Source organism: Callorhinchus milii, unplaced genomic scaffold (genome assembly GCF_018977255.1).
Source record: "Callorhinchus milii isolate IMCB2004 unplaced genomic scaffold, IMCB_Cmil_1.0 Scaffold2, whole genome shotgun sequence".
Classification (NCBI taxonomy): domain Eukaryota; kingdom Metazoa; phylum Chordata; class Chondrichthyes; order Chimaeriformes; family Callorhinchidae; genus Callorhinchus; species Callorhinchus milii.
This window is the reverse complement of record NW_024704743.1, coordinates 122363862-122435950: the sequence shown is the minus strand read 5'-3', so window position 1 is coordinate 122435950 and position 72089 is coordinate 122363862. Positions and strand designations below refer to the sequence as shown.

Genomic DNA, 72089 nt, shown 5'->3' with positions numbered 1-72089 from the left:
TCACGTCGGGAGAACGTCCCAAGGCGCTGTACAGTTGGGTCAGGACCCGAGCATTGGGGGGAAATGGTCAGGGTGAGGGGAGGGAAGGGAGGGGACGAGGAGGGGGTAGAGAGTCGAGAGGGGAGCTGAAGGCACGGTCAAAGAGAAAGGTCTTGAGACCGGCCTTGAAGGAGGAAAGGGAGGAAGCGGTGAAGGCACTGGGGGATAGAGTTCCAGAGCCTCGGGGCTGAGAGGCTGAAGGCCCGGCCACCGATGGTAGGGCGGTTGGGGCGGGGGATGTGGAGCAGACCGGAGCCAGAGGAACGGAGGGTACGGGCAGGTAGGTAGGGGGATAGTAGGTCGGAGAGGTAGGAGGGAGCGAGGCCGTGAATGGCCTTGTAGGTGAGGATGAGGATCTTGAATTCAATCCTCTGGGGGATGGGGAGCCAGTGGAGATGAGCGAGGGTGAGGGCGAGGGCGAGGGTGGGAGTGATGTGGTCGCGGTGTCTGGTGCTGGACAGTACACGAGCTGCAGAGTTCTGAATGACCTGCAGTGTGGAGGGAGGGCCGGGAAGGCCGGCGAGGAGAGAGTTCCCATAGTCGAGTTCCCAATCCATGACTAATCGTGGGACTTTGCTGTGTGCAATTGCCTGTCGAGTTTCGTCCACAAAATATACAGTCAATTCACTTTCCAAGTGTAGATGGGACGCATGGAATTCTCAGTTTGGTTTGGATACTCTTAAACACGGTGATGGGTTTCTGCATGTGTCAGACACCCACCTCAAAAAAAATCACTTTACAGTATATTGCTTGAGGCTCTTTGGGACATCTCAAAGACGTGATAAGGCGCTATATCAAATGCAAGGATTATTATTTAGTAGCTGTTCCCATTGCAGCTATACTTGCAACCAAAGGATCCAATGTGGAATGCAGATTTCAGTGATATCTACCATTCACAAACCATTTAACAACCCATAAACACTGTGTGTACATAGCAAAACTGCCATACATGTGCTATGAGCTTGTTTAGGTCACAGCTCATCAACGATAGGAGATTTTCCCCAAACAATATGCCCACGACACTCTCACTTGCAAGACCTTTCCGATGAGCTATAAATCACGTCTCTACGTCAATTGGTTATTGCCTTATTGGCGGACACACAGACAGACAGACATTTCATCTTGATAAGGAAAGAAGATGATTAATTATTTATTGCAGTGGGAAGGAGGTACAGTTTTAAACAGAGAGGTACAGTTTTAAGAGAGTTTTTTGAAATGCAGGGAGCGAAAGATAAGGAGATTTTACTCAAAACCTTTTCAAACGGATTTGTGGTGCGGGGTGACTGACAGAGGGACATTAATGGTAACTCAGGTCAGATGTAAAGCTATTTCACCCTCAGGATTTCCTGCAGCTCTCTGTGCTGTGCTGTTAATATACCCCTAAGCTTGATTGTGTGTGGGGATATATAACCTGGAGTAAATATTCTCTAGAAAGGGTATAAACCGATGTGCTATTTGCAAGACCTCCCTCACAGATCTCAGTAATCCTGTAAAGTGAAAGGCGCTTTTCGGATAGTGTCATGGGATCTTTATCTTCCACCTGAGCAGGCAGACATGACCTCGGTTTAACATCTCATCTGAAGGACGGCACCTCCGACAATGCAACACCCCTTCCCCCACAGCGCTGCACTGGAGCGTCAGCTTAACAGGTGGTCTTAGCGGGAAAGCATTGCCAAACGTAAGGATTGTTATTATTATTATTACCGTTGGTACAACGCCTTTCATGTCGGGAAGATGCCTTACCACGTCATTGATAAATAAATCATAATAATTCGGTCAATGAATCCATGACTGTTTGTGGGACGCTGCTGAGCGCAGTTGGCTGCCGCGATTCGCCCACAAATATACAGTCACTTCTCTTTACAGTATATTCTGCGAAGCGCTTTGAGAGGTCTCGACGACGTGATGAGGGGCTGTATCAAATGCAAGAAAACAGAAGCAGAGAAAGTAACTAACGCTCTTTACCAGACTGGCTATCACTTTTCCACCCAAGTGTAGCAAATAAACTGCACATCCTACAGTTTATCTCACGATCAATACTTTTCTGAGACTCAGCCTCCTCACTGCAGGTGGATAGAGTGAAGCAGGAGATCAAAGACACACCCGGGGCTTGTTCTGTTATGTGTTCCATTGCAGGACATTTGTTGCCGTCAGCTAAGCCCTGGTCTGCTCTGTCCAGTAAGTTTAACATCCCAAAGCGCTTTGCAAAATGAACTGTAATGTGGATTGACTGTGCATTTTGTGGGCGAAACCTGGCAGCCAATTGTGCACAGTTGGGTGGAAAAGCGATAGCTACTCTGGTAAAGAGCGTTAGTTACTTTCTCTGCATTTCATACAGCGCCCGCTCATGTCTTCGAGACGTCTCAAAGCTCTAATACATCGTAAAGACAAACAGTCGTGGGTTGAGTGACCGCATTTTTTATTTGAGAGATTCTTTTTATTTTGAGGGGTCTTCAATCCACGGCTGTTTGTGGGACGCTGCTGTGCGCAATTCGCTGCCGCGTTTCGCCCACAAAATATACAGCCAATCCACTTGACAGTATATTCTGTGAAGCGCATTGAGACGTATAGAAGACGTGATAAGGCGCTGTATCAAATGCAAGGATTGTTCATTCTGTTTATTATTGTTACCCCTGTAAAACAATCCGCGAATTGACTATCAATTGGGTTCTTACTTACTGTTAGGTAAACAGAGGCGTGTGGGGTATACTTATACTTATTAATGAAGCACTGGAGAATGGAGCTGGTGGGCACACAGAAGGTTAAAACTGGCCCTGGATTGAAAAAACGTGAATTGGGTCACTTCAAATTCACTGCTTCTCCCAAGATAAGAAGCCCAACTCGCTTAACCTTTCTCCGTAACTCCGATTCCTAACACCAGGAATTATCTAGGTCACTCGCTCCTACACTTTCCCAGGGGCAATGCCAGCCTTCCTAAGATTAGATGACCAGCGCTGAGCACAGCACCGCAGATGGGATCTGACACATTCCCTGTACATCAATGAGATTTAGACTGGATCTCTTCTTCTCTTCTTCTCTTCTTTCCTTCGTTTCCTCTCTTCCTCCCTTCCTTCTTCCCTTCTTCCCTCCCTCCCTCCCTCCCTCCCTCCCTCCCTTCCTTCCTTCCTTCCTTCTTTCCTTCCTTCCGCGACCACATCACTCCCATGACTCCCGATGTCCTGACAGTCTGCCTGTCTGACATCGAGTCCTGGACAAGGGACAACTTTCTTCAGCTCAACATGCACACAACTGAGGCCATCCTGATTGGGTCGCTTCAGTGCCTCCGCACCTCAGGTGCTGACAGCATCAGCATCTAAGGCTGCACTCTCCACCTCTCAAAGCCATCAGGAACCTCGGGGTTCTGTTCGACCCTGAGCTGTCCTTTCTTCCTCATATCTGCGCCACAACTGGTACCGCCTTCCATCACCTCCGGAATATCGCCAGACTACGGCACTACCTCACCCCTCACGCGGCTGAAACCCTGGTTCACGCCTTTATCACCTCAAGGCTGGACTATGGGAACTCTCTCCTCGCCGGCCTTCCCGCCACCTCCCTCCACACTGCAGGTCATTCAGAACTCTGCAGCTCGTGTACTGTCCCGCACCAGACACCGCGACCACATCACTCCCACCCTCGCTCGCCTCCACTGGCTCCCCATCCCCCAAAGGATCGAATTCAAGATCCTCATCCTCACCTACAAGGCCATTCACGGCCTCGCTCTCTCCTACCTCTCCGACCTACTATCCCCCTACTTACCTGCCCATACACTCCGTTCCTCTAGCTCCGGTCTGCTCCACATCGCCCGCCCCAACCGCCCTACCATCGGTGGTCGGGCCTTCAGCCTCTCAGCCCCAAGGCTCTGGAACTCTATCCCCCAGTGGCTTCGCCGCTTCCTCCCTTTCCTCCTTCAAGGCCGGTCTCAAGACCTTTCTCTTTGACCGTGCCTTCAGCTCCCCTCTCAACTCTCTACCCCCTCCTCGCTCCCTCCCTTCCCTCCCCTCACCCTGACCATTTCCCCCTGATCGGGTCCCAACCCAACTGTCCAGCGCCTTGGGACATCTTCCTGACGTGAAAGGTGCTCTATAAATGCAATCTTGTTGTTGTGGTTCTTCTTCCTTCCTTCCTTCCTTCCTTCCTTCCTTCCTTCCTTCCTTCCTTCCTTCCTTCCTTCCTTCCTTCCTTCCTTCCTTCCTTCCTTCCTTTCTTTCTTTCTTTCTTCCTTCCTTTCTTCCTCCTTCCTTCCTTCCTTCCTTCTTTCCTCCCTCCCTCCCTTCCTTCCTTCTTTCCCCCAACCCCTCCATCTTCCTTTAATTCCTTTCCCCTTAAATCCCACAAATATTGGGGCCAAAAAATAAATGTTTCATTAATCACAAGATCGGTTTGGATGAAGAAGACTCTTTAGCCCACCTGATCTCATCCCTTCAGAACATCCACCCTACCAGTGTCGTGGCCTCAACCTCCCTCCCAGGTAACCCTGTTGCAGTCGTTAATTACCCTCTGGGTAAAGAAACAGTTACTGTGCCCTCACCCTAACCCCAATCCTGAAATTGCCCCTTTCAGTGCTAAACCTATTTCCTCTTTTTCTACTGTCTTGGTGCGTCCGAAAGTATCGTTCTCATTGCACGTTCACCTCATCTTTCTACAGGGGTCTCATTTGGGGTATTTCTTTACAGATTTCCCAAAAGGCAATAATAATAATAATCCTTTGCATCTGATCTAGAGCTTTATCATGTTGTTGAGACGAGTCGAACTGCATCACAGGACACACTGTGAAGTGGATCCGACTGTGTATATTGTAGGCGAAACACGGCAGCCAATTGCGCACAGCAATGTCCGACAAACAGTCGCGGATTGAGTGACCAAATTTGTTTGTGGGATTTTTAGCCTTCTCTTTTTTGAACAGGGTTCTTATTTACTGTTAGGTAGAGTAAGGAAACTTGCCTAAGGTTTCAGTCCGTCTAAGAATCAAAGCCGGGTCCTCTCGCTTGCGAGGCGAGTGCTCTAAACACTAAGCTACAGGATTCTGTGGCTGTTTGTGGGTTATTACTGTGTGCAAATTGGCTGCCATGTTCGCCCACAAGATACACTTGAGTTTTACAGTGCAACCTGTGAAGTGCTTTGAGACGTCCTCGTGATGAGAAAGGGGCTGTATCAAAGGCAAAGATTATACATCATTATCATCACCCGAGTGAGCGAGTTCCCAGAGGAACTTTTTCAACTCATGTATTTGCTTCCCCCCTTTTTTGCTCATTGTTAATATTCTCAGCTGTTTCCCGGAGTCGAATGTAACACACAATGCTTCCCCCGTCGCTGATTTATTCCTCAAATCCCTGGAAACTGACAGGAAAATGTGCTGTGTGGGAGGATTTAGCTCGGCTTGTCATGGGTGCTTTTTTCCGTGAGAATGAAAAGTTTTTAATTCTAGGCCGTTTAGCGTTTACGAAGCCGTAACAAGACATCTTTTCTTCATTATTTTACGGTGTGTTTTAGTGATTACCATGGCAACGCAGGATTTTTTTCCTCTCTTGACTCTTAAGTACTTGCCATGGCGACGGGTGGATAATTTTTTTTAACCCCTGTATTTTGATATTAAGGTTTTTTTTTAAGACAGACACACACACACATCGCTTCCCATGGTAACACGTACACACACATATACACACACACATACACACATACACACACACATAAACATATATACACACAAACATAAACACACACATAAACATCTACACATACACACATAAATGTATATACACACACATAAACATACATACACACAAACATATGCACACACATAAACATATACACACACACATAAACGTATATACACACAAACATATACACACATATAAACGTATATACACACACAAACATATACACACACATAAACATACACATAAACATATACACATACATAAACATAAACATACACACATACACATAAACATATACACACACATAAACATATACACACATACACACAAGCATATACACACATACACACACACAAACATATACACACACATAAACATATACACATAAACATATACACATAAATATATACACACATACAAACATATACACACACATAAACAACATTACATGTGTGAAGCGCTTTTCACGTCAGAAGGACGTCCCAAGGTACTGGACAGTCAGTGTTTCGGACCCGAGCTGGGGGTCGGGATTGGGGATCGTGGAGGGCGGGGGGGGGATGGAGGGTGATCGAAAGCACAATCAAAGACGATGGGTCGTGAAGGAGGCAAGGGAAGGGGCGAGGCGGAGGGACTGCCGGATGGAGTTCCAGAGGGTGGGGGCAGAGTGGCAGAAGGCCCGGCTGCCAATGGTGGGGTGGGCGAGCCGGGGGACGTGAAGCTGGCCGGAGCCCGCTGAGCGGAGGGATTGGGCAGGTTGGCAGGGATTTAGGAGGTTGGAGAGGTAGGGGGGAGCAAGATCATGGAAGGCTTTGAAGGTGAGGACCAGGATCTTGAACTGTACCCTCTGTGTGATGGGGAGGCAATGGAGTCGGGCGAGGATGGGGGTGATAGGGTCATGGAGCCTGGTGCGGGAGGGGACACGGGCGGCAGAGTTCTGGATGATCTGCAGCCGGTGGAGGGAGGAGTTGGAGAGGCCGACAAACAAGGAATTTGCATAGTTGAGCCTCGATGTTATGAATGCGTGCCTGAGGGTTTTGGCGGCTGCGGTGTGAGACGGTGGTTGAGCCGGGCGATGTTGCAGAGGTGGGGGAAGGCAGAGCGGATCATGGCGCAGATATGGGGTAGAAAAGATAGTTGAGGGTCAAATAAGACCCCAAGGTTCTGGACTGGCTCAGTGAGGTGGAGTTTGCATCTGTGGATTGTGTCAGGACAGCAGAGGGTCCTGGAGTCAAGAGTGGAGGCAGAGAGATAGAGTTGGGTGTCATCCGCATACATGTGGAAGTTGACCCCACGTCTGCGGATGATGTCACCAAGAGGAGCATGAAGATATCGAAGAGGAGGGGACCAAGGACAGAGCCCTGAGGCGCTGCGGGGGCTAGAGGAGGAACCGTTTGAGGAGATGAAGCGCAGGCGGTGTGAGAGGTACGATCTGAACCAGTCAAGGACAGAGCCGTGAAGGTTGAGGCGGGAGGAGAGGCGGTGGATGAGGATAGAGTGGTCGACGGGGTCGAAAGCAGCAGAGAGGTCAAGGAGGACGAGGAGGCAGATGGAGGGAATAACATTTGTCACTTTGACCAGACCACACACACACATACAGACATACACACATAAACACACGGACACACACACACACACACACATACACACATGAACATGCACACCATTTCCCATGGTAACACACGCACACACACACAAAGATACACACACACATACATATAGACACACACCACTTCACAGTAACACACAAAAGCTGCTCCACTAGTCACAGTTGTCGGGTGTCACTGAGCTAATGACACTCTCGTTAATACCCCATCTCCCTGATTTGTTCAGTTTTTTTTACACATTCGTTATCGATTTGTGTTTATAGCGGAGAAGTCAAGTGATTCTCTCTCCCTCTCTCTCTCTCTCTCTCATGCAAATTGTTTTCTCTCTTTCTCTCTCTTGTGCAAGTGATTTATTCCCTCTCTTTCTCTCTCTCTCTCTCTCTTGTGCACATGTTCTCTCTCTCTTTCTCATGGAAGCGATTTTCTCTCTCTCTCTCTCTCGCTCTCTGTCTCTCATTGAAGTGATTTTTTCCCTCTCGTGCCGGTAATTTTCTCTGTTTCTCTCTTGCACTGTCTCGTGCGAGTGATTTTTTTTTCCCCATCTGAGACAATATACACGCTGTATATACGTGTTGCAATCCTGCCCCCAAAGCTGCCGGTTGTGTAGTTAGTAACTGTGACATGAGAGCTCCCTGATTTTCCCCACAATACATCCAGATGGCAGTGTCTCCAACACCCCCTGATGGGCCAAACCCACCCAGTAATGTCAGCAACACAGGACAGCTGCTTTCTTTCTTTCCTTTTAGCACTCACTCGCAGGACAGGCTTCCCTCTGGGCATTTGGCTGTAGCTCAGTGGTTAGAGCGCTCGCCTCGCAAGCGAGAGGACCCGGGTTCGATTCCCGGGCGGGGAGAAACCTTAGGTAAGTTTCCTTACTCCGCACGCCTCTGTTTACCCGGCAGTGAGTAGGAACCCGGGTGTTAGTCGATTGGCGGATTGCGTTTCCAGGTAATAATCCCTCCCCCCACTCCCCCCAAAATTTGGTCACTCAATCCACGACGGTTTGTGGAACGTTGCCGCGTTTCACCCACAAAATACACAGTCACTACACTTGACAACGTATCCTGTGAAGCGCTTCGAGGCGACTCAACGACGTGATAAGGCGCTGCATCAAACGCAATATTATTATATATTAATTAATAACTTTCTTCCTTCGAGTCTCACTCTTTGGGGTTTCTTACTTCCTTTTGCTGCGTAATCAGTATTTATGTTAGCGCCTCTGCACCATCGACTTTCGTGCCACTGGGAAATGGTATGAATGTCGGTGGGAGGTTGGGACTAACGTAAATGTGATTGAACCTTGAAGCACCTCACTTGATTAAAATTTTTGATCACAGCACGAGCAGCTGCTGTACGAGTGAGTTTCAATTGGAAGCTCAGCTCATACCGTCTCTGCGTGTGTGGTGACCAACTGTTTCAGTTCAAGTGCGGACGTAAGTTTTGCACTGTGGCCTCAACAACAACAACAACTGCAACGACGTTACATTTGTTCGGCGCCTTTCATGGCGGGAGGAGACGTCCCAAGGCCCTGGACAGACAGAGTTTCGGACCCGAGCTGGGGGTCAGGGTCGGGGAGGATGGAGGGGAAGGGGGGTAAGCAGGGAGATCGAAAGCGCGGTTGAAGAGGAGGGTCTTGAGATGGGCCTTGAAGAAGGCAAGGGATGGGGTTCCAGAGGGTGGGGGCAGAGTGGCGGAAGGCCCACCCGCCAATAGTGGGGCGAGCGAGGTGGGGGACGTGAAGCAGGCAGGGAGCGAGCAGGATGGTAAGGGGGTTAGGAGGTCCCAGAGGTAAGTCGGAAGTAAATCGGAACTCAAGGAAGTATGTTGTAGCGAGGAGAGGTGTTGATGTGGTGCCCGAACGGTCGCGATGGGTCCAGTGAGAAGGCAGTGGACATTTTTGTGGACCTCAGTGAAATCCTGTCGTAGTAACGTGGTGAGGCGCTGATCGCTTTCTGGGGGGTAATAATCCCTCAAAAATCCACGACCGTTTGTGGGACGCAATCAGCTGTGCGCAATCAGCTGCCACGCTTTGCCCACAAAATGCACAGTCAATCCGTTTTACAATCTGTATTCTGCGAAGGGTTTGGAGACGTCTCAACGACCTGATAAAGCCCTGTACCAAATGCAAAGGAGTATTATTCTAATAGTATTAATAATGCTCCGTTTCAATCCAGCAATTGGCACATTAAAACCTCTCAAAACATGTCACGCAAATGAACTGTTATTGTGTCTCTGCAAGTACTCCGACTCCCCTATCCTGTTTTGTTTTATCCGTCTCTTTGCCTTTCGCTACCCTTGCACGTCATTCCGTTGCCCTTTTTAACGGCATAATTGGGCGTAACTCAATAAATTGTCAGAACACGACTTTTCTCCTGTCGTCCCCAATGGTTCCAACGTGAACTTTGGATGCGATCACCGTTAACTTTTCAGCAGGAGCATGTCTTAATATCGGGTGTGTCAAATCTGATCCTACGGTCCTTATTGTCAGGCCACAGCAAACCCCTGCACCCCCCCCCCTCCTTCTCCCACTCCCCCTTCTGGCTCAGCCCCTGTTCGGAGACCCTCAGTCAGGTCTTTGTGAAAGGAGGTGGTTCTGTTCCCCTGCTGGTGGCTTTCAATGGCCTCAATTTGTTCTGGCAAATCACTCGCCAGCTGCCTGGGTCTGAAAGGAGTGTGGAAGGGGGTGGATCAGGGTGAACAGCGAGGCTAACACACCCCCAGAGCTGAATGACAAAAGCCTTTGGGTTTTTCTGCTACGGCAGTCAGGCGAACGCAAACACATTATCTGCTGAGTCCCAACGGTTCAGTGATTTAAAGTGCTCCCTTCGCCTTGCCTTGTCTCTCCTCTCAAAGGTCTGAAGCAGAATAAGTTCTGCATTGCCAGCATCTGCCGTCTTTCAGGGCAAACTGGGTGGGTTGGGCGGAGGGGAGGGGGGCAGAGGGGGAGAGGGTGAGGGGAGGAAGATAATATCTTTTTAAAGAAGTTCCAGCTCATTCAAGTTCCAGCTGGGGATTGTCCTCCTTAGGGCAGAGAAGGTTAAGTAAAGGGAGATTTAATAGGGGGGGTTGGAAATTATGTGGGGTTTTGATAGACTAAGTAGGGGGAAACTGTTTCCACTGATCAGTAACCAGAGGATGAGGATTTAAGGTGAAAGTACCAGAGGAGAGATTTTCTTTTAACGCAGCGAGTTGTTAGGATCTGGATTGCACAGCCTGAAAGGGAGGTGGAAGCAGATTTGATAATAACTTTCAAAGGGGAATTGGATAATGTACTTGCAAAGGAAAAAATAAATGACCACACTGTCATTAGCAGCGCAGTGCATTTTACACCACCCCCTTACCTCCTGAGGGACAGTCAGATGTGGATAACACCCCCAGATCCTCAGAGATAAACGGGCAAAGATTTCAGAGTGTTCCTGCACCCCCACATCTTCCCGGATCAGTCCTGACCTTTGTTCCTCCAGAGGCAACACGCACAGTTCTGGTTCCCTTCAATTCATCACCATCACCACCAACAACTTGCATTTATATAGAGGCCTTCGCACATGTAGGGTTTCAGAGAGCTTATCAGTGGGGAAGGAGGGGGCAAGGTGGAGGGATTGGAAGAGAGAGCTCCAAAGCTTCAGGACGTAGTGGCTGAAAGCATAGCCGCCGATGGTGGAGCGGAGGGGACAAGGGACGAGCAGGAGGCCAGAGCCAAGGGGTATGTGGGTTGGGGGAGAAGGCAGGTCAGAGAGGTAGGGAGGTGCCAGGGACGTGACACTTCACTGTGTCCGATAAGTATTTGTGCCATTCGAGTTCCTCCACATCTCCATATCAATGTTTCTCAAGCTTCTTTTTTAGTGTCCGACACGTGGGGAATCATCATAGAGGATCAAAAACAGACTGTGAGCTCCACACATACGCCACCTTTACCTGTCTCCACCACAGAATGCGACATCCTGCTTACCTAATTCCAAAGAATATTAGGCCCAGGTTAGCAAAGGCCAAGGGTTGAGAACCCTAGAATGACACACACTGAGCCGGACTGACGCACACTGAGCCGATTCTGTTTAATTTGGCCCCTATGTAGTCGTACAAAGATTCGTTCCTCTGCGGTGTTTGAAATATTTCGAGAACCTTTTAGGCTAATCTTGAACTGTTCCATTGTCTTTGCTGTGGCTGTGGAGTGAGCGACAGAGAGACGATAAAAGCAGGAGGTCCCTCCGCCCCGATGTAAAGCTACACTGGAACTTTCATTAAGGCCCTCGATTAGATAACAGGCATTTTAGGAAATGTAGGCTTTTATGGTGCATTAGTGCCCACGGTCTCAGAAAAACTGTGCCTCGTTTCACTTAAATCTACACAAATGCCTCTTAATTGCTTAACACCGACTCGTTTAATTTTAACCCACACCGTCCTCTCCTCCCGGCTATTTCCGTTTGGTAAAAAGCCTCTCATTAAAACTTTCACTTTTTTTTTTTTTTTTTCGACACAACAAAACTCTCTCTGCTCCGAGGTGAAGCCACTTTAGCCTTTGGAGCTAAACTCATTCCACTGGATTAACGGCTCCTTCTGTACTGGAGCCCCACGACGACGGCTGTGGGTTTGAGCCCCACGTTGGGATGTGGACTCACACAGTCTAAGCTGATGCTCCAATGCAGCGCTGGGGTGGGGGTGTTGCATTGTCAGAGGTGCCGTCCTTTGGATTAGACGTTAAACCGAGGTCCCGTCTGCCTGTTCAGGTGGATGATAAAGATCCCGTGGCACTGTTCGAAAAGCGAAGGGAGTTCCTCTCTCTCTCTCTCTCTCTCCCGGTGTCCTGGCCAACAATCCCCCAAATAAAATTGATCATTCAATCCACGACTGTTTGTGGGACATTGCTGCGCGCAATTGGCTACCGCTTTTCTCTCAGAAAACACACAGTCACTACAACAACAACAACAACAAGATTCCATTTATAAAGCGCCTTTCACGTCAGGAGGACGTCCCAAGGCGCTGCACAGTTGGGTCATGACCCGAGCAGGGGGGAAATGGTCAGGGTGAGGGGAGGGAAGGGAGGGAGCGAGGAGGGGGGAAATGGTCAGGGTGAGGGGAGGGAAGGGAGGGAGCGAGGAGGGGGGAAATGGTCAGGGTGAGGGGAGGGAAGGGAGGGGGCGAGGAAGGGGTAGAGAGTTGAGAGGGGAGCTGAAGGCTCGGTCAAAGAGAAAAGGATGGCAAGCTGGATTTCCTGACGCTGACAGGCAATGGAAGCTTTTTAAACGAGTTATTATAAAAATAATAATAGTCCTTACGTTTGCGAAAGCACTTTTCACATCGGCAGGACGTCCGAAAGCCCTCGCACGGGATTCACTGTGAAGCGTAGTGACTGTGTATTTTGTTGGCGAATGGTCAAGTTGCGCACAGCGGTGTCTCGCACACAGCTGTGAAGCGAGCGGCCAATTTTATTGGGGGGGGATTGTTGGCCAGGACACCAGGAGAGAGAGAGAGAGAGAGAGAGGAACTCCCTTCTCTTTTCGAATAGCGCCATGGGGATCTTTAAGGTCCACCTGAACAGGCAGACCGGACCTCGGTTTAATGTCTCATCCGAAGGACGCCACCTCTGACAACGCAGCTGTTCTGACTGGAGCCTTTTACTGTTAGTTCAAAGTCCCGACGTGGGGCTTGAACTCATAACCTCCTGACTCGGAGGCGGTTGAGTCAGGCTGACAAAAAGAATCATTCATGACCCACACAAGTGAACAGTTAACTGGGATGGGGTTGGAGACCACGGTTGGCTCCATTGATGTATGGAGTGAATTCAGTGTCCATCCTGATCTGAAGGATGTGAAAATTACACAGCGTCTGTGGCGATGTGACTGGGCTTACTGTCTTCCCTGCACTGGGAAGAGAATGTTCCTCCTGATTTCCTGTAGGAAGTGGGGGGTTGGTGGGGGGTGGGCAGGGAATAATCAGCCAACGCTGGTGGTCGTTCACAAACCCTCGGCTCCCTGGCACCTCCCTACCCTCCGACCCGCACTCTCCCCTACTCCGCCACTCCCTGCCTCCGCTCAGCTGGCTCCCTCCAAGTGCCCTGTTTGCCCCTCGTCCCCTCCGCTCCATCATCATCGTTACGCCCCAAATCTTCGGAACCCAATCCCTCCGCTTTGCCTCCTCCCTACCGTCTTTGACATCATGACTGCGAACCTTTCTCTTCGAGTGTGTCTGTGGTTACCTCCCCCCCCCCCCCCCCAGCTCAGTGTCGTGCTCCAGCACTGTCGAGCGCTCTGGAACACTACCCCGTGTGAAGGACGCCGTAAAAAGTCGTTGTTGAATTACAATAGTACTTGCATTTGATTTACTGTGAACGCAGTGACTGTGTATTTCGTTGGAGAATGATCAGTTCGCGCACAGCGATGTCCTGGAAACTGCTGTGATGTGGCGGGGGGGGGGGGGGGGGTGGGGTGGGGGGAGTGGGGGGATTGTTGGTCAGGACACCGGGCAGAGAGAAATGCCCTTCGTCCTCTTTTCGAGCAGAGCCGTGGGATCCTCAACGTCCGCCTGAACGGGTAGACGGGACCTGGGTGTACCGTCTCCTCCGAGCACCCTGACAACGAAGCAGGGTCCCGCCTCGTCAGGCCGTTGAGACGTCTCGAAGCGCTTCACGGAGAATATTGCGACTGGGCGCGTTGTGGGCGAAACGCGGCAGCCAGTTGCGCACCGCAGTGTCGCGGAGTGAGGGGGGAGAGGAGGAGGGGGAGTATTATTACTCCTGGAAATCGATCCGCCGATCAACCAACAACTGGGTTCCTACCTTACTGCTCGGTAAACAGAGCGGAGTGGGGACCTTGCCCCAACGTTTCGCCAGGTCGGGAATCGAAGCCGAGGTCCTCTCGCCCGCGAGGCGAGCGCTCGGACCGTTAAGCTCAGGACTGCATTGTTACGAAGAGGAGCTCCCGCTAAGACGTGAGCGCAGCGGGAGCAGGTTCCTGAGCCTCGAAGCTTTGTGCGAGATGTATCATCGCTCCGGCAGTAGGTTCGGAGAGATCAAGATCCCTTTAAATGGAACCGCCGAAGCTTGGCTCGTATCTTTGATTATCAGTCAAATCACTACCGATCCGTCCGCAGAAATGTTGCTCCTGAGAAGTGTTCGTGCTCCAGATTCTTCCCCTTTTATCCGTGTGCATAAAGAGAGCGAGTTAACGCTTCCCTTTCTGGGTGTAAAGCGCGCACACGCGCCAACACACACACACACGCGCGCGCACGAATCGGTAGGTGCACACACATGTATACGCAAGCACACCCTCACCCAGACGCACAAACACACACACTTGCACACACACACACGCACGCGCACACACACCTAAGCACACGCAAGCACACTTACACACGCACGAGCATGCACACTCATGCGCATTCACACACACACACTCAGGCACACTCAGGCGTACACACACATGCACAGACACTCATACGCGAGCACACACACGCTCTCACCCAGGCGCGCATACATGGACGCACGCATACCATACAGACACATACGCACGCATGCACAAACCCACGCTCACGCTCACACACACACCCACACACACACTCGCACATAGATTCACACTCGCACACTCAAACTCGCACACACACACACACTCGCACACGGATTCACACACGCATACACACACCCACACACACTCGCACTCACACACATGTATACTCGCCAGTGGCTTCACACACACACACACACTCACACACACTCGCACATGGATTCACACACACACTCGCAGTGGTGAGCTCTTAACAGCGAAGCCAGTTGAGTACCATTAATAATAATAATAATAATCCTCGCATTTGATATAGCGCTTTTCACGTCGGGAGGACGTCCCAAAGCGCTTCACAGAACACACTGCAAAGTGAATTGACTGTACATTTGTGGGCGAACGCGGCAGCCAATTGCGCACAGCAATGTCCCACAAACAGTCGTGGGTTGAAAATGACCAATTTATTATTGTTTTGGGTTTTGGAGGGAATATCATTAGTACCATTGTACGAGAGAGAGCAGCAGGTTTTTTTTTTACGGCCTCAGAAGATTCAAACAGTAACTTTGCCCCCGTCTCCCACCGCCCCCCGCCCCCCACATCTCTCCCCTCGCTCTCTTCCCCTCCCCTGTAACCCCCCCTCAAAGGCAGACAGAAAAAGAGTAGAGTAAAGTTCCACAGAAGGCGAACTGTAAATTTCCTCCGCTTTGTGACTTGCTGCGCACATGCCTCTGGAACTCAATTGATCATTTGGTCTTTGACATCTTCTTCTTCGGGGGGAGAAGGGTGGGGGGTGGGGGGGGGGGGTTGAAACCTTTCCATTTTCTTTCCCAGAGGCAAAGAAGCTTTCAAATGCAAATACCCCCACCCCGCCCCCCCCCCACCCCCACCTCGCCTCTGTGAAAGACAGATTGACTGCGATCCCTCCTCAAAGCTCCCCCCTTTAGTTGATTTTTTTTTGGCTCTCTCTCTCTCTCTAAAGGAATTTGATTGTACATGTGCTGTCGGATAGACTTGTTTGGTTCCCCGTTTTATGAGCTGTGGTGTGTGTGTGTGTGTGTGTGTGTGTGCGTGCGTGTGTGTGTGTGTGTGTGGTTTGAGGCTGGTACAAAAAGTCTCAGCCCTCCTTTCCGAAAAGAGTCGTGTCCCCGATGAAGTGTTGTGTTGTCGTGCGATCGGGCTGAGACGACTATAGGAAGCGTGTTCACTTGTGCTGCAATTCTGTGTGTGCTCTGCCTGTCCGCCTGTCTGGTCTGTGCTGTGCTGTGCTGTGGTGTAGTGTAGTGTAGCGCTAGCCTTCAGCTCAATCTCCGCCTGCGAAGTTGTCAGTGGACTGAGCCTCAGTGTTTCGCACCCGACTTAAAGTGGACGATAGAGAGAACCTATCGCTGTGCATTTCACGAGCCTATCGTCTCTTATTGCTGCTGTAAGGCGAACGGAGAGGAGGTGTATTTTTTTCTGGACGGAGAGAGAGAGAACTGGGAGCTCGAGGTGGATGCAGGAGAAGGTAAGGTGCGTTCATTCAAAGCGACTTGCTCCGCGCAACATACTACTCTTGCTATTTTATTTTAACCACACACAGCTGAGGCTTTAACCAGAAGGAGCTTCAGACTGCGATGCTTTGTTTCATCTGAAGAGCAAAGACCGGGTTACTAGTGAAACGCAAAGGGCAGTGCAACTGATTTCTTTAATTAGTATTCTGGAGGTCGGGTTATCTCTGCAGTGACTGGGATGCCTTTCTATTGATCGCAAGTCAATCCACTGCTATAATCTACTGGGTTGTCACTCTATTGAATGCTTGCTACTTTTTTTTAATTCCCTCCCTCTCTCTCCCCACCTCATCCCCCCCCCCCTCACCCACACACACACTCGCTGTGCATGGGGATACCCATGGGATGGATTCCAGGCACAAGCGAGTGACTGAGATAAATTTAACCCTGTCGCTACCAGCATTGATCTTCTGGGCTGACTCAGGTACCAATAACATTGATAACAATCCTTGTGTTTGGGGCAGCGCCTCAGCACGTCTTCGAGACGTCTCAAAGCGCTTCGCAGGATATGCTGCAAAGTGGAACGACTGGGTATTTTGTGGGTGAAACGCGGAAGCCCATTGCCCACAGCAGCGTCTCACAAACAGCCGTGGATTGGGCGAGCAAAATATTTATCCATTTGTTTATTTTTTGATGGGTCGATTAGCCCCAGAGAGCGATCTGCCGATCAACTGACAAGTGGATTCCTACTTACCGCTAAATAAACAGAGGCGTGTGGAGTACGGAAACTTGCTTGATCTCTCACCTGGCTGGATGGATGGAATCTTAATCAACAAATTACATGGCGATTAACCATGTTAAAGTTAATGTGCGCTTGGGGGCCAGTGGTGTGGGGAGGAGGGGGGAGAGGTGGGGGCAACACAGCAGCAACCGTTCTGAGAGTCTTCTGTAGACAAATATCAATTAATAATAACAATACTAGTCCTTGCATTTGATACAGCGCCTTATCACATCTTCGAGACGTCTCAAAGCGCTTCACAAGACATACTGTAAAGTGAATTGACTGTTTATTTTGCGGGCGAAACGCGGCAGGAGGTGCTAATGACTACCCACGCACTCTGCGACGTCTCAATGGCGTGATAAGGCGCTGTGTCAAATGCGAGGATTATTAATCATTATTATTATTAAACAGAAGGTTGGAATGAGCATCGGTGTGTCATCGAAACAGCCCGCTTTGCATGTCTCTTGTTGAAGGGAGGGTTTTCAGTTAACACCCTGAATGCTTGTTTAATTTGGCCGCAACTCTAAATAAAAGGAACAAAAAAATTGGTTAGAGATCAGCATTGCTGGAGTTCCATTGCATTGCTAGTGATATGCTCCCGGTGTTTTATTTTAATGGAAAAAAGCCTCCAATGGACTGACTACCATCCCTCTTTTCCACCTGAATTTGCTTATTAAATGTTGCTGCTTTGATGATGTATTTAATGGTATAATAATAATAACAACAACAATAATAATAATAATGAGAATAATATTGTAAGCTGTGCTTTTTTTGTGGGGGGGGTGGGGGGGAGTGGGATTGTTACCTTTGTTTTATTGCAGTAGAGAAATAAAATATGTGCCAACAAAGTGCACATAGAAAATATTAAATATTAAATATGCATACTAAACGTACATAGATTAATGCCCCCAGCTATTGTTAGGCTCAGCTCATGTTGCAATGTGCACCTATGGGATTTTGTTATCCGTGAATATAATAATAATAATAATAATAATCCTTGCATTTGATATCACGGCTCATCGCGTCTTCGAGACGTCTCAAAGTGCTTCACAGGATACCCTGTAAAGTGAATTGACCGTACATTTTGTGGGTTAGAATCAGGAAACGGACTGAGAAAATAGCAGTGGATGTTGCACTGTCAGATGGGCACATGGCAATTTCACAGTAAAATGCAATTAATGTTCACGAGAAACCAATTATGGGTTCGCACGTGTATGTATAACCTGATTAATAATAGCTCGGCACAGCAGCAGAGCTTTGCCTTAAGTTCATGACAAACCCTGCGTGGAATGTTTGGGGATGTTTCTAAGTAAATACATCAATAATATTTTGGGCGCTCGATCCACGACCGCTCGTGGGGACGCTGCTGTGCGCATTCGGCTGCCGGGTTTCGCCCACAAAGTATACAGTCAATCCACATTACAGTCTATTGTGTGAAGCGCTTTGAGAGGTCTCGAAGCTGTGAGAAAGCGATGCATCAAATGCAAGGATTATTATCATCATATCCTTTGCAGTTGCTGCGACCCCTTTCAAGTCAGGAGAGCGTCCCGAAGTGCTTCACTGAATTTACTGTGGAATGTAGTGACTGTGCTTGTTACTATTATTAATAACTTGTTGGTCGTCGGTCGACGTTCTACATGTTCGCCCTGTGTCTGCGCGCAACAGGCAATGCGCATCAGTGACAGGACGGGCTGACTGCTTGCTCAGCGCAGAACGAATGCAACTTACGCTTATAATAATAATAATCCTTGCATTTGATGACGAGACATCTCAAAGCGCTTAACGGGATATACTGCATTACAAATTGACAGTGTGCTTTGTGGGCGAAACCCACAACCGTGGATTGCGTGAACGCATTTTTATTAATTTTTGGGGGGAGGGATTATTACCCCCATCGACTGGGAACCAGGTACCTATTTACCGCTAGAGGCATGTGGGTCAAGGAAATTTGCCTAAGGTTTTGCCCCGCCCGGGAATCGAACCCGGGTCCTCTCGCTTGCTAAGCGAGTGCGCTAACTACTTCGCTATGGGAGCGCCCTATTATATAGGGCCTTTCAGGTCGGATGGACGTCTCAAAGCATTCAACTGGGCACCCAAGCTGGGAGTGAGAGCTGACTTACTGACTGGGGTGGGGTGGAAGATGACCGATAAGAGGGGATGGGAGGGAATCGGAGGGAGGGGAGGGAGGGAGGGAGGGCGTTAGAGGGAAGGAGGGAGTCAGAGGGACTCTGGGCTGGAGTTCCAGAAAGTTGTGAGCAGAAAGGCTGAAAGTACGGCTGTCGATGGTGGATCAGTCGATCCACTGCGTTTCCCACTGCGAGGAAATGCTGGACTTCCTCGAGTCTAAAATCGAGGGAATCCGCTCACCTGCCACTGTCCTCCCAACTTCCACCCCCTCCCTAAACAACCCCCACACTCCGACGACTACCGATCCCTTCTTCCACACCTTTGAACCTGTCACCCCCTCCTCTGTCTTCAATACTATATCCTCCATGAAGCTCACCACCTGGGCCCTGAACGCCATCCCCACCCCTCTCCTTAAATCCCAGCTCCACCTCCTTGCCCCACTACTCGCCGACATCATCAACCTCTCCCTGTCATCTGGCACTGTTCCTTACACCCCCTCAAAACAGCCACTATCACTCCCACCTTGAAGAAACCTTCCTTTGATCCATCACAGCTATCCAGCTACCGGCCCATCTCCCACCCCCCTTTTCTGTCCAAGGTCCTTGACAGAGCCGTTGCCTCTCAGCTTCGCTCTTTCCTCCCATTCCCTCCATGAGCGCTTCCACTCGTAAACTGCTCTGGTCAAGGTCACAAACGACATCTTGACCATATGTGACCAGGGCTCCTTCTGTCTCCTTGTCCTCTCCGCCGCCTTTGATACTGTGGACCACTCAATCCTCCTCCACCGCCTCTCCTCCCATCTCAACTTTCAAGGTTCTGTCCTTGACTGGTTCAGGTCCTACCTCCACTTCGTCTCAGCGAACGGCTTCTCCAGCCCCCGCACCGTCTCGTGCGGTGTTCCTCAGGGCTCTGTCCTCGGTCCCCTCCTCTTCACCCTCTACATGCTCCCACTTGGTAACATCATCCACAAACATGGGTTAAATTTCCACATGTATGTGGATGACACCCAAATCTATCTCTCTGCCTCCACCCTCAACCCCAGGACAACTGGTGTCCTGACCGACTGTCTGTCCGACATTAAGTCCTGGACGAGGGCCAACTTTCTCCAACTCAACGTCAGTAAGACAGAGGCCCTCCTGATTGCCTCCGCACCTCAGGCGTTGGCAGCATCAGCCTCCACGGCTGTACACTAACCTCACTAAGTCAGTCAAGAACCTGGGTGTCTTGTTTGACCCCGAACTGTCCTTTCTCCTCCACATCCGCGCCATGACCGGCACTGCCTACCACCACCTCCGCAACATTGCCAGACTCCGCCATTGCCTCACCCCTCAGGCTGCCGAACCCTCACCCACACCTTCGTCACATCAAGGCTCGATTATGGAAACTCCCTCCTCATCGGCCTTCCCAACTCTTCCCTTCACAAGCTGCACATCATCCAAAACTCTGCAGCTCGTGTCCTCTCACGCGCCAGGCTCCCCAACCCCATCACTCCCAACCTCGCCCGACTCCACTGGCTCCCCATCCCCCAGAGGATCGAGTTCAAGATCCTCGTCCTCACTTTCAAGGTCATCCATGGCCTTGCCCCCTCCTAACCTCTCTGACCTGCTGACTCCCTACCAATCTGCCCGCTCCCTCCGTTCAGTGGGCTCTGGCTGCTCCATGTCTCACGCCCTACCATTGGTGGCCGGACTTTCAGCCTCTCTGCCCCCACACTCTGGAACTCCATCCCACAGTCCCTTCTCCTCGCTTCCTCCCTTGCCTCCTTCAAGGCCGGTCTCCTCTTCGATCGTGCCTTCAGTCGCCCTCCCACCTCTCTGCCTTCCCTCACCCCTCCCCCACCCCTCCCCCATCCTCAGGCTCCGACACCTGACTCTTCAGCGCCTTAGGACGTCCTCCCGACATGAAAGGCGCTCTATAAATGTCATTTTGCTGTTGGTGTTGATAGGGATGACCAAAATCTACATCAAATGTATCCTATGAGGCTTATTGCAAGGATGCATCACGCATATGTAACGTGTACACAGGTGTAGGTTAGATCCGGGACACACCCTGTACTCTGGTCCATGTTAGTTGTGATATAAACTATGTGTATGTTGTGTACCAGTCTGTGAGCTTCACCTCAGCTTCATGAGGATAGAGATTGAGGTCTTTTGCGAAACACTGCCCACATTATCCCCAAAATTTTATTTGTAGGGAGGGGGAACATGTGCATATTGGCCTGTATAATACACAAAAAAAATTGTTATTCACAGGGTAGAGAGCCTGTGTGATGTATACTGGCTTGTGTGACAGACACTATATAATAATAATAATAAACCTTGCATTTGATATAGTGCCTTATCACGTCTTTGCGACGTCTCAAAGCGCTTCATAGGATACACTGCAAAGTGAATTGACTGTGTGTTTTGTGGACGAAAACGCAGCAGCCAATTGCTCACAGCGGCGTCCCACAAAACAGTCGTGGATTGAAGCGACCAAATTATTATCATTATTTATGTGTGTGACAGACTGCAGCATATGTGGTGTGTTTGTCAGTTGCAGGACAGACGGTGTGTTGTGTGTACCAGTCTGTGTTTGATTTTTCTATTGTCCAGCCGGGTTTCTGACACGTGCGGAGACCCATCACCGTGCTTAAGAGTCTCCAAACCAAGCTGAGAATTGCAGGCGCCCCACCTGCACATGCTACGTTACCGTGCAGGCTGTGCGTGTGCGTTTTGTGTCTCAGGCTGCGTGTGACACATGGCTACAGACACAGGACAGATAACATGTTGTGTTGCGTTGCGCTGTGTCAGTCTGTGCTGTGCTCCGCTCCCGAATCCCGTCCGTCACACCTGATGTCTTTCCTCAGATCCTCCCCTAGATGGCGAGTTGGCCAACTCTAAGACTTGTCTGGGTCAGGGGGAGGGAGGTGGGTGGGGGAGTGGAGCAGAAGAATAAAAAGCAAGCAATTCCCCTTCCACTGCTCAAGAAAGCCAGGAGATCAAAGAGTGGCATCAGAGGGAATAGGAGTTGGGGGTGGTGGGGTGGGGGGGGGGGCAAAGGAAAGCAGGGGAGGTGGGGAATCAGGATGTTCTCTTGACTTGAGCTGCGGTGAAATTGCCGAACACTAACCTGCGGAAAAAGAGTGTTTTTATTTTGTGTGTCTCAGTCTGTGCGTTTACACCTGGATATCGTGACAGGACTGCGTGCGTTACTCTAGACTGTGTTGCTCTTCGCAAACGAGGTGGGATTCCCAGGCAGAGCGAAACAAGTTTCCTTACTCCACGCGCCTCTGTTTACCCAGCAATAAAGAGGAACCTGGTTGTTGGTCGATTGAAGGATCGCTTTCTGGGGGGGGGGGGGGGCAATAATCCCTTCAAAAATAAACGGTTTGGTCACTCAATCCACGACTGTTTGTGGAACACTGCCGCGTGCAATTGGCTTCCGCATTTTACCAAAAAAATACAGTCAATCCATTTTAAAATATTGGAACATAGGAACAGGAGTAGGCCATTCAGTCCCTCGAGCCTGTTCCGCTATTGTACCTCAACTCCAATGACCCGCCCTTGTCCCATATCCCTTCATACCCTGACCTAACAAGCGTCTGTCCACCTCAGTCTGGAAAATTTGAATGGATCCAGCAATCTACTGTGTGAAGTGCTCTGAGACGTCTCAGCGACGTGATAAGGCGCTGTGTCAAGTGCCAGGATTATTATTATTAGGACGCCTTTCGTTTCGGCCAAAGGCTGCGTGGAAAAGATCGCACAGGTCTGTCCGACAGGTCTTTCACTGAAACGAACATGGCGGGTTAACTGTGCTGTGGGATTGGTAAGGTTTTGGGGAGGTCGGAGGCTGTTAGCTTCTCTTTGCAGCTCAGAGGGTGCTGGAACTCGATAGATATCACAGTGCCATATGTTGGGAACTGTTACATCGCTCTCTCTCTCTCTCTCTTTGTCGCTGTGTCTCTCGTGAGCCACAGATGCACATTGCAGTGTGTTACATCCCCCCCCACATCTATTTGTGTGAACATTCAGGGCAGCTGACGGAGCTGTGGTGTCATCTGGTGAGGGGCAAGTTAATAGGCTCGATTAGGCTGACTGCAGCCATCGAACTGAGTCTCTGCTCATACCTCTCTACCTTGACTCGTCACAGCCGTGGGAATAGGCAGCGAGGCAAATGAAACACACACATATATACACACACGTACAGCACACACACATTTATACACATATACACACATACACACGCATGCACACACATACAGTTATACACATATACACATGTGCACACACATGCACACACATATATGCATACACATACATAGACACACATATACACACATATGCACACACACATACACACACATACAGACACACACACACACAAACACACACATATATGCACACACTCACCGAGGCTCCAACCCAACCGATTAGTCTTTTAAGTGCAGCACCAAATTTAGCAAATAACACAGCTGCTTCTTCATACTAACTACCAATAAACTCCTGATAACTCAACCCTGCCTCAACTTGTCATAGCACTTAATTCATCATTGCACACACACACACACAGCCCCCAGCGCTATGTAAGTGCACGTTGTGTTGTTGTTGTTGTCAACAATCCTGGTTGCATTTATTTATTTATATATATATATATGTGTGTTTAACACTTGTCTACAAACTTCTTCGTGCTCTGGCACCTCCCTATCTCTCCGCCCTGTTTATTCCCCACTCCCACCACTCTCCACCTCCACTCGGCTGGCTCCGGCCTCCTGTTTGTCCCCCGTCCCCTCCATTCTACCATCGGCGACCGAGCTTTCAGCCACTATGTGGAGTCCTGTGGCTCAAAGGTTAGACCGCTCCCCTGGCAAATGAGAGGACCTGGGTTTGATTCCCGGGCAGCGCGAAACATTGGGCAAGTTTCCTTACTCCGCACACTGTTTACCCAACAGTGAGTGGGAACCCGGTTGTTAGTCGATTGACGGATCACTTTTACGGGAGCGATAATCCCTTCAACAACAACAAAAAAAATTTGGTCACTCAATCCACGACTGTTTGTGGGAAACTGCTGAGCGCAATTGGCTGCCGCGTTTCGCCCACAGAATATACAATCAATTCGCTTTACTGTGTGTCCTGTGAAGCGCTTTGAGACGTCTCGAAGACGTGATAAGGCGCTGTATCAAATTTATTTATTATTACATCCTGAAACTCTGAAACTCTCTCCCTTAATCCCTCCACCTTGCCCCCTCCTTCCCCATCTTCAGATCACGCCTCGAGCCATTCCTCTTCGACAGCGCCTATGCTCACCTCCCCGCCCCCCCCCCCCCAGCTCGGTGTCGGGCTCTGCCACTGTTATCAATACCACTTAGATTTCTTTACGCTCCTCGTATTAATCGCCTCCTATCTCGTAACCCGCTCCCCTAACCTCCATTGGAGTCATGGCGTACTCCTGGCGGGGAGAGTTGTAAGCACTCGAAAGGCGAAGTGCGGATAATTCCTTGGTATCAAGCAAAGGCCAGTGGAAATCTGGAACTCTCTTCCTCAAAAGGCTGTGGATTATGGCAGGATCCATTCCAATAATTATGCGCCTTGCAGCTTAAAGCGACGTTGATTTCAAAACGCCTCACCCATAAGTGTCTGTTTGACGTTTCCTCTAAGAAAAGAAGATAGACAGAGCCCTTTCTGCCGAGAAAAAACAATTGTTCAAAGCAAACAACTGAGAGAAATCTATGATTGTTCAGTGATTCTGCTGAGTGTTCAGTCAGCAATGTCATTCTCAGATCTGTGCGGTTTGCAATTCCTTTTCATGTTCCTTATAGAAAACGGAGATAAAAAATAATAATTTTAATAATCCATGCGTTTGACACAGCGGCCTATCTCCTCGCTGACACATCTCAAAGCGCTTCGCAAGATATACCGTAACGTGGATTGACTGTGCTTTTTGTGGGCGAAACGCGGCAGCCAATTGCGCACAGCAGCGTCCCACAAACAGTCGTGGATTGAGTGACCAAAATATTATTATTATTATTTTTTGAAGGAATTATTACGCCCGGAAAAGCGATCCGCCGATCGACTAACAACCGGGTTTCCACTTACTGCTGGGTAAACAGAGGCGTGTGGAGTAAGGAAACTTGCCCAGCATTTCACCCTGTTTTTTGTGAGCGGAACATGGCAGCCAATTTGCGCACGGCCGTGTGCCACAAACAGTCGTGGAATGAGTGACCAATTTTATTTGGGGGGGGGATGGTTAGCCAGGACACCAGGAACCCTCTCCCCCAGTGTCCAGGCCACAATCTCCCGGGCGAAATTTATCATTCAGTTCATACCTGTTTGTGGGACGTTGCTGTGCATAAATTGGCTGCCACGTTTGCCTGCGATTACCCAATCACCGCTCTTCACAGCAAGTTCCCTGCGAAGCCCTTTGAGATGTTTCAATGCTACAACCGCTGCATCAAATGTAAGGATTATGGTTGTTGTGATGGTCATATGTGTGAATGACTTACAGTGCGGGATTGCAAAATGCACGTCTTGCATATCCATATCCCAAGTTAGTCTGGGCTCATAAATAACCCAAATGGTTGAATGTAAAGCACCATTTTAATAAGGCACATTATCATAGTTCTGATGTAAATGTTCTGCAAAACTCAGACAGCCAATTATAATAGATTTGTGCCACATTGGCGGAGGGGCCATCCTTCAGATGATGAGACATTAAACCACGTTTCTTTTTTGTTGGTCGACTGGGTGTCTGACACGTAGGGAAACCCATCACTGTGCTTAAGAGTATCCAAACCAGACTGAGAATTCCATGTCTCCCACCTACACACACACACATATATATATATATATATATATATCGTCTGCCTGTTCAGGTGGATGTCAAAGATCCAGTGGCACTATTCGAAAAGAGAAGGGAGTTTCTCTCTCTCGGTGTCCTGGCCAACAATCCCCCAGGAAAAATTGGTCATTGACTTCATGGCTGCTTGTGGGACACTGCTGTTTGCAAATCAATGGCTGTTTTTACCCACAAAATACATGGAGAGGGTTAGGGGAGGGGGTTTGGATAGGTGGTCATTCAGATCAGAAACCAGACAATTTCTGCTGTTTCAGAATCGATTTGATGTATCACTTACTTTAAAAGTCCACATTTACGGAAGAGTCCTTGTATTTGGTTTGGCACTTTTCATGCTGGGAATACCTCTCAAGGCTGTTCACAGGATACGCTCTAAAGTGTAGTGACTGCGTATTTTGTACGGGCAACCTGGCAGCCAATTACGCACAGCAGTGTCCCACAAACAGATGTGAAATTTATCCAGGGCCGGATACGACAACCAAGACGATGGGAGAGAGAAACTCACTTCTCTTTAGTGCCACGGCATCTTTAATGTCCAACTGAACAGGCAGACGGGGCCTTGGTTTAACATTCTCATCCGAAGGACGGCACCTCCGATAATGCAACAGCCCCACCAGCGCTGCAATGGAGTGTCAGCTTAGACTGTGTGATTCCAAGTCCTGACGCGGGGCTTGAACCCACAACCTTCTGCCTCAGAGACAATGGGTGGGGGGAAATCACTGCCCCCTGGTGGCACTCACTCGCCCTTGCAGCCTACACCTTGAACTTTCTTTCAGAGTGACGGGAATTCTTGAATCAACACCGAACATGTGACGAACATGAGCATTTCTCGTGATCAGGCAACATTTGTGTTGCATTTACATTTGTGGAGTCCTGTAGCTCAGTGGTTTGCAAGTGAGAGACCTGAGTTCAATTCCAGGCAGAGGGCGAAACCTTGGGCAAGTTTCCTTACTCCACACAGAGCCTAATAATAATCCCTCCAAAACCAAAAACAATAATAAATTGGTCATTTTCAATCTACGACTGTTTGTGGGACATTGCTGTGCGCAATTGGCTGCCGCGTTCGCCCACAAATATACAGTCAATTCACTTTACAGTGTGTTCTGTGAAGCGCTTTGGGACGTCCTCCCGACGTGAAAAGCGCTATATCAAATGCAAGGATTAATTATTAACAGCCTCCGGTGAACATCTGCTGCAGTTTCCAGTACATTGCCTTCCAATAATAACTGGGCCCTCGATTCATTTCAAATGCCACTCAATCCACGACTGTTTGTGGGACGCTGCCGTATGCAATTGGTTGCTGCGTTTTGCCCACAAATACACAGTCAATTCACTTTACAGTATATTCTGTGAAGCACTTGGAAACATCTCGTTGCTGCATAAGTTGTTGCTGCATCAAATGCAAGGATTATGATTACTATTATTAAATGAATCAAGAGTCTGCTGAATACTGTAGCGTAGTGGTTAGAGCACTCACCTCGCAAGCGCAAGGACCTGGGTTTGTTTCTTGGACGGGGCAAAACCTTAGGCATGTTTCCTAGGAGGTAAGTAGGAACCCAGTTGATAATCAATTGGCCGATCACTCTCCGGGGGTAATAATCCCTCCAAAAAAAATGTGGTCACTTCAATCCACGACTGTTTGTGGGACGCTGCTCTGCGCAATTGGCTGCCGTGATTCACCCTCAAAATATACAGTCAATTCACTTTACAGGGTATCCTGTGAAGAGCTTCGAGACGTCTCAAAGACGTGATAAGACGCTATATCAGATGCAAGGATTATTATTATTATTAAATGCAGCATCTCTTCAGGTGTTGTTAAATTGAACTGATCCGTTGGAATGGACTGACCATGTTGAAAGTGCAGGTGTTTTGTGGCAATGGAGCATCTCCGGCTCAGCACTCTCACCTCTTGGTCAGCTGGTGTGGGATTGTCTCCTTGTTATTGCGGCCAATAATCCTCCAGATAAAGCTTGTCACCTCCCTCCTTGACTACTAAAACACCCTCCTCGCCGACAATTCCCAGCCCAGCTATCCACAAACTCCAGTTAATCCCAAACTCGCACTGAACTCCATACCCCCATCACACCAGTTCGAGGCGGGCTCCACTGGCTCACCGTCACCGAACAGATTGGTTTCAGGATCCTCACACTAGTTCTGAAATCCCTTCGTGCCCTGGCACCTCCCTACCTCTCCGACCTGCTTACCAAATGCAAAATAGTACCAAATAGTGTAGACTGCAGCGGATAAAAGGATGATGATTATCATTATTATTAGCGGCAGTAGACATGTTGCCAAGTGTGTCCTTTGCCCTTGTTTTATCGAAGGGGCTGCTTTGTAAGGCCAGGAGGATGAAAGCAGTATAGGTACGTGTGGGTGTTGAAAACCACCCAACTTTGCTCCATTCACTGTGACTCGTCTCCCACTCCGCCCGCTCCACCATCAGCTGTTGGGCTTTCAGCCTCTCTGCCTCCACCCATTGGAACTCCATCCCACAGTCCCTTCGCCTCGCCCCCTCCCCTCGCCTCCTTCAACAACAACAACATTACATTTGTATAGCGCCTTCCACTATACTCTATATACACTCTACTCAAGCCCCTCCTCTTCGACCGCACCTTCGGTCACCCTCCTGCCCCCACGCTCCCTGCCCTCCAACCCCTGCTGATCCCGACCCCCAGCTCGCGTCCAAATCCCTGACTGTCCAGCGCCTTGGGACGTCCTCCCGACGTGAAAGGCGCCGTGTAAATGTCATCTGTTGGTGTTAAGAACGCCCACGTTTGTATGGACTGAATCGTTGTCGTTTAATGCAGCTGCCACGAATTAGACGTGCCACAGCATCTATTGATCCTCCCGTTTGTGGGCTTGTAAGCTGCTTTGAATGAGAGGTTTGGTAGATCAGTGGTGGGTGGCCAGCAAAATACATTTTCTGGATTGAATGTTTCTTGATTTGATGCCATAAAATGAGAAATATTCAATCAAGATGCAAAACTGAAAGCACACTGCCTATCGAACATGTATCGAGGCTTGTGCGAATGTTGCGGGGAGGGGAAACTTTTTGACGGCCCCGAAGACCACTTCCGGCCCCCGGGCCACAGTTTGGCCATTACGCTCAGTGGTTAGAGCGCTCGCCTCGCAAGCAAGAGAACTGGGTTCACTTCCCGGGCGAGCTGAAATGTTGGGCAAGTTTCCTTACTCCGCACACCTCTGTTTATCTACCAGTAAGCAGGAATTTTTAACAATTCCTTTAAAAAAACAAATAAATAAATAACTTAGTCACTCAATCCCTGACTGTTTGTGGGACGCTGCTGTTCGTAATTGGCTGCTGCGTTTCACCCACAAAATACACAGTCAATTCACTTTACAGTATATTCTGTGAAGCGCTTTGAGACGTCTCAATGACGTGATATGGCGCTGTATCAAATACAAGGATTATTATTATTGCATTTGATATCGTGCCTTATCACGCCATTGAGACATCTCAAAGCCCTTCGCAGAATATACTGTAAAGTGAATTGGCTGTATATTTTGTGGGTGAAATAAGGCAGCCAATTGCGCACATTTTTAGATTGAATGACCAAATTATTATTATTATTATTACTTATAACAAATTTTTGAACCGATCATTAGCCCCGGAAACCGATCCGCCAATCGACTAACATCTGGGTTCCTGATTACTGCGAGGTAAACAGAGGTGTGTGGAGTAAGGAAACTTGTTTAAGGTTTCGCCCTGCCCAGGAATCGAACCTGGGTCTTCTCGCTTGCAAACACGCCAGTGAGTATATCTCACTAATTAATAAGGACAAACTTGACTGCCCTCACAGTGAATTTTCCCTGTCTGAGTTAATAACAAGAAAATCAGTCGGCGACTGCATCACTAACACAGACCCACATACTTCATTGATACTTGATAATCGCGTTGACTGTTGTTATATACATGAAGAATGTAAAACAGCCTCTGATTTAGATTTATAGAGACTTAGCCTGATAGATTTAGCATTGACGCAACTTCTCACACAACTTGGCCCATGTTCAAATGTCAAGGCGATGTTTAAAAGGCCTAAATATTTTAATAAAACACTTTCAGAAATGTCAATGGGAGAAAAAAACGATAAATCTAAAATACAAATCCCGTAGAAAAACATTGCATCGATGTCTTGCAATCCCACATAAATATCCTTGATCGATCAGTGATTGATTCTTTAGGCATTGTTAGCCAGAGAGATTGCATCAATAACTATTGTGTTATTGCCTTATTTAGTAACCGTGAGTCTGGGTCAGAAGGTTGTGGGTTGAGGTGAGGATTTGAAACTCATTCTGAATGTTGCAGGTGTCTTTTCAGAAAAGAATTAATAACAATAATAATACGATACTAATAATCCTTGCATTTGATACAGCATTCTATCACGTCTTCGAGACGTCTCAAAGCGCATCACAGAATATACTGTCAAGTGAATTGACTGCATATTTTGTGGGCGAAACGCGGCAGCCAATTGTGCACAGCAGCGTCCCACACACAGTGATGCATTGAGCGACTACATTATTATTTGCTTATGTTTTGGAAGGGATTATTACCCTGGAAAAGCGATCCGCCAATCGACTAACAACCGGGTTCCTACTTACGCTAAGTAAGCAGCGGCGTGTGGAGTAAATAAACTTGCCTAAGGTTTTGCCCTGTCCGGGAATCGAACCCGAGTCCTCTGGCTTGCGAGGCGAGCGCTCTAACAGATACACTACAGGACTCCAATGTGATGAAGCGCTGTAAAATGCAAGTCGTTTCCAAGTGACTTATGGAGAATGTCACCCTCGTGCAATAAAGCTGGTCTTCTCGAGCTGTCAGTCACGCAGTATTGGATTTGCTGAGAGATTCTGCTGTTATTACACAGTGTCTTTCTGGCAACACTTCATCATTTCAGCTGCACAATGCAAACACAGTTCAATAATGTATGTGCCTCACTTTGTCCCTCTCGCTTATATTGTACCTGATCTATTGCACCTTTGTATGTGACACAAAGGCTAGTGAGTAGCTAATTCCCCTAGAGTCCTGTAACTCAGTGGTTAGAGCACTCGCCTCGCAAGCGAGAGGACCCGGGTTCGATTCCCGGGCGGGGAGAAACCTTAGGTAAATTTCCTTACTCCACACGCCACTGTTTACCCAGTCGTGAGTAGGAACCCGGTTGTTAGTCGATTGGCGGATCACTTTCTGGGGGAATAATCCCTCCAAAAAAAATTGGTTAACCGCTGCACTTTACAGTATGTGCTGTGAAGTGGTTAGAGATGTCTCAATGATGTGATAAGGTGCTGTATCAAATGCAAGGGATTAATATTGTTATTACTATTCTGCTTTTAAATATCTCCCCCACCCCAACACACATCCCAACACGCAATGTGGCTGGAAGTGTGGGAGTAATGGAGGCAAAGTCTTTCAAAGAGCTAGCATGGGCACGATGGGCCGAATGGCCTCCTTTCTGTGCTGTAGGGCTTCTATGATTCTATAAATGGGACTCAGGTGAATATACGACTTAGGTGATTATATGATTTAAATGGTTAGAGCGCTCACCTTGCAAGTGAGAGACCTGCGTTCGATTCCCGGGTAGGGCGAAATGTTGGGTAAGTTTCCTTACTCCATATGCCTCTGTTTACCTAGCAGTAACCCAGGAACCCAGTTGTTAGTCAATTGGCGATCACTTTTATGGGGGTAATAATTCCTTCAAAATAATAATAATTTGGACACTCAATCCACGACTGTTTATGGATCACTGCTGTGTTCAATTAATTGGCTGCTGCATTTTGCCCACAAAATATACAGTCAATTCACTTTACTGTATATCCTATGAAGCGCTTTGAGACGTCTCGAGGACACGATAAGGCGCTGTATCAAATGCAACGATTATTATTATAATACTGAGAAGCTTCCCTTGTATACTTCGAAGATGTCTCCCTGACGTGAAAGGCATCATATCAAATCCAAGCATTATACAAACAAAGGTTATTATTTGTGAACCGTATCAAGTAAAATGAGTGGGTTAGCCACCTACGCTTGCAGAATGGAAGTGCTTTCAGTAGAACTACAATGTGTATTTCAACTAACTTGTGATTTACTTGCCAATTGACATGTAAAAATCTGTCCCCATTTCTCCGGGACTCCATGTTATATCAAAATAATGGAGGCATTTATGTATCGAAACATCCTCCTGTTTGTCCCTTGTGCCCTCCGCTTCACCATCGCTGGTTGTGCCTTCAGCCACTACGCCCCGAAACTCTGTCACTCTCTCCCTCAATCCCTTCGCCTTGCCCCCTCCCTCCTTCCCTTCCCACCTTCAAATCCCGCCCAAAGACTTTCCTTGTTGATCGCAGTTACGGTCACCTCCTCCCCTCCACACCCCTCTCCCCCTGGCGTGGGGTCAGACTCCACCACTGCAAAGTGCTCGGGAGTCTACCCCGTGTGAAGGACGCTACATAAATGCAAGCCATCGTTGTGGGAGGTCGATCCTCAAAGCCTTTTCAATGACAACAGCTCTCCTCTATATCTCTTCTAGGTGCCCACTGAAGTGAATCTATCAAAAGCGAGCTCCTTCTTCAGTCCAGTTGCCCACAAATTAATATCTCCGGGCTCCAGACTCACACCCAGGCAGAGGCGATTGCTGGCAAGTCAAGCGGAACACAGGCCGAGATCTTTTTGTCAAGGTTCTCCCTGGGAAAAATGAAGCCGAGTGACAGGAGATTTTGCCGTTTTCTGGGGCTAATGACATTGTTCCTGTGCCTTTGTGAGACAAGTCTATCGTACTCCTCGCCCTCAGCGTCTCGCCCACAGGCCAAGGACTCACAGGAAGCTCACCAGAGGGTGAAGCGAGGCTGGGTGTGGAACCAGTTCTTCGTTCTGGAAGAATATACAGGGACAGATCCTCTCTATGTGGGAAAGGTGAGAGAATGTGTGTGTGTGTGTGTGTTTTTTGGCCCTAACTCTCGGAGTTGCCGTCCTTTAGATGAGACGTTAAACCGAGGTCCCGTCTGTGCCTGTTCAGGCAGACGTTAAAGATCCCCATGTCGTTATTCGGAAAGTGAAGCGAGTTTGTTTCCCCCGGTCTCCTGGCCAACAATCCCCCAGATAAAAGTGGTCACTCACTCCTTGGCTGTTTGGGAGACATTACTGTGCACAATTGGTGCCACGTTTCGCCCACGAAATACACAGTGAATCCACTTTGCAGTATATCACGTGACGCACTTTGAGACATCTCAACGATGTGACCCAAGGAACCGTGACCCCACTGGAAGGTGGGGAATCGCACAGCGTAGTAGTTAGAGCACTCGCCTCGCAAGCGAGAGGACCCGGGTTCTATTCCTGGGCAGGGCAAAACCTTAGGCAGGTTTCCTTACTCCACGTGCCTCTGTTTACCCAGCAGTAAGTAGGAACCCGGTTATTAGTCAATTGGCGGATCACTTTCCAAGGGTTATGATGCGTTCCAAAAATATACATATAATAATAATAATTTGGTCACTCAATCCACGACTGTTTGTGGGACACTGCTGTGGGCAATTGGCTGCCGTGTTTTGCCCAGTTCACTTCGCAATATATTATGTGAAGCGCTTTGAGAAGTCTCAATGACATGATACGGTGCTGTATCAAATGGAAGGATTATTATTATTAGTATTAATAAAAAATAGACTCAATGCTTCTTCATGAAATCTGACTTTTATTGGCCCTCTATGAAACCCACCCGGAAATCCCCGATGACTTTGTTCATGAATTATCCTATTAGCCGCTGGACACAAGCCATAATTTACAAGGGGGAGTGGTTGAGCATCTCCTATTTAATCAGCAGGAGAACTTTTAACTGAAGTACACTGGTTTCGCATCGACTGAGAACAGATACTCAGCGCACACACGCTCTGCCTTCTCTTCTCTTGAACGGCGAGGACGTGAGATGTGATTTATTGAAAGCCTAATCAGCACTCAACGCTGGTGAAATGCGCTCCTGTTAAAGACGTTTGTCCGCTGCAATATGTCTGCCAAGCAAGGAGGATTTGAAACGAGCAGTAAACCACTTCGTAAATGTGACGCTCGTGCAGAATCAAAAGGCGATGTTGTTTTAATTGTTACACCCAGAACCCTGGTGCTTTACAGCAGCTCCTTTTGTAATGAGCTGTTGAATGAGAAGCCTATGTTCCTTTTGTTTCCCTGTCTGACTGGACACTTCATGACAGCGTTCCTGTGTTTCACCTTCACCAGGTTGGAAAGGGTTTATTTGAGGGGAGGACTGTGAAATTAGTGTTCGTACACCTCCCATGAATCCCTCCGTATAGCTTTCACCTTCCACAGTGATTGTATCAAAACTTTGTCCTGTTCACCTCAGGAAGGATATCTTGGCTCTGGAGGGGGTGCAACGCAGCCTCACCAGAATGATACCAGGGATTAAAGGGTTAAATTATGAGGACCGGTTGCATAAACTTGGACTCCATTCCCTTGAGTTTAGAAGGTTGAGGGGTGATCTGATGGAGGCGTTTAAAATGATAGAGGGATTTGATAGGGTAGTAACAGAGAAACAATTTCCTCTGGTGGGGAATCCAGAATAATCCATCATCTTATAATTAGAACAAGGCCATTTAGCTCTGGCTCTCGCCAACCTGCGCCTAATACTCTCCGGAATTAGGTAAGCAGAATGGGTCCCTCTGGGGAGAGAGAGCGCATTCCATTCCAAATACCTATCTCTGGGATTTCCGTGTGTAGGTGGGAGGCGCGGAATTCTAGGTTTGGTTTGGATGCTCTTAAGCAACGGTGATGGGTTTCTGCATGTGTCAGACACCCGGCTGACCAAAAATAAGGGCAATTGTCATAAGGTTAAGATCATGAAGATTTAAGGTACTTTGACAGCATCACATTTATAACATACATCCTAAACTCCATTCTGCTGCATGTAGTAATTTCCCTGCGTATGAAGCACCATTCCCGGCATATATGGAGCTAAATATTTATGGAGTTCAAAATCCTGGTCCTCGCCTTCAAAGCCCTCCACCGCCTTGCTCCTCCCTGCCTCTGTGACCTGCTAACTCCATATAGACTTATCCCCTCCCTCTGCTCAGCGGGCTCTGGCCTACTCCATGTCCCCCGCCCTAACGCCCCCAGTCCATCCCACCATCGGGCCTTCAGCCTTTTAGTTCCCACCCTTTGGAACTCCATCCCACAGTCCTTTTGCTTTGTCCCCTCTCTTGCCTCCTTCAAGGCCTGCCTCAAGACCCTCCTCTTCCACCGTGCCATCGGTCACCCTCCTATTCCTACATTCCTTGCCCTCCACCTCTCCTGACCCCAATCCCCAGCTCGGGTCCAAATCCCTGACTGTCCAGCACCTTGAGACGTCCTCCCGACGTGAAAGGCGCTGTGTAAATGTAATTTGTTATTGTTGATGATTATTGTTACTATTAAGCCTCCCCTCCTTCTATTCCCCATTTTTATACCCCTTTATTCCCTTTACCGTCATGTATCCGTCAAGATTGCTCTTAAATACTTCAAAGCTTTTTATTTGAGCCCACATTATTATTATCCCCGTGAGAAAAAAATCCTCCTTAAACTCCTTCTATGGAATTATTATTCTGCTCAGGTTGGCTTTCTACTCCAAATGTCAATTTTTTCCAATGTCGCCGCGTTTCACAGAGCTACATGCCGGAGACAGCACAAACATTTGTTTCAAAGATGATCAAATTATATCTAGTGCCTTTAGACAGTGTCACAAGTCACAGGGCTGTCTGATGAGCCATTCTAACTCTTAGCGTTGTCTCATAGTTTGCTCTGAGTCGTAGCGGATTCCTGTAGTGTATTTGGTTAGAGCACTCACCTCGCAAGAGAAGACAAGGGTTTGATTCCCCGCCAATCGACTAACAACCCGGTTCCTACGTACTGTTAGATATACAGAGGCGCGTGTGTGGAGTAAGGAAACTTGCCTAAGGTTTCACCCGCACTCCCCCCTGGGAATCGAACCCGGGTCCTCTTGCTTGCGAGGTTAGAGTGCTCTAACCAATACGCTACAGGACTCCTGGGGGGGGGGGGGGGGGAAACGGGGGGAGAAAAACACAGCTTCCAAACCACAATTCCCACAATCTCCCTCAATGTTTAAGATGGTGAGAAATGCCCTTAAGCGCTCTGAGACGCTACCCTGGGTGGAGGGCGCGAGTTAGGTGCGAGTTGCTGTTGAAATGCGGTCCCTGATGTTCCTCAGCCACTCTCAGAGATGTCAATGAAACAGCCCGGAAAAAAAATATCAAAGCAAGCCGGGGGGGGGGGGGGGGGATGTGTTTGACTTTGACGTGTCAGGCCGAACCGGAGTCTTTAGCAAGGGTACGCTAGCGTGACTGGTGTCTGGCGAGATTGACCAGGAGGTTTGAATTCACTGCAGTTGGTAATTAAATATCGATTCAGGTTTACAAGCGGGGGGAATAGCGCGCCTGTGACAGGCGTCAAACCCGTCCGTTGCTAAATGAGGCGTCACCGTTGGTATTGAGAATAATGATGCTCTTGTGAAGTTTCAGCGCTCGGCACTTCATAATTATCCCGACTGCTTGACATGCCGTTCCAATGTCGTTCTGCCCACAAAAAATATACAGTCAATTCACTTTACTGTATATTCTGTAAAGACCTCTCGAAGACTCGATCAGGTGCTATATCAAACGGAAGGATTATTATTATTATTATTATTATTATTATTATTATTATTATCATTTTAGAACCTTACGCGTCAGGTGCACATCTCAAAGGATATATCGTGAAGTGTCGTGACTGTGTACATTGAGCAGCAGCCAATGTGTACGCAGCAATGTCCCACATGCAGCCGTGAAGTAAATGATCAATTTTATTTGGGGGATTGTTGGCCAGGACACCGCGAGAGAGAGAGAGAGAGAGAGAGAGAGAGAGAAACTCCCTTCTCTTTTCGAATAGCGCCACGGGATCTGTTATGTCCACCTGAACAGGCAGGTGTGGCCTTGGTTTAACATCTCATCCGAAGGACGGCACCTCCGTCAATGCGACGCCCTGCTTGTCAGCCTCCCAACTCTTCCCGGCACAAGCTGCAGATCATCCAGAACTCTGCAGCTCGTGTCCTTTCTCGCACCAGGCTCCATAACCCCATCACCCCCACCCTCCAAAACCCCATCACCCCCACCCTCGTCTGGCTCCGCTGGCTACCCATCTCTCAGAGGATACAATTCAAAATTCTCGTTCTCGCCTTCAAGGTTCTCCGTGGCCTTGGCCTCTCCAATCTCTCTGACCTGCTAACCCCTTATCAGCCTGTCCGCTCCCTCCGCTCAGCAGGCTCTGGCCTGCTCCATGTCTCCCGCCCGGCCCGCCCCACCATCAGCGGTCAGGCCTTCAGCCTCTCTGCCCCCAACCTCTGGAACTCCATCCCACATTCCCTTCACCTCGCTCCCTCCCTCGCCTCCTTCAAGCCACGTCTCAAAACCCTCAGCTTTGACCGAGCTTTCGGCCACCCTCCTACCCTCCCTGATCCCAACCCTCCCCCACGCTTGGGTTCTAATCCCTGACTGTCCAGTGCCTTGGGACGTCCTCCCAACGTGAAAGGCGCTTTACAAATGTAATTTTGTATTGTATTGTGGATTGTTTGGTGGCTTGATAGCAAAGTTCAGTACTCTTTTCAGCATCTTCCAACTCCTTTACAAGATTAACGCTAACTTTAATCTCATACTCTCATACTCAAGATGACAATTAAGAGTTAAACGCTTATAGATGGGGCTGGGTCTCGACTGTGCCTATAATAATAATAATAATAATAATCCTTTTGCTTGAACATTTTGCTTGAACCGACTCTGGCAGTGAGTTCCACATTCTCACCAGCCTCTGTGTGAAGTAGTTCCTCCTAAACTCCCTTTTAGATCTACCGCTGGCTGCCTTGTATTTGTGCCCTTGCTTATGATATCGGTGTTTAAAATAATAATAATCCTTGCATTTGGTATGGAACTTCATCACGTCGCTGAGACGTCTCAAAGCGCTTCACAGAATAAACTGCAAAGTGGCAGCCAATTGCACACAGCAGCGTCCCACAAACACTCATGGATGGAGTCAACAAATATTTTTTTGGAGGAATTATTTATCCCTGGAAAGCGATTCCCCCAATCGACTAACAACCAGGTTCCTACTCACTGCTGGGCAAACCGAGGCGTGTGGAGTAATGGGTAACTTGCCGAGGGTTTCGCCCTGCCCGGGAATCGAATCCGAGTGCTCTAACTAATACGCAACAGCACTCGTTTGTCTTTGTCGTCGAGGCATGTTGTTGTTGTTGTTGTGTTGAGTCTCAAGCCTGGGTTTGTCTCTCGCCAGCTTCACTCGGACGCCGATCGAGGCGACGACTCCATCAAGTACGTGCTGTCGGGAGAAGGAGCCGGTTCCATCTTCACCATCGACGAAATCACAGGAGACATTCACGCCACCAAGCGCCTGGACCGGGAGGAGCAGGCCTATTACACGCTGAGGGCCCAGGCTGTGGATAAGCTGACAAATAAACCCGTTGAGCCCCAGTCCGAATTCATCGTCAAGATACAGGACATCAACGACAATGAGCCCCAGTTTCTGGACGGTCCCTATGTGACCAGTATCCCTGAAATGTCCCCCGTGGGTGAGTGAGATCAGAAACTTGTGCTGCTATAATGCTTCTCTTTCATGTCATAGCTTAGCGGGTAGTGCATTCGTGTAGCTGAGGTGTTAGAGCACTCGCCTCGCAAGCGAGACGACCCAGGTTCGATTCCCGGGCGGGGAGAAACCTCAAGCAAGTTTCCTTACTCCGGGAGTAAAAAATTCCTGAAAGTGAAGACTTTGTATGTGTGTGTGTGAGCGTGTGTGTTTGTGTGTGTGGGGGGGACTTGGGACATTGGGACTTGGAATCACATTGTCAAAGCTGACACTCCAATGCAGTGTGTTTCATTGTCGGAGGTGCCGTCGTTTGGATGAAATGTTAAACCGAGGTCCCATCTGCCTGTTCAGGTGGATATTAAAGATACTACTAATAATAATAATCCTTGCATTTGATATAGCGCTTTTCATGTCGGGAGGACATCCCAAAGCGCTTCACAGAACACACTGTAAAGTGAATTGACTGTATATTTGTGGGCGAACGCAGCAGCCAATTGTGCACAGCAATGTCCCACAAACAGTCGTAGATTGAAAATGACCAATTTATTATTGTTTTGGTTTTGGAGGGATTATTATTAGGCTCTGTGTGGAGTAAGGAAACTTGCCCAAGGTTTCACCCTGACCTGCCGGGGATTGAACTCAGGTCTCTCACTTGCAAAGCGAGTGCTCTAACCACTGAGCTACAGGACTCCACGGGGATATTATTATCGAAAAGAGAAGGAAGTTTCGCTCTCTCTCTCAGTATCCTGGTTAACAATCCCCCAAATAAAATTGGTCACTGTCTCCATGGCTGTGTGTGGGACACTGCTGTTGCAATCGACCTGCACCTTTCACTCACAATATACATCATCAATCCACTTTTGCATATCCTGTAAAGCGCTTTGAAATGTCTCGACGACCTGATAAGGCACTATATCAAATGCAAGGATTATTATTACCATTATTTCTTTCCCCAAATTTACATCAAGCACCCAACAACAACAAGATTTCATTTATAGAGCGCCTTTCACGTCGGGAGGACGTCCCAAGGCGCTGGACAGTTGGGTCGGGACTCGAGCAGGGGGGAAATGGTCAGGGTGAGGGGAGAGAAGGGAGGGAGCAAGGAGGGGGGAAATGGTCAGGGTGAGGGGAGGGAAGGGAGGGAGCGAGGAGGGGGGAAATGGTTAGGGTGAGGGGAGAGAAGGGAGGGAGCGAGGAGGGGGGAAATGGTCAGGTGACGGGAGGGAAGGGAGGGAGCGAGGAGGGGGTAGAGAGTCGAGAGGGGAGCTGAAGGCACGGTCAAAGAGAAAGGTCTTGAGACCGGCCTTGAAGGAGGAAAGGGAGAAGCGGCGAAGGCACTGGGGGATGGAGTTCCAGAGCCTCGGGGCTGAGAGGCTGAAGGCTCGGCCACCGATGGTAGGGCGGTTGGGGCGGGGGATGTGGAGCAGACCGGAGCCAGAGGAACGGAGGGTACGGGCAGATAAATAGGCACCCAAGGCTTTGTCTGTCTACTTCTTTCAAACATCTCACCAATGCACGGCGAAAAAAGGCACAGTCTCCTTTCAGTGAAAAACTTGGAAAGGTTACAATATCAATCTGTTCAAAGGGTGTAATTTCATTGTTCTTATGTTGCTTGAATAGACATTCAGAATCACACAGCCAGCTGTAAATCCAGACATATCAATAAGCGTGTCTTATTATATAAGTGTTCATTAAGGTTTAAGCTGTTGAGCCATAAAATTATTACCAGTCAGAGCTGCATTTGTAGGTGTCAGCTTGGCTCAGTTGGTAATGTTCTCGCCTCTGAGTCAGAAGGTTGTGGGTTCAAGCCCCACGTCGGGAATTTGAATCATATACTCTAAGTTGGCCCTCTAATGCAGTCTTGGGGGAGTGCTGCATTGTTGGAGGTGCCATCCTTCGAATGAGGTGTTAAACCGAGGTCCTGTCTGCCTGTTCAGGTGGATGTTCAAGATCCCTTGGGAATATTTGAAAAGAGTTTCTCTCTCCCGGTGTCCTGGCCAACAATCCTCCAAATAAAATTGGTCACTCAATTCATGGCTGTTTGTGGGACACTGCTGTGCCCAATTGGCTACCGAGTACCGTCCACAAAATTTACAGTCAATCAACTTAACAGTACCTCTGGCACGTGCTTTGAGCTATTTGACTGCGTGGTAAGGCAGTGTATAAAATGTAATGATTAATATTATTGTTCCATAACACAAAGCTTTACAATAATGCTTAATAATTCACAACAATAACAGATTCCTTTAAACATACAATCGATTCTATCAGTTTTTTTGAACATTGGGTTTCCCTTCCCAAATTGTCACCTTATTTGCTCCCCTCTCCATCCTCTCCGCTCCATCCCACCACCTGCCCTGGCCAAGTAGGGCAGAGCTCAATGTATTGCCAGGTTTTCTGTTTGTGCCACTGTTGGAGTGGCAGCCAGGATGTATAAATGTGCCTGGTAGGGCATCTGTCCTCCAATTCTCCTTCACTCCACATGGTCACTGGCTCTGATCAGATTAGCGGAGACTTGAGATCAGGGATAAACCTGCAATCCTTTGTGCATTCCTCACCCCTGAGATACCATTCTTCGGATGAGATGTTAAGCTGAGATTTATCTCTCTCCTGGTAACCTGGCAACAATTCCCCCAAATAATATTAATGTATCTGTCTACTTAAGTGAATTGTATCTGCATATTCATGGAGTCCTGTAGCGTAGAATTTAGAGCACTCGCCTCGCAAGCGAGAGGACCCGGGTTCGATTCCTGAGTAGGGCGAAACTTTAGGCAAGTTTCCTTTTTCCACACGTCTCTGTTTACCTAGCAATAAGTAGGAACCTGGCTGTTAGTCGATTGGCTTTCCGTGGGTAATAAACCCTTCAAAATAAAAATAGAAGTTTGGTCACTCAATGCATGAGTGTTTGTGGGACACTGCTGTGCGCAATTGGCTGCCACGTTTCACCCACAAAATATGCAGTCAATTCAGTTTATAGTATATTCTGCGAAGTGCTTTGAGATGCCTCGACACCGTGATAAGGCGCTATATCAAATGCAAGGATTAATATGATTATATTGCGATGCCTATTCAATAAAACACGAACATGTCAGCTCACAAGTTGCATCGATTTCATGGTGTAACGTGATGACTGATCCAGATGGACTGATTCGCTATGTTTCTTGCAGCGAGAGACTCACTGGGGGTTCCTAAGGATAACAATTTCTTTTGCTGTATCTTCCTAATGGAATTTCCTATTAGTTAGGACCTAATTGTGTCATTTATGGAGTCCTGTAGCTCAGTGGTTAGAGCACTTGCTTTGCAAGCGAGAGACCTGAGTTCAATTCCAGGCAGAGGGCGAAACCTTGGGCAAGTTTCCTTACTCCACACAGAGCCTAATAATAATCCCTCCAAAACCAAAAACAATAATAAAATTGGTCATTTTCAATCCATGACTGTTTGTGGGACATTGCTGTGCGCAATTGGCTGCCGCGTTCGCCCACAAATATACAGTCAATTCACTTTACAGTGTGTTCTGTGAAGCGCTTTGGGACATCCTCCCGATGTGAAAAGCGCTATATCAAATGCAAGGATTATTAAGGATTATTATTATTTATAGTTAAAATGCATTTTAGCAGAATGGAAGAAGGCTGGTGTGATGGAAGCTTGTGAAAATCGTTGTGTGTCATCTTCCCTCCACCCCCATAGCCCCCTTCCCTCCCCCCCCCTTACCCTTCACCCCCTCCTCTCTGATCCCAACCCGCATCTCGGATGTAAACCTCTCATCGTCCAGAGCCTTGGGACGTCCTCCCGAAGTGAAAGGCGCTGTATAAATGCAATTTGTTGTTGTTGTTGAAGTCTCACGTCAAGACTTTGAGCTGGTACAGTCCAGACTGACATTCCAGTGCAGCGCTGAGGGATGCGATACATTGTCAGTAGTGCCGTCCTTTAGATGAGAGGTTAAACTGCGATCTCTCTCGGTATCCTGGCCAAGAATCCACAAATGTGCAGTGACAGTACCAAAGCACTTCGAGACGTCCTCCTGTTGTGAAAGGCGCCGTGTCAAAAACAGTGGGTTCTTGTCATTGAGACCCGTTCCGTACTGGTTAGAGCACTCGCCTCGCAAGCGAGAGGACTTGGGTTCGAATCCCAGTGGGGAAGCGAACCTTAGGCAAGTTTCCTTACTCCACACGCCTCCATTTACCAGCAGTAAGCAGGAACCCAGTTGTTAGTCGATTGGCAGATCAGTCTCCGGGGATAATAATCCCTTCCAAAATAAATAAATAAATAAATAAAATCATTTGGTCACTCAATCCATGACTGTTAGTGGACACTGCTGTGCGCAATTTTTGCTTCATTTCGCCCACAAAATAGGGAAGTCTCAAGGACGTGATGAGGCGCTATATCAAATGCAAGGATTATTATAAAAAACAGAAGCCGCTGGGAACACTCGGCGGGTCAGGCAGCATCTACGGAGAGAGGAAAATTATTTAACGTTTCAGGTTGATGACCTTTTGTCAGATTATTGTCATTATTGATACAATTTACCATGTGTTCTGCTGTGTTCTGTGCAGGAACCTCTGTGCTCCAGGTGACAGCCACCGACGCTGATGATCCCACCTATGGGAGCAGTGCCAGGGTGATTTACAGCATCCTTCAGGGACAACCATACTTCTCTGTGGAGCCAAAGACAGGTGATGACCATCAATAATGGAAGAGAGTGTGTGTATGGTGTAAAGGGGCTCAATGGTAGCAATCTCGCCCCTGAGCCAGAACATTGTGGGTCCAAGTCCCGACATGGGGGGGCATAGTCAACCCAACTCTCCAATGCAGTACTGGGGGTGTCTTACACTGTTGGAGATGCCGTCCTTCAGATGAGATGTTAAACCAATGGTCCCGTTTGCTGGTTCAGGTGGACGTTTGATTTCAAGATCCTCATCCTCACCTATAAGGCCATTCATGGCCTCGCTCCCTCCTACCTCTCCAACCTACTATCCCCCTACCTACCTGCCCGTACCCTCCGTTCCTCTGGCTCCGGTCTGCTCCACATCCCCCGCCCCAACCGCCCTACCATCGGTGGTCGGGCCTTCAGCCTCTCAGCCCCCAGGCTCTGGAACTCCATCCCCCAGTGCCTTCGCCGCTTCCTCCCTTTCCTCCTTCAAGGCCGGTCTCAAAACCTTTCTCTTTGACCGTACCTTCAGCTCCCCTCTCGACTCTCTTCCCCCTCCTCGCTCCCTCCCTTCCCTCCCCTCACCCTGACCATTTCCCCCCTCCTCGCTCCCTCCCTTCCCTCCCCTCACCCTGACCATTTCCCCCCTCCTCGCTCCCTCCCTTCCCTCCCCTCACCCTGACCATTTCCCCCCTCCTCGCTCCCTCCCTTCCCTCCCCTCACCCTGACCATTTCCCCCTGCTCGGGTCATGACCCAACTGTGCAGCGCCTTGGGACGTCCTCCTGACGTGAAAGGCGCTTTATAAATGGAATCTTGTTGTTGTTGTTGACGTTAAAGATCCCGTGGCGCTATTCGAAAAGACAAGGGAGTTTCTCTCTCCCGGTGCCCTGGCCAACTATCCCTCAAATCCATTGCTGTTTGTGGAACATTGAGTGTGCAACTGTTTGACTGCATAATACAAAGTCACTACACTTTACAGTACATCCTGCAAAACTTTTTGAGACGTCACTCCCGACTCAAAAGGTGCAATGACAGTTGTGTGGAATTATTATTATTATTTGGGGTGGCGGGGTGGGGGGGGGGGGGGGCGGGGGATTGTTACCGTGTAGGAACTGCTTCGCTGAAAGAACTTGTTAGCCCTGTGTTTTGCTTTGAGGTCATAATTCTTTGCTTCAAAAAAAATATTCGCAAGGTGCTGTCAGTGAGCCAGAGACTGTTTGTCCTCGCTGGACAAGCAGCGGGAAAGCTTGTCAGACAGCGCTATCAATGGCAAGCTACGCGGTTTTAGGTGGTTAAACTCCAGCAGTTACCCCAACGCACACTCTGAGGTCCCCCCAAGCCTTGGTTCCTGCCAACCTGTGCCTAATACTTTCCGGAAGTTTTGTCACCCCCCAAAAATATTTCGCCCACAAAAATATACAGTCAATTCATTTTACAGTATATTCTGTGAAGTTCTTCGAGACGCCTTGAAGACGTGATGCTAGGATTATTATTATTATTAATAAGGTCAGCAGGATGTGGCCCTCCAGGGAGAGAGAGAGAGAGAGAGAGAGTGTGTGTTTCGTTCCAACAATCTATCTACACCGTGCGTAGGTGGATTGTATGGAACTCTCAGTTTGGTTTGGATGCTCTTAAGCAACGGTGATGGGTTTCTGCATGTTTCCGACACCCGGCTGACCAAAAATAAATTGCTCTCGCTCGCTGTTCTTGGCTGACACATCGTGGTTTCCTAATAAGATGGAGGTGAAATCCAGCGAGACTCATAAATGTGCGAATTGCACTCCAAGGCGCTGTGAGAAATTGTGATTCCTGCTGTAGACAAGGTTGTGTCTCTCAACACTTTCTGCTTAGAGCCTGGAACAGCACTTCAATATTGAATTCTTGGCACTAATTTGTTTTTAATCATTTCATCTAAACGGGGGGAAAAAAAACAAGTTTCGAACTGCATGTTTCTCACTCTACTGCGTGCAGCCATTTACTGCTTTGGAGAGATTATTAGCACTCTTTTGGCAGCACATGCGATAATATGACAGCACTTAGCACTCGGAGCTGTAGTGCACAGCAGACGCTGTGAATGCCATTATATATATTTATATAAGGATATACATGTGGATTCCTGTAGCTCAGTGGTTAGAGCACTCGCCTCGCAAGCGAGAAGACCTGGGTTTCATTCCTGGGCAGGCTGAAACGTTAGGCAAATTTCCTTACTCCTCACGCCTCTGTTTACCTAGCAGTAAGCATTTTCCGGGGTGGGGGTGGGGGGGGGGTGGGGGTAATAATCCCTTCAAAAACAAATAATAATAATAATTTTGTCACTTCAATCCACGGCTGTTTGTGGGACACTGCTGTGCGCAAGTGGTTGCCACACGATTCACCCACAAAATACACAGTCACTCCACGTTACAGTGTATTCTGTGAAGCGCTTTGAGACGTTGAACGACGTGATGAGGCGCTACATCAAATGTAAGCATTGTTGTTAAGCATCGCCAGACCTGTGACCAATCCTTTCTACACGTGTCTTTCAGGAATAATCAGGACTGCTCTGCCCAACATGGACAGAGAAGCCAAGGACCACTACCTCTTGGTCATACAGGCCAAGGACATGGTGGGGCAGATGGGAGGATTGTCGGGAACCACATCAGTCACCGTGACCCTCAGCGACGTCAATGACAACCCACCACACTTCCCTCGCAGTAAGAACCTGTATTTGGTATTTGTGTCGGTGTCAGCCTGACTCAGTCGTTAAAACTCTCGCCTCTTGAGTTAGAAGGTTGTGGGTTCAATCCCCACGTCAGGGCTTGGAATCACATGGTCTAAGCTGACACTCTGATGCAGCGCTGGGGGACGCTTTGAAATATCAAAGAGGTGATAAAACACTACATCAAATGCAAGGATTATTGTTAATTTTGTCCTGTTCAGCTTGTTGTTGGAAGCTTTGCTTCAGGTGAGTAGGTGCAGTTTTTCAAACCGTGCTACCTGAGTATAAGATTATACTGCGAATAAGATTATACTCAGAACCATGTTTTATCTGAACTACAGGATTCTGAAGACCTGCAGCTCAGTGGTTAGAGCACTCGCCTCGCAAGCGAGAGACCTGGGTTCGATTCCCAGGCAGGGTGAAACCTTAGGCAAGTTTCCTTACTCCATAGATTTTAGATTCATAGAATGTTACGGCACAGAAGGAGGCCATTCGACCCATCGAGTCTGTGCGGCTCTTTGACAGAGCGTCACTTTCACTGACCCCAATCACCAGCTTTCTCCCCATAACCCTGCAAACCCGTCTTCCCCAGATACCTATCCAGTTCTCTCTTAAAAGCTGTTATCGAATCGGACTTCACTGCCCTTTCGGGCGGATCATTCCAAATTCGAACAACTCGCTGAGTGAAAACATTTCTTCTAACCTCCCCTCTGCTTCTTTTGGTAGATATCTTAAGACTGTGACCACGGGTCACAGACACACCTACCAGAGGAAACAGCTTTTCCTTATCTCGCCTGTCGAAACCTTTCATGATCTTGAAGACCTCTATCAGGTCCCCGCGTAACCTTCTCTGCTCTAATGGGAAAAGTCCTAACTTCTCCACTGTCCTCATAGCTAAGGTTCCCCATTCCTGGTATCATTCTCGTGAATCTTCTCTGCACCCTTTCCAGTGCCTTAATGTCCTTCCTGAAGTAAGGTGCCCAGAACTGGACACAGTACTCCAGCTGAGGCCTAACCAGTGTTTTGTACAGATTAACCATAACCCCTACTCTTATACTCTATGCCCCTACTAATAAAGCTCAGTACACCAAATGCCTTTTTTACTGCCTTATCTACCTGCCCCGCTACCTTTAATGAATCGCTTACTTGAACACCCAGATCTCTCTGTACGTTCACCCCCTTAAGATTGAGCTCCAAGTCTATATGGCCTCCTATCATTTTTCCTCCCTAAGTGTATCACCTCACACTTATCACCATTGAAATCCATCTGCCACATGTCAGCCCATTCCACCATTCTGGGAATGTCTGCTTACAGTTGGTTACAGTCCTCCTCACTATTTACTACCCTACCTCCACACGCCTCTGTTAACCTAGCAGTAAGTTGGAACCTGGTTGTTAGTTGATTGGCAGATTGCTTTTCTGGGGGTAATAATTCTATCTAAAAAATATAATAAATTAGTCACTTCAATCCACGACTGTTTGTGGAACACTGCTGTGCCCAATTGGCTGCCGCGTTTCGCCCACAAAACATACAGTCATTTCACTTTACAGTATACTCTGTGAAACACTTTGAGATATCTTGAAGACGTGATAAGGCACTGTATCAAATTCAAGGATTATTAATATAAAACATCCCAGCATATTTCACAAGAAATCTCTGTCTCGTGAGGTGAATGTGTATTCGTAGGTAAACTCAGTAGTCAATTTGCAAAAGCAAGGCGCTATATCAAATGCAAAGATGATTAATATTATACATTTCAAAAGGCCAATAAAAGACAATACTCCTACATTGGCTTTATTGTTCTGGGGTTTGTCCATGGCATACATCGATTATCAATACAAAAACAAATTACTCCAAATCAATCGGTAGAAATAAATATTTTATAAGGAGCATTGAATCTGAGCCATCAATCTTTTCGAAAGTATTTCATAACCTTGATCCTTGTTCAAAGGGAGAAAGGCAAAGCTTTGCAACAATTAATATCGCTGGGAATTTTACGTGTGTGAAAAACGGATATTTTAATGTGAAGGCCAGCCCTGTTGTTGTCAAAAAAGCACATTTTGTAACTTATCTAAGTAGAATAATACTGTGCCACATATTTGGTCTGTCTAAGGCTTTCTGGTATGTTATGTGGAAATTGTGATTAAAATAAGTATAGTGTTGTGGTTAGCGAATTCGCTTTGCATTTATTGTAGCACCTTATCACGTTGTTGTCACATCTCAAAGCGCTTCACAGAATATACCGTAATATGAAATGACTGAATATTTTTATGGCCGAAAAGTGGCAGCCAATTGCACACATCAGTGTCTCACAAACACAGTGGAGTGAGTGACCAAATTATTATTATTATTATTATTTTCTTGAGAGTTCATTACAGCCTGGAAAAGAAATCCACCAATCGACTAACAACCGTGTTCCTAGTTACTTCTCGGTAAAATGCGCGTGGGGTAAAGAAACTTGCCTCAAGTTATACCCTTCCCGGGATCGAACCCGGATCCTCTCGCTTGCGAGGCGAGTGTTCTAACCACTTTGCTACAGGACACCGCATAACCAGGGTAATCTCCTTAGGTTTTCAAAGCATGTTCTGTGGGAGTCATTAGGGCAGTATTATAGGAACACAAATTCATTGCTATCACAGAACCATGGTCAACCTGAGAGGACACCTGTCTTATTTAAACATGATGTGTTGGATTGTGAATTAGTTGGGGATTAAGCTTTGATTTAACCATTGAGATAAATTGTTGGACGCTTATTCTAAGTACTTATATGGGATTTACTTTAATCCTATTAATTTAAGAATACATACTTTGTGGAATTTCACGTATTTCTGTAGACGAAGCAGCACCTCAGTGATATGAAAGAGTCCTGTAGTGTATTAGTTAGAGCACTTGTTTTGCAAAAGAGAGGAACTGGGTTCGATTCCCGGGGCGGGAAGAAACCTTAGGCAAGTTTCTTTACTCCGCACACCCGGTTGTTAATCAATTGCTGGATCGCTTTAATAATCCCTTCAAAATAAAAATACTAATAATTTGGTCACTCAATTCACGACTGTTTGTGGGACATTGCTGTGCGCAATTGGCTGCCGCGTTCGCCCACAAATATACAGTCAATTCACTTCACAGTGTGTTCTGTGAAGCGCTTTGGGACGTCCTCCCGACGTGAAAAGCGCTATATCAAATGCAAGTATTATTATTTATTATTATTATTATTATTAATGTGAAGTCAGTTTTCTTGTCCTTTGCCAGTTCGCTGTTCAGCACACATCTCATTCCCTTGATCACGTACAGCTCCTTTCTGTGCACTGGAGGGAATGAAGACTGATCCATCTGTTTTACCTTCTTCATGAACAGCAGTAGCATTTGCAATCTCCAGTCAGGAGACCTACGGTCTCTGCAAGGAGGAATAAATTCATTACATGAGTTAGCGCCTCCATTGTAAAATGTGTTGCCTATTTCAATAATCACATCAGCTTCATCCAGTCCGGGAAATCTTGAAAAGTTTAATGATAGCAGAGAGCGTCCTAGTTTTGCTATGTTTGGCTTCATAAGGAGAAGCCTGTTAAAGGCTGAGTGTGTTAACCCGGCTCAGTGGGAAGCCCCCATGTCAGGACTTGAAATCACATGGTCTAAGCTGACGCTCTAGTGCAGTGCTGGGGGGCGTGTTGCATTGTCGGAGGTGCCGTCCTTCGGATGAGACGTTAAACCGAAGTCCCGTGGACATTAATGATCCCATGTCAGGACTTGAAATCACATGGTCTAAGCTGACGCTCTAGTGCAGTGCTGGGGGGCGTGTTGCATTGTCGGAGGTGCCGTCCTTCGGATGAGACGTTAAACCGAAGTCCCGTGGACATTAATGATCCCACGGCACAATTCGAAAAGGTAGGGGAGTTTGTCTCTCTCTCTCTTTCTCTCTCTCTCTGTGTCCTGGCTAACAATCCCCCTATAAAATTGGTCACAAATTGGCTGTTTGTGGGACATTGCTGTGCGCAAACTGGGCTGCCGCAGTTCGCCCAGGAAATACGGTCGATCCGCTTTACAGTATATTCTGTGAAGCACATTGAGGCGTCTCGATGACGCGATGAGGCGCAGTATCAAAACGCAGGGGATTGGGGGAGGAGGCGGAGGAGTGAGCTACGAGATCTTTTCAGTCATGGAGTCTTGCTTCGTTGATCCCTCTTCACCTCACCGGAGTGCTCTTCCATTATTAGCTTCAACGGGTCAAATTTGATCCCCTGCAGGTAATCTTTCACTTTGTGTCTCATTGAGTATTAAATATAGGACGTCGATGGATCTTAAGTTAGCTCTGAATTTAAATTGGCGTCAGTCCCGTTTAGATTGTCCAGATTATTGGCTTTGGAGGCCCCCAACGTGAAACTAGCTGCATTTCAATTGATTGCGTTTAGATTTCTGGATGGCTTGTGTTGGTCGGTGAACATTGGTGCATTTTCCACTGCACACACAATACAATACAATACAAAATTACATGTGTGTAGTGCCTTTCACATCGGGAGGACGTCCCAAGGCGCTGGACCCGGGAATTTGGACCCGAACTGGGGGTTGCGATCAGGGAGGTGTGGAGGGCCGGGAGGATAGGAGGTTGCCCAAAGGTGCAATCGAAGAGGAGACTCATAGCGAGCAATTTTAATAGTGTTAATATTCTCCTTGCATTTGATATAGTGCCTTGTAATAAACAATAATAATCCATATATTATTGTTAAACACTAATAATCTCTAGGGGTGTTGATTTATTTTGAGTGCGATGTTGGATCAGTGAAAATTAAACTCCTTGGCAGCAATAATATCAGTTTTGCAATGTTTCAGTCGTGTTTATCCTGAGGGGATCGCAGGAGTTGCCAATCAACTCCGTGCACACATCTCCTCCCATTCCTTCTTCGAACCCCTCCAGTCCGGTTTCCGCCCACAGTACAGAGACTGTGTTTGTGAAAGTCACAAACGACATCCTCTCTATCTGTGACCAGGGCTCCCTCTGCTCCTTGTCCTCCTGGACCTCTCCGCCGCGTTCGACACAGTCGATCACGCCATCCTCCTCCATCGCCTCTCCTCCATCATCCACCTCAGTGGGACCGCACTCCCCTGGTTCGAGTCCTACCTCACAAACCGCCAGCAGTACATCTGCACAAATGGCTTCTCCTCCCGCTCTCACCCGATCACCTGCGGGTACCCCAAGGATCCATCCTTGGCCCCCTCCTCTTTCTGATCTACATGCTCCCTCTTGGGGATGTCATCCGCAGACATGGGGTACACTTCCATGTATGCAGATGACACCAACTCTATTTTTCCACCTCTCTTTGCGACCCCCAGTCCCCTGATGTTCTGCCTGTCAGATCTCAGGGATTGGATGAGCGCAAACTTCCTTCAGCTGAACGTTGACAAGATGGAAGCCATTCTCTTCGGCTCTCGTCAACGTCTCAAATCTCACGGTTCTCACCTCCTCCACCTACCTGACCTACTCCTAAAACTCTCCGAACCCGTATGCAACCCAGGCATCAAGTTCAACATCCAATTATCCCTCCTCCCCCACATCCGGTCCCTCACTAGCACTGCTTTCTTCCACCTCCGACGCATTGCCCGTCTCCGCCAATACCTCTCCACCAAAGCTGCTGAAACTCTGGTCCATGCCTATGTACCTCTCGGCTGGACTACTCCAAAGCCCTCCTCGCTGATCTCCCCTCCACTACCATCCATAAAATCCAACTCATTCAGAACTCTGCCGCCTGCATTCTCACCCGCACGAAACTCCGCTCCCCGATCACCCCAGTCTTTGCCAGACTGCAATGGCTGCCTATCCCATAGAGGATCGACTTCAAGACCCTCACCCTTGTATTCAAGTCCCTGCACTCCTCTGCACCCCCCGACCTCTCTGGCCTCCTCTCTCCTCAAAACAGTACCTGTTGCCTTCGTTCCTCCAGGTCTGGCCTCCTCATCATCCCCCGAGTCCTCCGCTCCACCCTCGGCGGCTGTGCCTTGAGCTACTACGCCCCGAGGCTCTGGAACTGCCTTCCTCACTCCCTTCGTCTCGTTCCCTCCCTTCCCATTTTCAGGTCTCTGCTGAAGACCTTTCTTTTTGACCGCGCCTTTGGTCACCTTCCCCCCCCCCTCCCCCCGGCTCGGTCCCGGGATCCGTGACTGTGAAGCGCTCTGAGATGCCGTCCGGCGCTATATAAATCCAAGTTGTTGTTGTTGTTGTTGTTGTTATCTTCAGACTGACCTCTGAAATAGTGCAGAATTAATGGTCTGTTTTTATCTATCCTCTTTGGTGGGAGGAGGGTGCAAGTGAGATAAGCAGAGTCTCCTTGTAGCTGAACTCGCTTCAACAACATCAACAACTTGCATTCATATAGAGCCCTTGACCTGGGGTAGAGTCCTGGAGCACTTGAACCTAACCTGTTTGGCACTGGAATATTGGTGAGGACACTGGGAGAGAGAATCATAGAATTATACAGCTCAGAAGGAGGCCATTCGGCCCATCGTGTCTGTGTCGGCTCTTTGAAAAGATCTATCCAAATCAATCCCACTCCCCCGCTCTCCCCATAGCCCTGCAAACTTGTCCTCTCCAAATAATTATCTACTTCTCTCTTAAAATTTGTAATCAAATCGGCCTCCACCCCCCCCTTTCAGGCAATGCATTCCAGATCCAAACAACTCGCTGTGTGAAACAATTTCTTCTCATCTCCCCTCTGTTTCTTTAACAACTATCTTAAATCGGTGTCCTCGGGTTACCGACCCACCCGCCAGTGGGAATAATTTCTCCTTGTTCACCCTCTCGAAACCCCTCATAATTTTGAAAACTTCTGTTAAGTCTCCTCTTAACCTTCTCAGCTCCAAGGAGAATAATCCCGGCTTCTCTCGTCTCTCCTGATAACTGAAGTCCCTCATTCCTGGTACCATCCTGGTCAATCTCCTTTGCACTCTCTCCAATGCCTTGACATCCTTCCTAAAGTGTGGTGCCCAGAACTGAACACAGTATCGAGCTGAGGCCTAACCAGTGTTTTATAAAGGTTCATCATAACTTCCTGACTTTTGTATTCTATGCCCCTATTTATAAAGCCGAGTATCCCGTATGCTTTTTTAACAGCTGTTTGGCCACCATCAAAGATTTACTTATATGAACCCCCAGGTCTCTCTGTTCCTTCACCCCCTTTAAGATTGTACCATCAGCTTATATTGCCTCTCCTCATTCTTCCTCCCAAACTGCATCACTTCCCATTTCTCCACATTAAATTTCATCTGCCACATGTCAGCCCATTTTACCAGTCTGTCTATGTCTGTTTTCAGTCTTCTGCTATCCTCATTGTTTACTACTCTTCCTAGCATAGTGTCATCTGCAAACTAGGAAATTGTACTCCCTTTTCCCAAGTCCAGGCCATTTATGTAGCTCAAAAACAGCAGTGGTCCCTATACTGATTCCTGGGGGACACCACTGCCCTCTTCCCTCCAGACAGAAAAACAACTGTTCACCACCACTCTCTGCTTTCAGTCTCCCAGCCGGTTCTATATCCATGCTGCCACTGTCCCTTTAATACTGTGGGCTTTTATTTTGCTTACAAGTGTGGTACTTTATCAAACTCCTTTTGAAAAACCATATAAACTCAATTGCATTACCTTCATCCACCCTCTCCATTACTTCATCAAAAATCTCTATGAGTAACTCCCTTCTCTTTTCGCATAGCGCCATGGGATCTTTAACACCCACCTGAACAGGCAGATGGTCACTTGGCTCAACCTCTCATTTGAAGGACAGCACCTCCAACAATGCAGCATACCCCAGCACTGCATTGGAGTGTCAGTTTAGACTGTGTGATTCCAAGTCCCCACGTGGGGCTTGAACCCACAATCTTCTGACTTAAAGGCAAGAGAGCTACCACTGAACCAGGCTGTCTTGGCCTCACTTTGTCCATCTTTATATGATAACTGAAGACTTTCCTCTTCCATCATGCCTTTGGTCAACTCCCCTCTTTCCAGCTCGGCGTCAAATGCAAGTTGCCGCTGTTGTTCATAATGATGCAGTCGATCGCTGCAGAGCAAGCTGTTGAATGACTCACTAACTTTGGTCTTCGCAGAGGTTTATCAGTACAACGTGCCTGAGTCGCTGCCTGTAGCGTCAACAGTGGCCAAAATCAAAGCGTTGGATTCCGATGTCGGACGCAATGCTGAAATGGAATACAGGATCGTTGACGGGGACGGCCTTGGGATCATCAAAATTTCCACCGACCAAGACACTCAGGAGGGAGTCCTGACACTTCAGAAGGTACGAACACCAGACAAGGGTTATGAAAGGTAATTTCAGGAGGGACACAAGGAAGAGTTTCTTTATTCAGAAGGTAATCAATGACTGGAACTGGTTGTCAAGAAAGTTGCTTGATGCTGTGATGAGGGGACTGCAAATGAAAGGATCCGGGTTTGATTCCTGGGCAGTGCAAAACCTTAGGCACGTTTCTGTTGTTAGTTGGTTAGTCGATAATCCCTTCAAAATAAAAAAATATATAATTTGGTCACTCAATCCACGACTGTTTGTGGGATATTTCTGTGCGCAATTGGCTGCCGAATTTCGCCCACAAAATAGACAGTCAATCCACATTACGGTATATTCTGTGAAGTGGTTTGAGATGTCTCGAAGACGTGATAAGGCGCTATATCAAATGCAAGGATTATTATTATTGACTTCAGAACAGAAGGCCCCACTACAAGGAATTAATGGACGGTGTATAAACATATATTGCCCAGGGTGATTTGCAATTTCTCCAGCAAAAGCTCTGTTTAACCTGCTGTGCTTTTTTTTTATATGGCAAAACCATTTAAGGAATATTTGACAGCTTTCCCCTGCGGCCTTTTATGGGTCACGGAAAGGTTTACATTTCTTTTGCCTATGTACATGTATATACACTGCAGTTAGTTGAGATTAATTCACATACTCTAAGCTCCATCAGGAAGGGATGGAAGGCCTGGACTATAAGGAGCGATTAGACAAACTGGGTGTGTTCACACTGGAGAAGAGAAGGTTGAGGGGAGATATGATTACGGTCTTTAAGATTCTAAAGGGATTAATAATATCGACCATAATAAGCTGTTTTATCTTGTACTGAACAGTAGAACCAGAGTACACAGACTGCAGTTGAAGTGGGGGGTAAATTCAGAACAAATCTGTGGAAACACTATTTCAGTGAGCGAGCAGTAAACATATGGAACAGGCTCCCCAGGGAGGGGGTTGGAAGCAGAAAGTGTTGATTCCTTCGAATACAGATTAGATTTGATTTCCTTTTGCAAATAATATCTCAGGATACAGTGTATGATTTGGGACACAACGTGTGAATGCGACTGCCAGGATGATGGAGGGTGAACTCAATAGACCTTTCATCCTCTTTCATCTAGTATTTTTTATGTTCTGGAGGATATTGCATTGACGGAGGTGTCGTCTTTTGGATAAAACATTAAAAGTCCTGACTGCCCATTCAGGGGGGGTGTTAAAGATCCCATGGTACAATTGGCTGCCGTGTTTCGCGCTCAATATACACAGTTAACCCACTTCACAGTATATTCTGTGAAGCGCTTTGAGATGTCTCGAAGATGTGATAAGGCGCAAGGATTATTTATATTATTATTAATATCACTCGGCTCCAAAATTCCTCCCTCTTTTCAGCTTCCGGTTACCGTTAGGATTCCGAGTGCTGTGTGTTAGAGCCTGTTGTGGTATCAGCTGACTGATGAAGTTGTTGTATCGCATTGCCCTCAGGCAGGTCGGAGGCACAGATGGGAAACTGTAGGTGGGGGAGGCTGCAGTACAGATGGACAAGCAATGTGAAGCCTGACCTCTCACAGCCTGGTGTACCACAAGCACATTCGCTGACTGTGGGATGGCAGTAGTTTCACGTGGCGAAAATGTCAGTCAGTCGGTCAGTCAGTCAGTCGGTCGGTCGGTCGGTCGATCAGTTGGTCAGATGATGAGTTAGTCAATCAGTCAGTCAGTCGGTCAGGCTGTTAGGACCATTAGCGGCCTTTAGATGGTTTTAACAAAATGCATTGAATTGCACTCGGCTCACAGACTCTCTCCCCGGGTATGAAATGGCGACACGCAAAAATGCGATATTTCATAACTGATCCGATGTGCTAACGACGGGGGAATGGACACGAAAGTTGCTGCTTCGAATCTCTTAAGAAACATTCGCAGTTCAGCGATACTTATTGACTAGTTTGAGGCGTTCCGGTCTCCAAATAAATCGATCAACCACTGGAGTCCTGTAGCGTAGTGGTTAGTGCCCTCGCCTTGCGAGCGAGAGGATCATGTTGCTAGTGAGACGAGTGCCCTAACCACAACGCTCCAGGACTCCATAATAATAATAATAATCCTTGCATTTGATATAACGCCTCTTCACTTCTCAAAGCGCTTCACAGAATATACCATCAAGTCCAGTGACTGTATATTCAAAAACAATAATAAATTGGTCATTTTCAATCTACAACTGTTTGTGGGACATTGCTGTGCGCAATTGGCTGCCGCGTTCGCCCACAGATATACAGTCAATTAACTTTACAGTGTGTCCTGTGAAGCGCTTTGGGACGTCCTCCCGACGTGAAAAGCGCTATATCAAATGCAAGGATTATTATTATTATTATTATTTTGTGGGCGAAATGTGGCAGGCAATTGCGCACAGCAGCGTCCCACAAACAGCAGTGGATTGAGTGATCAAATTATTGTAATTATTTTATTTTTTTGAAGGGATTATCAGCCCCGGCAAAAGCCATCCGCCAATCGACTAATAACTGGGTTTCTACTTATTGCGGGTAAACAGAGGAGTGTGTGTGGAGTAAGGAAACTTGCCCAACGTTTCGCCTCCTGCCCGGGAATCGAACCTGGGTCCTCTCGCTTGCGAGGCGAGTGCTCTAACGACTAGTGTATTGTATGTGTTGGTGTATGACCCTGTTCCTCTCCTGTTGCTTGATGCTCTGCAGGAGCTGGATTTCGAGACCAGGTCTGGCTACAGCCTGAAGATCGAGGTGACCAACAGGAACATTGACCCGCGGTTCCTCAGCCTGGGGCCGTACATCGACACGACGGCGGTGAGGCTGACCGTGGAGGACGTCGATGAGCCACCGGTGTTCAGCTCTCCCGGCTACACCATGGTGGTTTCCGAGGCTGCCAGCGCTGGGACCCCCATCGGCACCGTCTCCGCACACGACCCCGATACAGCAAACTATCCCGTGAGGTGGGTTGGGGAGTCCAGTGGGACACAGCGCACAACAACAACACTTTACATTTATCCGCTGATGACTCAATCAGACTGACACTCTGTGTCGCCTTTGATTATGTTTAGCGATTCACCAGAATAACTCGGACAGTAAATAATAATAATAATCATAATAATAATCCTCGCAATTGATACAGCGCCTTATCACATCTTTGAGACGTCTCAAAGAGCTTCACAGGATACAGTATAGCGCCTTGAGACGTCTCGACAACGTGATGTGGCGCTATATCACACAAGAGGATTATTATTATTATTATTATCTTCGTATTACTCACCTCCTAACTGGTAACGCCGCTCACTGATACATTTTGCTTGAACAGCCTCTGGCAGCGAGTTCCACATTCTCACCAGCCTCTGTGTGAAGCAGTTCCTCCGAAACTCCCTGAACATCTGGCTACCGCTGGCTGCCTTGTATTTGTGCCCTTGCTTACGATATCAGTGCTCATTACAATAGTAATCCGTGCATTTGATGTGGAGCTTTATCACGTCGTTGAGAAGTCTCAAAGCGCTTCACAGGATATACTGAAAAGTGAATTAACTGCGTATTTTGTGGGCGAAACACAGCAGCGTCCCACAAACAGTCGTGGATTGACACATCTCATTACATACGCTTCCCAGGTAATTGTTATCAGGTGCGGGGCTGTATATTAGTGAGGCTCCAGAGCTCAATTTCTTTATTGGTCGGCTATTAATGGATGCATGTGTTATGGACTTTTATGGCTTTATCTAATCTATCGTAACTTTTATAAAATATCAGTCCCCATAGATCCTGAATTATAAATATCATTTCGACTCCATTTAATGTTATTGCAATAACTGTCCGCTTGCTTCGAGGCTGATGCCATGTTGATGGCGTTTCGCCCACAAAATATACACGGTCAGTTCAGTTTAGAGTGTGTTCTTGAGACGTCCTGAAGATGTGAGTGTTCCTCTGTGTGGGACAGACGTTACACTACTTCATTGACACTAACGCTACCCCTCGTCTCTGCTCGACTGGCTCCGGCCTTCCTGCTTGTCCCTCGTGCCCTCTGTTCCACCATCGATGGCCGCGCTTTCAGCCACTTCACCCCCAAACCTCTGGAAGACTCCTCTCCCTCTATCCCTCCGCCTTGCACCCCTTCTTTCTCCATCTTCAGGTCACACCTGAAGACCTTCCTCTTCGACCATGCCAATGGTCACCTCCCTCTCCCCCCCCGGCTCGGAGTTGTGCTCCACCACTGTCGAGCGCTCCGGGATGTTACCCTGTGTGAGAGGGCGCAATATAAGTCCAAGTTGTTGTTGTTTCACACAGTCAATTCGTTTTACATCATATCCTGTGGTGCGCTGTGAGAAATCTCAGCGACGTGACGAGGCGTTATATATCAAATGCAAGGATTATTGTTATTAAAATGATATATGTGTATCTTTAGTTGTTCTTATTTTCCTTTTTAGGTATTCCATAGATCGCAACACTGACCTGGAAAGATATTTTAACGTCGATGCCATGTCTGGGATCATTACGATAGCCAAGACACTGGACAGAGAGACCAACGCAGAACACAACATCACGGTTCTGGCTATAGAAAGTCGTAAGTGACTCCCATTCAAATCATTTAGTTCCGTAGCTCAGCGGTTACAGCACTCGGCCTCGTCGCAAGCGAGTGGACCTGGGTTCGATTCCCGGGCAGGGCAAAACCGTAGGCAAGTTTCCTTACTCCACACACCTCTGTATACTTAGCAGTAAGTAGGAACCTGGTTGTTAGTCAATTAGCAGATCACTTTCCTGGGGTAATAATCCTTCCAAAAAAAAGAAAATTTGGTCACTCAATCCACGACTATTTGTGGGACACTGCTGTTAGCATTTGGCTGCCATGTTTCGTCCACAAAGTACATTGTTAATCCACTTTACGATGTATTGTAAGCCGTTTTTATCTTGTACTGAACAGTAGAACCAGAGGACAAACCCTTGAAGGGGAGTAAATTCAGAACAAATCTGCGGAAACACTACTTCAGTGAGCGAGTAGTAGTGAACTTGTGGAACAGGCTCCCTAGGGATTGTTTCGATCGTTTCAAGAACAAATTAGATAGATTTATGTCAAGAGAAAAAATCGTGGGATACAGTATATAGTTTGGGACATGACATGTAAATGTTACTGCCAGGATGGTGGAAGGTGAACCAGCAAATTCTTACGTATTCTTCGGTTCTTATGTATTCTGTGAAGCTCTTTGAGATGCCTCAACGACATGATACGGTGCTATATCAAATGCAGGGATTATTATGTTATATTATCATATATTGTATAATATTATTACACTTCTTCAATGCGGATAGCTCCTGTACTTGGTATTAATGGAATGCAAAGACCGCTTTATATTTAGAATGAATAATTCAATACAAGATATCTTCACAGGTTTGCAAACAAATCCTGCTCTCACAAAAATATAAATGCTCGAAGCCCGTTAAACACAGCTTGTCACTTGTTTAACAAATGATTCATTGTGCTTTACTTTTATTTGTGCTGTCAATATAGACAATCTTTGATCAGATTGTTTCAACAGCACTCTCGGCTCTTGAGTCAGAAGGTTGTGGTTTCAAGCCCCATGTTGGGACTTGCAATCACATAGTCTAAGCTGACACTCCAATGCACTGCTGGGGGGGATGTTGCACTGTCATTGATATCGCTGTCTGGCCAGCTTTCTCGCTGCTTGTCCAGCGAGGACCACCCTACCCATTAGGGCTTTGGCTGCGGGGTTAGCAGGAGCTGACGGGGAGGATTCCCTGCCTCCAGTGACTGATCTGCCCTTCCAGGTCCTGCCAATGAGCCGCCCTGGGCTGTGCTGTCATCAACAGTGCCCTGGAATACTGCGGACCTGCCTGGCTCAGGAACCGGATTGGAGACCGGCACAGAGGGGGGGGCTCGATTCCGACATTACGTTGCCAAACATGTCACCTTGGAGCCTGTTCAGCTCGGAAGAGCCCCTGCTTACCATGGCGGATAGTCCTAGTGACTGTTGTTCATGGACGTGTAAATGTTGATGGACAATTTGACGGGGCGAGGGGAGGGGGAAAGAGTATCACAGCCAAACCCAATAATAATTATAATCCTTGCATTTGATATAGCGCCTTATCACATCATCTGAAAGAGCTTCACAGAATATATTGTAAAGTAGATTCACTGTATATTTTGTGGGCGAAACACGGCAGCTGGTTTCCCACAAACAGTGGTGGATTGAACGCCCACTTACCACCCCCACCCTGCAAGGAGGAGATTGACCTTTGCATTGTTTCTCCCACAGAAAACCCTTCGCAGATCGGACGAGGTTCTGTCCTCGTACGCCTGGTGGATGTGAACGACAACGCACCTGAATTCCCAATGGAATACGACACGTTTGTCTGCGAGAACGCCAACCCCGGAGACGTAAGAGCCTTTACCTTTGCAGGTCGTTGCTCTCTGGTATCGTGCGGGTTGGGTCGTGTATTAGTGGGTGTCATGTGGAGTCCTGTAGCTCACTGGTTAGAGCACTCGCCTCGCAAGCGAGAGGACCTGGGTTCGATTCCCGGGCAGGGCGAAACGTTGGGCAAGTTTCTTTACCCCACACGCCTGTGTTTACCCAGCAGTAAGTAGGAACCCAGTTGTTAGTTAATTGGCGGATCGCTTTTCCGGGGATAATAATTCCTTCAAAATAAATAAAATTAATTTGGTCACTTCAATCCACGAGTGTTTGTGGGACGCTGCCGCACGCAATTGGCTGCCGCGTTTCGCCCACAAAATATACAGTCAATTCACTTTACAGTATATTCCGTGAAGCGCTTTGAGACGTCTCGAAAACGTGATACGGCGCTGTATCAAATGCAAGCGTTATTATTATTAATATACGTGGCAGCTCAGAGCAATCTCAATGCAATCTGCCCACGGAAAAAAACACGATCGCACCACGTTACAGGATCCCGTGAAGTGCTTTGGGACGTCTCGACGAGGTGATGAGGTGCTACAGTAAAATTTGCATAGGTCTTAGCTTTATGAAGCGTATAATTCTTTCAGCCTCTCTGCCCCCACCCACCCTTTGGAACTCCATCCCACAGTCCCTTCGCCTTGGCCCTCCCTTGGCTCCTTCAAGTCCTATCTCAAGACCCTCCTCTTCGACCGTGCCTATGGCCACCCCCCTACCCCACCCTCACAGCTCGGGTCCAAATCCCTGACTGTCCAGCGCCTTGGGACGTCCTCCCGGCATGAAAGGCGCTGCGTAAATGTAATTTGTGGCTGTTGCCTTATTTTTCTGCTGAACTGTAAATTCTAGATGCGAGTCTCTCGCGGAGTCTGTTCAGGGGAGGGAGGGGGGAAGCTTCACAATTGAAACAAATTACTTGCAAATGATGTGTAGATTGCCGCAAAGGGATTTTGTGCTTTTCCTGAAGTTCCTCCTGAAATGGCAGCTTTATGACTTTGACATGAACGTAAACAGCTATAATTACTTGAAATTATAGTGCCCTGTGTCTCCGGTGATTGCGAGTGGGGGAGGTGGGGAGGAGGCTGGTGAGACGCGGTAGGGGTGGGAGGGGGGGGGGGTGGGTGGGAGAGGATGAAGATAATATACGAGATAAAAATAAAGATGATTATTTGTAACGAATTAAAATTGCGCTCATTTGCGTTTCCCAATGACAGAGTGGTTGAGTGTACGAATCCCACACACGCACCACTCCCGGAAATGAGAAGCATTCCATTATTTTAGCCCGAACGCTAATTAACCTAAAATATCACTCTTGTTGTTTAACCCGCAAAATCCACAGTCAATCCACTTTACAGTATATCCTGCGAAGCGCTTGGAGACGTCTCGATGACGTGATCGATCGATCGACATTGGTAATAATGTCAATAATGTGATCGACATTATTACCAATGTCAATAATGGTAATGATAATCCTTGCATTTGATATGGCGCCTTATCACCCCGTTGAGGCGTCTCAAAGCGCTTCGCAGAATATACACTGTACAATGCCCAGTTTATCAGCCGCGGTTCGTTTGGTGGAGCGCAAAGCGATAGCTCGTCTGGTAAAGAGGGTTAGTCACTTTCTCGGCTTCTGGCTTCTGGCGTTTGATGCATTCGAATATAGCGCCTTATCACGTCTTCCAGACATCTCAAAACTCCTAAAGTTCCTATTTACGGCGAGGGAAGCAGAGGCCTGTGGAGTAAGGAAACTTGCCTAAAAAAAAGCCCTCTGCGCCCCCCCCCCCCCCCCCAGGGCTCGCATCAGGGCCCACCATGGTCCTGTTGGGTTGGCTGCCCCAGCCCCCCAGCCCATGGGATAATGCCATCCACCTGACCGCTCGCTCCCGGTCCCCGCGTGCGCACTATGGCTGCCGCTTTGACCCGAGCCCCCTCACACCCTCCCTCCCTCCTCCCTCCTCCCTCCTCTCTACCCCCAAACCCTCCCCCCTCTGCATCTCTCCCGCTCTGTCCTCCTCTCTATCTGTCCCTCTCGCCTTCTATCCCCACTTCACCCTCCCACAACCTCCCTGCTCTCCTCGCTCAACCTCTCCCTCCACATAAACTCCCCCACTCACAGTCACGGCCACCCACTCGACTTGGTGATCACCCGGGGCCTCAGTGTCTCGGATGTCACTATCACCGACAAGGCCATCTCTGACCACCACTTCCACCAGACCCACCACCATCTTCTACCGCCCCTGGAAGAAGTTACCCCCACAATCCCTAACCGCTGCCTTGGAGTCCTCTGAACTCCTCTCCCTCTGGCCTTCAACCCTCACCGACCCCTCTTCTGCTCTCACCCTCCTCCACACCACCCTCTCCTCCACACTCGACACTCTTGCCCCCATCACCTCCCGTACTGTCTCCTACTCTCACTCCTCCCCCTGGTTCACCACCCACCTCCGCTCACTGAAGAGCCAGGTGTTGGCCGCTGAACGCACTGCCTCAAATCTGACCTAACGTTCCACCGACAAATCTGGCTGAACCTCCTCAAAACCTACCGCTCCACTCCAGCCTCAGCCAAGTCGTCCTTCTACTCCAGGATAATCCTGGAGTCGAAGGACAACCCCAGGCTACTGTTCTCTACCGCATCCCGACTCCTCCGTCGCCCCCGCCGCCCCGCGCAGGTCATCTCCTCCAACCTTCACTGCGAGGAGATGCTGGATTTCCTTGAATCCAAAATCAAGGGAATTCGCTCCGCGGTCACTTCCCCTCCAACATCCACCCACCCCCCCACCCCCTCCCTCCCCCACTCCGACTCCTACCCATCCTCCCCTACATACATTCGTACCCGTTTCCCCACCCTCTGTCACCAAACTCATCCTATCCCTGAAACCGACCACCTGCTCCCTTGACCCCCATCCCCACTCCACTCCTTATCTCCCAGCTCCACCTCCTTGCCCCACATATCACAGACATCGTCAACCTGTCCCTCTCCTCTGGCTCTGTTCCCATTCCCTTAAAAACTGCCACCATCACTCCCACCTTGAAAAAACCCTCCCTTGATGCGTCGCAGCTATCAAGCTACCGGCCCATCTCCAACCTCCCCTTCCTGTCCAAGGTCCTGGAACGAGTTGTCGCCTCCCAACTGCGCTCTTTCCTCTCCACCCATTCATTATTCGAACCCCTTCAGTCGGGTTTCCGTGCTGCCCATAGCACAGAAACTGCCCTGGTCAAGGTCACCAATGACATCCTGACCATCTGTGACCAGGGCTCCCTCTGCCTCCTCGTCCTCCTCGACCTATCGGCAGCATTCGATACGGTCGACCACGCTATCCTACTCCACCGCTTGTCCTCCCACCTCAACCTTCAAGGCCCTGTCCTTGAGTGGTTTAGGTCGTACCTCTCCCACCGTCTTCACTTTGTTTCCACAAACAGCTTTTCCTCCACCCCCCCGCACTGTCTCGTGCGGTGTCCCTCAGGGCTCTGTCCTCGGTCCCCTCCTCTTCACCCTCTATATGCTCCCCCTGTGGTGACATCATCCGCAGACATGGGTTAACTTCCACATGTATGCGGATGACACCCAACTCTACCTTTCCTCCTCTACCCTCAACTCCACGACCCCCGATGTCCTGACAGCTGTCTGTCCGACATCGAGTCCTGGACGAGAGACAACTTTCTTCAGCTCAACGTGCGTAAAACTGAGGCCCTCCTGATTGGCTCACGTCAGCGCCTCCGCACCTCAGGCGCTGACAGTATCAGCATCCAAGGCCGCACTCTCCACCTCTCAAAGCCATCAGGAACCTCGGGGTTCTGTTCGACCCTGAGCTGTCCTTTCTCCCTCATATCCGCACCACAACTGGCACCGCCTTCCATCACCTCCGGAACATCGCCAGACTACGGCACTACCTCACCCCTCACGCGGCTGAAACTCTGGTTCACGCCTTTGTCACCTCAAGGCTGGACTATGGGAACTCTCTCCTCGCCGGCCTTCCCGGCCCTCCCTCCACACCGCAGGTCATTCAGAACTCTGCAGCTCGTGTACTGTCCCGCACCAGACACCGCGACCACATCACTCCCACCCTCGCTCCCCTCCACTGGCTCCCCATCCCCCAGAGGATCGAATTCAAGATCCTCATCCTCACCTACAAGGCCATTCACGGCCTTGCTCCCTCCTACCTCTCTGACCTACTATCCCCCTACCTACCTGCCCGTACCCTCCGTTCCTCTGGCTCCGGTCTGCTCCACATCCCCCGCCCCAACCGCCCTACCATCGGTGGCCTTCAGCCTCTCAGCCCCGAGGCTCTGGAACTCTATCCCCAGTGCCTTCGCCGCCTCCTCCCTTTCCTCCTTCAAGGCCGGTCTCAAGACCTTTCTCTTTGACCGTGCCTTCAGCTCCCCTCTCGACTCTCTACCCCCTCCTCGCTCCCTCCCTTCCCTCCCCTCACCCTGACCATTTCCCCCCTCTTGAGTCCTGACCCAACTGTACAGCGCCATGGGACGTCCTCCCGACGTGAAAGGCGCTCTATAAATGGAATCTTGTTGTTGTTGTTGTCTAAGGTTTCGCCCTGGCCAAGAATTGAACCCGGGTCCTCTCGCTTGCGAGGCGAGTGCTCTAACTACTGAGCTACAGGACTCCGAGTGCTGTATCAAATGCAAGGATTATTATCATTATATATATTTAAGTGAATAATGGAAGACTTGAAACGAATCACCGGGTACATAGTGGGACAGAGAGTCAATCGGTGTAGCAGTCTGTAGGGAGCCCAGACTGTTGAGATCCAGCTCTTGGTAACACCAGATCGACGTCGTTTGCTCCTTGTTGTTTGAATAATTTTTAATTAGTAGCACACCGATTCCAAGTCATTTAATCAGAATAATTGTCAGAGCTAAAAACATTGGAATTACTTTGTGTCTGCAATTGCCAAGGGCACTTCAAGACAACTCAGTAAATCCGCACAGCTCCTTGCAAAGTAATAATAATAAGCCTTGCATTTGATACAGTACCTCATCACGCCGTTGAGACGTCTCAAAGCGCTTCACGGAGTATATACTGTAAAGTGTAGTGACTGTGTGTTTTGTGGGCGACACCCGGCAGCCAATTGCGCACAGCGACGTCCCACAAACAGTCGGGGATTGATCCTACAGTTTCCGGGGGTAATAATTTCGCCCACAAAATCCACAGTCAATTCACTTTACAGTGTAACCTGTAAGCGGTTTGAGACGTCTCAACCCACGCGATAAGACGCTTTATCAAGTGCGAGTATTATTATTATTATTATTACAGTTGGTTAGAGCACTCGCCTGGCAAGCGAGAGGAGCGGGGAGAGAGCCCGCATTCCAGTCCAACAACCTATTTCTGGGATTTCATGTGTAGGTGGGAGGCGTGGAATTCTCAGTGAGGTTTGGAGACTCTTAAGCAACAGTGATGGGTTTCCGCTTGTGTCGGACACCCGGCTGACCAAAAACAAACAGGGACACTTATTATAATAATAATAATAATAATAATCCTTGCATTTGATATAGCACTTTTCACGTCGGGAGGACGTCCCAAAGCGCTTCACAGAACACACTGTAAAGTGAATTGACTGTATATTTGTGGGCGAACGCGGCAGCCAATTGCGCACAGCAATGTCCCACAAACAGTCGTAGATTGAAAATGACCAATTTATTATTGTTTTGTTTTGGAGGGATTATTATTAGGCTCTGTGTGGAGTAAGGAAACTTGCCCAAGGTTTCGCCCTCTGCCTGGAACTGAACTCAGGTCTCTCACTTGCAAAGCGAGTGCTCTAACCACTGAGCCACAGGACTCCACATTATTATTATTATTATTAGGTACTGATTTGTACACACACACACACGCGCGCTCGCAGACACGCACACAGACACATACACAAACACACACCCGCACACAGAGTGGAGGTGCTGATCTGTGACAACCTACTGATTACTTGTCTACGGTTGAAAGTGCCGAGGAATCAAAACGAAAGCTGAAATTTCTTTGCCAAGATTCCTCTCGACACCCTGGATGCGCAGCGATGCCCAAACGCCGCTCAACCGTACAGCCGCCAACAGCTGAAATGACACCATCTTATTTGTAAAAAAGCCATCGCTCGAAGAAGAGCTCAGTCCTTAGATGTAGTTGGAAAGGTCCTCGTAGTCGATTATCACCCCCAACCCTCGCCCGGCTCCACTGGCTCCCCATCCCCAGAGGTTAGAGTTCAAAATCCTCGTCCTGGTCTACCAAGCCCTCCACGGCCTTGCTCCCTCCTGCCACAACAACTTTGCATTTATATATTGCCCCTCACGTGGGGAAGAGGTTCCAGTGCATTTTGCGGCATTTTGTGACCTACTTCTGTGACCTGCTACCTCCATATCGGTCTGTCCGCTCCCTCTGCTCGGCGGGCTCCGGCCTGCTCCACCTCCTCCGCCCGTCCTGCCCCACCATCGGCCGATCAGGCCTTCAGCCTCTCTGCCCCCACCCTTTGGAATTCCTTCTCGCAGTCCCATCGCCTCACTCTCTCCCTTGCCTCCTTCAAGGCCCATCTCAAGACTCTTTTATTCGACCTCACCTTCGGTCACCCTCCTATCCACCCTCCTAACCCTCCATAACCCCTGATCGCAACCCCCAGCTCGCGTGAGTGTCCAGAGTCTTGGGACGTCCCCTTGACGTGAAAGACGCTATGCACATCCAATTTGTTGTTGTTGTTGCTATTTAGTCAGGAGAAGCCGTCCCTTCACACCCTGGCACCTCCGTACCTGCTTACTCCCCAACCCACTACCCGCTGCCTCCACTCGACTGGCTCCAGCTTCCTCCTCGTGCCCTCCGTTCTACCATACTGTAAAGTGGAGTGACTGTGTAGTTTGCGGGAGAATCGCGGAAGCCAGTTGCACTCAGCAGTGTCCCACAAACAGCCGTGGACCGAGCGACCAATTCTACTTGGAGGATTGTTGGCCAGGACACCGGCAGAGAGAAGCTCCCTTCTCTTTTCTAATAACGCCGCGGGATCTTTAGCATCCACCCGAACAGGCAGACGGGACCTCGGCTTAACATCTCATCCGAAGGACGTTGTCTCTGACAACGCAGCAATCCTCCAGCGCCATATTGGAGTGTGATTCCAAGACCCGAAGTGGGGGCTTGAGCCCACAACCTTCTGACTCAGAAACGAGAGCGCTACCAACTTGGGTGATCTACTCCTCTTCCTGTGTCGCTGTGACTGACACTGCGAGCCGGTGAAGTGGTAAATTTGACGGGGAGCGAATGGTAAGTGTCGAGACTGAAATCTTTCCTGACATCTCTCTGCTATTCACAGACAATCCAGAGGATCAGTGCGGTGGACAGGGACGAACCTCCGAGTGGGCATCGCTTTCACTTCTCCCTGGCTCCTGGAGCTGCCAACAACCTGAACTTCACAGTACAAGACAACAGAGGTAACCAGTGACCCCCACTACCCACTCCCCCCCCCCCCCCCGCCCGCTTCAGTGCTTTCCAGTCTATGCCCAGCTTTAAGCCTTACACAAGCGCGAGGCTCCTCCGTTTGACTGGCTTCGGCCTCCTCCTTGTCACCGTGCTTTCAGCCTCTGCGCCCCAACGCTGTGGAACTCTCTCCCTCAAGCCCTTCGCCTTACCCCCCCACTCTTCTCCCCATTTTCAGACTGAGGTGGATGGAGTTTTGTTAGGTCAGGGTATCAAGGGATATGGGGCAAAGGCGGGCAATTGGAGTTGAGGTACAGATCAGCCATGATCTTATAGAATGGCAGAACAGGCTCAAGGGGCTGAATGGCCTCCTCTTGTTCCTATGTTCCTCTGTTTCTATCTACTACAATGTCTATCCAACACGACCTTTTGTGCCTGTGTTTAGACAACACGGCTCTGATCCTGACCCGCAAAGCTGGCTTCAGTCGACAAGAACAGCCCATTTACCAGCTGCCCATTGTGATCGTGGACAACGGGATTCCATCACTCAGCAGCACCAACACCCTGACCGTCCGCGTGTGCGGCTGCGACGGGGACGGAGTGGCCCATTCCTGCAACACCGAGGCCTTTGTCCTGCCCGCGGGCCTGAGCACAGGGGCCCTCATAGCCATCCTGGCCTGTGTCCTTACATTGCTAGGTACGTGCTCACATTACCTTAACTCCTTTGCGCTCAACTCATTTGTGGAGTTCTGTAGCTCAGCGGTTAGAGCCCTCGCCTCGCGAACGAGAGACCTGGGTTCGATTCCCCGGGCAGGGCGAGATGTTGGGCTGCTGCGTCTCGCCCACAAAATACAGTCAATTCACTCTACAGTGCCTTCTGCGAAGCGCTTTGAGACCTCTCGATGACGTGATAAGGCCCTATATCAAATGCAAGGATTATTATTGTTATTATTAGTGTTTAGCTCTCATGGAACAGCAGTGAGGTAATTACATGTCGAGCCGATAATTCTCTGTCAGGGCATCGGGCTGTTGCTCGGCCTGGTATCTGCAGAATGAATGGTTAAGAAATAGAGTGAAGAAGCAATAAGTCATGTTCCTGAAGCCCGTGCTGAGAGATGGATCATTATGGAAATGCCTTGTAGTCATCACACTCACACACAAGTCATTTGTTGGCTTCACTGCTTAGATCTGCTAACACATTGACACAGGGCAGACCAGCTTGTCTCTGTGCATGTGTGCGGGGTGTGTGAGTGTATTTGCGTGTTTGTTTGTGATTGTTGGGTGGGGGGGGAGGGAAGATGCCTTTTGCTTCTGTTTAATTACTCCGGCCTCCTGCTTGTCCCTCCGCTCCACCATGGGCGGCCACGCTTTCAGCCACTGAGCCCCGAAGCTCGGGAACATTCTCCCTCAATCCCTCCATTTTGCCTCCTGCGTGAAGGGCTCTATACGTGCAAGGATTATTATTATTATTATTATTAATAATAATGTTGAGTGAGCCTTTGCTCTGTGTTGCAGTGCTGGTGCTGCTCATCGTAACCCTGAGACGCCGCAAGAAGGAGCCGTTGATCCTGGACGAGGAGAAGGACGTGCGGGAGAACATCGTCAGGTACGACGACGAGGGCGGGGGCGAGGAGGACACCGAGGCCTTCGACATGGCCACCCTGAGGAACCTCCACTTCATCCAGGACCCCAAAACCCGGCGGGACGTGACCCCCGAAATCCAGTGCTTCTCAAAGCTGGCCGGCGGGGGAGCAAAAACAGCCGATAACGTCATATTCCGGGAATTTATCTGGGACAGGATGAAGGAGGCGGACTCGGAGCCTTCTGCTCCACCCTACGACTCTCTACAGACTTACGCGTTCGAGGGCAATGGATCGGTGGCGGAGTCTCTCAGCTCCCTCGAGTCGGTCAATTCCGAGTCAGACCAGAACTACGATTATCTCAGTGACTGGGGGCCACGTTTCCAAAAGCTGGCTGACCTGTACGGTAGCAATAATAAGGAATGTCTCGGCTCTTAGTTTTTTTCCAGGTCAAACGAACGAACGAACGAATGAACCGAACGAACGAACGAACGAACGATCGCATCGATTTTTTTTTTGGAATAAGGTCACCCACCAAGTCACCCACACACCCGCCCACTCACCACTTACGCACCCACTCACGCACCCCCTCACTCACCCACCCACCCACTCACTCACCCACCCACCCATCCACACACCTACCCACTCACTCAATCACTCACTCACCCACCCACCCACCCACACACCCACTCACTCACTCACCCACTCACTCACTCACTCACCCACCCAATCACCCACACACCCACTCACTCACTCACTCACTCACCCACACACCCACCCACACACCCACCCATATACCCACCCATACACCCACCCATATACCCACCCAGCCTCACACGGTTTGAAAAACAAATGTAAATATTAAACCTTTTTTTAAAGCGTCAATTTTTCTTTCCGCCTCTTCTAAAGGAGGCCACGGAGCCCCACGCAGGACGCAAGCGTAGCCCTTCACGCAACGTGCACGCAGACCAGGCACAGACGTGCACGCAGACACCGGCACGCACGCACACGCACACAGACACAGGCACGCACACGCACTCAGACGCAACACGTGCACAGACACGCACAAGGACAAAACACACAACACAAAGGGACACACAGACATTACAAACAGACACCACACACACCTACACGCACACACACACACACACACACACAGACAACACACACTGTGAAGAGGCAGCAATGGGAAATCACGGACGTTAACATCTCTCCTGATTTGTACAGGAGAGTTTTATCTTTTTTATTTGTTACGCGGGAATGTATTTATACCAAAATAAGACACAGTGAAGCCAAACACCAGGGCGTCTGAGCCAGCCTCACCCAGTGATGGCTGGGCATGGGAGCACATGCTGACTTTAGTCTCTCCCCGCCACAAATATATGGATGAAGTAAAGCATGAAAGAACCTAATTAGAGTAAAAATTAATGGGACATTTCTCATCCCAGCACGACATGCGAGACTGCGAGGAAAGAGTTTTATTGGAGACCGCTATGGTGTTCTGGGACGATTGTGCTATTGTCTGAAAAAAATTTCTGTGGGTCTGATATGTGCGGAAACCCATCTCCGTGCTTAAGAGCATCCAAACCACACTGAGAATTCCACCCCTCCCACCTACACACAGAAATCCCAGAGATAGATCGCTGGAATGGATTACGCTCTCTCTCCCTGGAGGGACACATCCTGTTTACCTAATTCCGGAGAGTATTAGGCGCAGGTTGGCGAGAGCCAAGGCTCGAGGGGAGCCCAGAGTGTGCGTTGGGGTAACTGCTGGAGTTTAACCAGCCAAGACCACACAGATTGCCATTGGGAGCACTGTCTGGCAAGCTTTCCCACTGCTTATCCAGCTGGGACCACCCTACACGTTAGGGCCGTGGCTTGCCGGGCTCACAGGAGCTGAGCGGGAGGATTCCCTGCCCCCAGTGACGTTGTCTGATAATAGCAGGTCTGAAAAACAGAAGACACCAGACATTTTTTTTCCTGACGTCACATCCACCGATCTCGCACCTCGTTCGTCTGTGAATCGAGGTCACGGCTGCCGTTTTTTGTAGACAATCATCGCTTCGTGGTTTCGGCCTGTTCTTTCTTCCCATTTGTAAATTGCGGAGGCTTAAAAGGAAAGTTTTGTAATAGATTATTAAAGAGAGAAAAAAAAACAACAGTGTCATTACGTTGAGTTATACCTGTATAGTTTTCAAATAAAAAGGATGGGAAAAGAATTTAGTTTACGTTATCTAATTGTGCCTTCTCTCACTTTATTGAGTTCTGCAGAGCCGTGTAGCGAATTGGTTAACACACTCTCCTCACGAGCGAGAGGACCTGCGTTCGATTCCCAGGAAGGGCGAAACCTTAGGCAAGTTTTATTACTCTGTTTACCCAGCAGCAAGTAGGAACCCGGTTGTGAGTTAATTGGCGGATCAATTTCTGGCAC

General features: G+C 48.6%; 1 protein-coding gene across 1 annotated transcript; it reads left to right on the top strand.

Annotated features, from left to right (window-relative positions):
- Positions 1 to 16157: 16157 nt before the first annotated feature.
- LOC103179649 (cadherin-7) lies at positions 16158 to 70228 on the top strand. Its single transcript, XM_042332323.1, has 12 exons — positions 16158 to 16299; positions 32550 to 32932; positions 38333 to 38627; positions 43195 to 43314; positions 45816 to 45983; positions 54071 to 54258; positions 56958 to 57211; positions 58685 to 58821; positions 60530 to 60651; positions 67975 to 68092; positions 68524 to 68775; positions 69594 to 70228. Exons 2-12 carry the CDS (start codon positions 32714 to 32716, stop codon positions 70094 to 70096), a joined length of 2376 nt encoding a protein of 791 aa, XP_042188257.1. The 5' UTR covers positions 16158 to 16299; positions 32550 to 32713; the 3' UTR covers positions 70097 to 70228.
- Positions 70229 to 72089: the final 1861 nt, after the last annotated feature.

Coding starts and splice junctions, on each gene's coding strand:
- LOC103179649 (XM_042332323.1), top strand. CDS start 32,714: ATGAAGCCGAGTGACAGGAGATTTTGCCGTTTTCTGGGGCTAATGACA. Junction 54,259..56,957: donor GAGTCCTGACACTTCAGAAG/GTACGAACACCA, acceptor GATGCTCTGCAG/GAGCTGGATTTCGAGACCAG. Junction 60,652..67,974: donor AGAACGCCAACCCCGGAGAC/GTAAGAGCCTTT, acceptor TGCTATTCACAG/ACAATCCAGAGGATCAGTGC.